This window comes from Cupressus sempervirens, chromosome 2, assembly GCF_028749045.1.
Source record: "Cupressus sempervirens isolate cs-2001-9-10 chromosome 2, ASM2874904v1, whole genome shotgun sequence".
Taxonomy (NCBI): Eukaryota; Viridiplantae; Streptophyta; class Pinopsida; order Cupressales; family Cupressaceae; genus Cupressus; species Cupressus sempervirens.
In genome coordinates this window covers 479514950-479587038 of record NC_143119.1, presented here as the reverse complement: position 1 = coordinate 479587038, position 72089 = coordinate 479514950, and the positions used below count along the sequence as shown (strand labels likewise).

Below are 72089 nucleotides of genomic sequence, written 5' to 3'. Positions count from 1 at the left end.
TCTTTCTACTCTAGATGGTCTAGTTCACCTTGCTACCGAACTTGTAATCCAAATCAAGTCATTGGATGTTGCATGTGATAACTAGGATGCAACCCTCAAGATCATAATGGATGTCCATAAATATTTTCTAGACAAACACGCAATAAGTGTATAGCCCATTTGAGACAAGTGTCAAAAAGGGGGAGAATAAGAAAAGGGGGAACATAATAGGGAGAAATATTTTTGGGGAGATATACCAAAGGGGTGGATATCAACTAAGGGAGAGCATGAAAGAAAACAAAGCATTGAAGTAAAAGTATATCAACAAAGACATGTTTACTCATAAAGGAGCATAGAATTTTGGTTACAAAACAGACATATCAACTCAAGGGGAGTTATCAAATTTTGAGGTATACAAGTTATTGCAAAATTTTGAAATTTTGAAGTTTTGTATATAAGTCGAGTCATGGATATGTTATGGTCATGAGATTAAGGATGATAATGTATACTCAAGTGTTTTTGACACTCATATCAAAGGGGGAGATTGTTGATCTTAGATTGGTTTTGACAGGTGAGTGTCAACACACTTAAGCCATTTACATAGTTCATGTTGAACTAGTAATACATGCCGAGCACAACAGGTAAATATTAGACCATGCCGAGTTATAGTGAGTGTTGAGCCATTCATGTGTCGAGCCACTCAAGTGCCTAGTAGATGGACAATGTCGAGTGATTCAAGAGTCAAGTAAACAGTGGATGCCGAGCAATGTAGGTGTCGAGTCATAGTATAAAGATCAGTATATGTCGAGCATCAAAAACTTCATATGCTGGGTAAGATAGTTTTGACATATTTGTTTATAATGGCACAAACAACTATGTAAACCATTTTAAAGTCGACTTAAGATTGTATTTCGATATTTTGGACATAAGGATGAATCTCTAGTTGGATTCCCTATGTAATTACATGCAACCAATCAAAAAATGGGAAAGATTAAGTGGCAAAATGGATGAATCTTAGCCATAGATTCATACCTAACCCTAAGCCACTAAAGTCTTCTTAGGGAGGATGAAGCCCTAAACTCTTTATGGATGAATGATTGAGTGTGTAAGGAATTGAAGGAGCGAAGAAGATAGTTTGCATGTAGAGCATTCAAGGTGACTTAGAAGTTATGAAGAGAGATTGAATTACATAATTAGTTAGAATAGAATAGAGGATAGAGAAAAGGATACAACATTGAGACATCTAATCGAGAAGGATCAAGAAGATGTTATTTAGAGGTGATCTGTTATCAGGCAAGCAAGTGCCAACTACAGGATCTATGCTAAGACATTTTAATAGGTGATTTCAGTCAAATCTCTTAACATAGTAGTCCTAAAAGATTGTATGAAATCCTTTAACAAAGTACTTACTTAGTTGTAAGTTGAAGTCCTTTGACAAGGCACACTTCTAACAAGGTTTTGAAATCCTCTAACAAGGTGAGACCTAACAGTCTTTGTGAGCCTTTAACAGGGTAGACCTTTCACAAGGTAGATCATGTTTCATGGTTAAAACATTGTAACCTTCATTGGATACACTTTATTACTACAGTAATGAAGATTTGTGGGTGTCATCCCCACCCCAATTTTACCTTCTCACTTGGAGGGTTTTTGGGTAATTATATCTAGTGTTATGTGTGTGAATGTTTACATGTTTACTTGATTTAGATGTATATGCTTTACATGTTATTTTAGTTTACTCATTGAATGCATGAGATGGATGTGTGGTGAAGTTTTATGGATTCAAGTTTAAACTACTAATTCAACCCCCTCCCCCCTCTTAGAAGTTAACCTTTCCTATAGTAATTCCAACATCTCGAATTTCCAACAATCAAATGCATCCAAAGTATAACATAAATCAAAATGAAACATACTCCAGATACACTGAAGTACCAAGTGAATATCTAGCATCGACCTCAAATTGGAAGTAGACCATCTTTGTACACTAGTCCCTAGCAATGATATAGGTAGCTATTTCTCCCAACCATGTGGTACCCATAGGCCCACACCTGTCATGCTCATAGACATAATGACCCAACCAAAATCACATAAGACAATCACCCATGGCTAACACACATGCCAATCAAGAACATGATACCAACATCTATATGATCATGAAGATAATGTGGTACATTAGGTCATTGGTCAGAATCCATTAAGTATAACTATGTAGAGACTTACGCAAAGTGTCACTACTTGCCATTGGGTAGCACAAGTACTTCGAGCCTTTGATCAACTCCTTCAAGAGGCTAGACTCAAAATGTATCCTCGATCAACTCTTGCAAGAGGCCATATACTATGCCTTCGATCAACTCCCTTAGGAGGCCAAACACACACCTTCAATCAACTCCCTCAGGAGGCCAGGTGTTCCATAATCTTATCTTTCATTAGGTTAATTTTTTCATTTGTTAACTTTTGGTTATCACTTGTTAAAACCTCTTCACATTACCTTGTTAGCCATGTTCGGGCTAGGGTACATGAGATAAGCCACTCCACCACCTACCCTATATACCCATGTTCATCACATGATGAGTGTCCATACGAAATGCAAATTCCCAACCCAACCCCCAAATGAACAATCCCTCAACCGACCTATATTCGGGAGTTCAAATCTCGCAAGATCCCACCATAGGCACACACACGTGCTTGTTTGTGGTAACAACCAACTTCACGAACATAATCACATAATACCAATGCAAGGGTTGGATATGAGAAATGTAACAAATGAAACAAGTATAACACGCTCACTCAACTGACCTATATTCGAAAGTATAGATTCTACATGAATCCCAATAACCAAATATCAAGCATCATGAATTCACTCGATTGGCCTAAATATGGGAGTATGGATTCTACACAAATCTCAATGAAGGTAAAGTGAAAATATGGTTGGATTGGAAACCTGGTATTGTAATCACCTAAAAATGGTCATCTAGACTATTAGCCCCCTTCTTAGCATTTTGGCTAATTTAATTAATCATTTACCTGGACCAATTTGCCAATAATCAATTAATTTGATTATAACATATAGTTTGACTACGCTATCTTAAGTTCATTATTTGATTAAAAGAACATGTCCCCTTTTAATTAAATAAAATAACCCATTATTCTAACCCACTTAAAGTGCACACATAAAGTCTTTTTCTAATTTTCAAATTAAAAGAAAAGACTTTGTGACTTTTGTCTTATATGACATGTCAACTTATATTCCTTGTGTGTGCACATGGATCACTCCTCTTTTTGAATTCCACCATTGATCATCCACCATCTTCATCTTGATCTCTACCATATGTATGACTTTAAAAGGGAGAGAGCTTCCCCCTCAAAGGATCCATCTACCATTTGAATATTGTTATGCTACAAGTTTTCTTTGAAGCTTTGTGGAGAACTTCTCATTCCTTGTCTCATTCTATCATCACCATTGCATACTAGTTTAGCAACATGTTTCATATAGCTTAACTTGCATTTTTTAATAGCTTAAATCACATAGTAATTAGCTAGATTTGTAACACTTGCATATTGCTCAGAATAGCTGCATTTTGCATTCTCATCCTAGCTTAGCTTCCATCTTGCATTGCATCATTGAGAAACTCCTTCTGGATATTTGCATTCTTGCATCTTGTCTTTGGAACCTCCCATAGCATTTTTTACTAGCAAGAAGAGTATTCCTAAGGCTCAACTAAGAGCCCTTGTACATGAACTACACTCTCTTGCACTCTGTGGATAGGGAGCTCTAAGTTGGCATCCAAGCATTCTAAACTCATGGAATCGTTTGGATAGAAGGGTTTAGAGTGGGACACTTTTGAGTGTACAGGTATACATTCCAAATCCATAACCTAAACAAATGCCAAGAAATATCCAATAAAATTGGGTGACACACAAAGCGAGGCAATGTGAAAATCACCCAAAACCAACATTGTCAAAAATTAACGAAATTAAACCCATTATCCAAATGGTTGCCAAACTCCCAAAATTTAAATAAAAATTGAGTTCTAAGCTCATATGCAAAAATGTTCACCATAACAACTCAAAACTTCAAACTCAAACCCTTGAAAATACTAAAACATTTTGACCCACCCAACCGGGTAGAACTAACATACCAAAATGGAGGGGAATAGTAGTTCTCAACCTCCAATAAAAATACTATAAAAAATGGGAACTAAAACAAAGCCAAAACAATAAAATGAGAGAGGCCTACCTTGTAGGCAAAGGGGATAAAATAAGAATGAGTGCCACAAAATAACATGACCGCCAACAATAATGAAATGCTAGGCAAAGGAGTTTCCCGCTCTGAATCCAATGAGCCTATCCTTGCGATGATCCACAAGTGTGGCTCTCACAATGGATAAATCTCCATATTCTCACAAGAGGGAATTGGAGGATTTGCCCCAAAATCTTGAATTTCCAACATGAGAAGTGAGAATAAACTCACTTTTAGCTAATACAAGCACTTTTTAGAAGTTAAATATAAATTAGATTATTAGAATTAAATAATCTAATTCACTTTCTTAACCCAAATAAATTTGGCAATTCCACTTGAATTGGAATTCAACTACAGAAAATTAGCTGATAAATTAAAATAAATTAAATCAAATATAAAATTCCCATCAAATTATTAAATCACAATTTTATAATAACTTGTGCGACCACTGCGAACTCCTAAATGTACATACACTTCGCTCGTCTAGTTACAAATGCACAGTGAATCCAGATTTACCAATTAACTAGAGTGTTTATTATTTAACTAAACATGATACATCTCCCATACAGGGACAACATTGGCTCAGTATGAATAATCATATCACTAACTCCATGTGCCACTATTGGGGAGATAAGTCCCGCATAATAAACAACTTGATCAAGTGTAGATGCAAAATAATACTATAGTCAAAGAAATAGTGTGTGGAATCACATAAATAATCATTTAATTAATTTCATTAAAATAATCTATTTAAATCATTCATTAGCACCATAATAAAATTTTACTACAAGAACAATGTAAATATCCATAGCACAAGCACATCACACTAAATGCAACAATATGCATCGATAATCCTGAACCATAATCTCATCAATCAGGCGAATGCATAAACAACTAGCTAAAGTAACAATAACACCAAATTACACCAAGGATGTAGACCACTCACAGGTTCCAATCACGAACACTTGTGAAGAAAGTTCATCAAGTTGCATCCATCATGATGACTTATAGAAAAAAAATGGGAGAGGCACTACATAGTGTGCTTCCTCTTCTTGCATCTCAACCTATTATGGTTCCTTACGTGCTCCTATCACAAGGAAGCAAGGTAACTATGTCTATTGATCCTTCCTCTTCTCAACTAGTTTCTAGCAAGACTAAACACAACTAACATGATCATGATCATTGAAAGAAGCATCAAGCCAAAGCTAAGGCTCATGTTCATGCTTATAATTCTTCTTCTCCTACCTTTAACAAGCCCATGTCTGTGGAGGAAGTTCATCACAATCATAATGATGAGATAGATAAAAATGATATTCATATTTTGAATTCTATTGATATTAATCTTGACAAAGAAGATACATTAGATGATTTTTCTAATAATGATGATGATGAATATGATACTATTAATCTTGATAATGAATTTCCTAACATTCTTTCAAAATAACTCTTCATTAGATATATTCTTGAGCATAGTGACTCATATGAGGGTCATTGTCCAAACTTATCTATTGTTCTTGCTATGTTGGATATACTCCTCTTGTGAGTTGCCACCTTTCCTAAATGATACTAACCAAGATTAGGGAGGTGAGCCATGTGCTTGAGTGGTTGCTCTAGGAGAGTAACTTTTGTGCATTTTCTCAGTGTGATGTTCTTCCCCCATATTGTACTTATTATATGTTTATCTATAATTTTTTAAATGACCCTTCTTGCTTTTTTAACACAAGGTGATAAAGGAATAAAAATATCATATTATCTTAATTCTTCTGTATATTGATACATCATGTGTTATACATGTGCTAATGTTTGTACATGTGTCCTTGTGTTTGTCCACTTCGATTTGCAACATGGTAGCACTAATTATTTTTTAATCTATATAATGGTAGTCCAAAAAGACTCTTCTTCATAACCCTTACGTGTCTTTATTCCATTGTGTTCTAGTTCTACTTCCTTTGAGGAATGATGAAATTTCATTTGAAATAATATTTACATATATTATCTTTCAATCATACTGACCCCAAAGTTAGTAGATCCATTTTGTGTTCTCTTTATATTATGCAACTATTTCCCTTTATTTGTCTTCTCTTGGGGACATATAATAGTGGAAACGTTTCTAAGTGGATATATGTATACTCTGTTAAAGTCATTTCTCCTACTAAAGTGATAGCAATAACTTTAAAGTGGGGGCATACACTGTGCTCACTTTTTGCACACACAGACACACACTTACTTGATAAGTTATACATGCACTTGTGAATCCCTTTATGGATTATACACAGTCGTAAAGAGTGAATTCTCCATGCACACATTTAAATCCTTGAGGAAGTGAGTATCCTTAGGATTTGGTCTCTATTTATTTTGCACTTTCAATATGCTAAATTCCATACACATGTAGCACATTCAAATTCAAATATGATAAATTCTATACATGGGTAACACATTCAAATGCAACATGTGAAGTTCCATACACGAGTAACACATTTTTAGTTTTTCTTTTTTTTTTTGTGTGATTCACAATGAGATGTACACCTCTCATTGGGAAAATTAATTGCACCTCTCCTTTTGATTCTTTGTTAATGATTACTCTCTTATTATGATCTCGGAGTTAGAAAACACTCAACCCCTTATGGACTTAATGGATTCTTTGTCTCCTTGAATGTGATTATATCATCTCATGCCTTGTGCTCTACTTCACCAAGAGTTTGGGTTAAGCCCAGACTCTCGCTAAAGTGGGGGATAAATGTACTATCTTAAATTAGAAGCACTTTAATTTAATGATGTTTTAGCACTCATTTAGTGATATTTAATGCTATATTTGCATTTAATTTGCATTCTCCTATTTCTTCTAATCTCTTTTTATTATTCCTAGATGAAATTGGGATAGGATTTAATAGATCTACCCAATATCCCTATTATTGTCATAGAGCTCAAGGTAGGACCTCTCCTTTATGTGTCCTCCTTTTTCTTCTTCCAACCACTCAAAATTCTTTTTCTGCATTGAAACAAGGTTTTCTCAAGATTTAAACCTAATTTCCCAAAACTAGCGACAATTTTAGGACCTCAGGGGACTCCCAAGGCTTCTTGGGCCCTAAGTTTAGGGATGTAGTACATCCCCACCCCAGGTTAGGGATGTGGTGCATCCCTACCTAGGTTAGGGACATGATGCATCCCTAACCTAGAACCTATTTTAAGTCCCCTTTTTTGGCCCTTACATCAGGGTTAATCCAAGGCATTTTTTGATTTCTCGGTTAATTAATAGAAGAACTTTTATATTGAATCATATATAACCACCTCATTTTCTCCATTTTTCATTCATAGTGCATCCATCATCTATTTATCTATATGCACAAGTATTCAAGCCATCTTTAAGTATATTCAAGGAGATCCTCTTTCAATCTATTGGAGAGGAGATCTATTGCATTTGAGGAGTTCATTTTAGGGCTTCGTCATCTATCTTCCACACTCATTCTACAACCTTTCAAGATCTAACTTCTGTCATTGGTGATAGTTAAGCTTATCATTAAGAGAGGGTTCTATCATCCACCCTTCTTCTACATTCACACCTTCTTGACCGAGATCAACTTGGTAAAGTGAGCTCATTACATTTGATTGATAAATCCTATTATTATAGGGTAAATTAATTTATTTACTTTATATTTTCATCATTATAATTTTTTCAATTTCAAGGGTAACTCCTAAACTAGGGTTTGACTAAGGCAAACCGCCCATCAACAAATTTTTTTTTTTTTCCTTGTGGGTTATAGATCTTAGAAGGTAAAAGAGAGTGCACATTTGGATACTCTTTCGCATAATTATAGAGATCTAAAAGTTGTTTCTCAATCATATATAGAAGATCAAGGATACGCTCCATCCCTACCCTTGGCAAGTGGACCATGACCTAGATTGACACTTCCTCTACAAATCAACCTTGACCAGAAATTGAACAATTTCTAGGTTTTGAAGATCTCGTAGTTACAGGTGTGGAACCAAGTTTGTTTATTGTTTGGGGAAGTGCATAAGGAAAAAAAATTGATCCAATATTCTATTCACTTCTCAATGTTAGTCACTTAATATCTTTTTTCATTTCAACACATCTACTTTTCATATCCATAATCTTAATTACACTTCGTAGCTCTTGCTACATTAGGGTTTTAAGAATCTTGCATTTTTTCTCTAATCTATAACCATTAGATCTTTGTTTGCATTAGTGCTTCTTTATCATTTTGATTTCACTAATCTACTTATATTTAATTACCTTAGAGTTGGAATTGAAAGAATCAATCCCTTAACTTCCCTTTGAGGTATAAGGTTAACCCAACCTAGAAATGTAGAGTGACTAAGAGCCTTTTTTGATTGCTTCACATTTCACCTTATACATTATTATCAATAGAAAAATACATCCAATAATATTCAAGAGTGTTTAACCTCAAAGAATTATATGTTTGCATGTTTATATCAACTTAATAAAGGTTACATGTGAAACAGGCCACCCCTTGATTTAGTAATTATTTTTTAGGAATATGTGCACATTCAAGATTATATATCAAAAATATTATTTAAATTCAAGACGTACTCACATTGTTGCTTGTGGTTTTATATACTATATACTATATACTATACAAATGGTAATCAAAATGCTAGTTATGGAAAGATGTATAAGACTTTTAATTAGTAAAATAGAAAAATTACAAATGTGAAATGCTAAACATTAAATAGTTATCATTGAAAAATGTGCATTGAAGTTTCCAATATCAAATTACTAATTAGAAATTAGAATACTCAATACTACATGAAATTTTAAATTGTCGAATTGACAAATAGAAGGTTTCTATTAAATGATATAAAAAATATCTAACCATAAAGATGATTATAATGAGTAGCATGATATCAAAACAAGCACAAGATCAAAATAGTAAAATAAATTGTGGGACATCCAAGGTATTAGGGGCAATATTAGTGATTTAGGGGTTGTTATTAGTTTATATGCATTTCATGATTTATTATTATCAATAGGGAAATACATCCAATAATAATTAAGAGTGTTTACCCTTAGAGAATTATATGTTTGCACATTTCTATCAACTTAATGTATGTTACATTTGAAATAGATTATTCCTTGGTCTACTGAAAACTCTTTAGTGTAGGTGTATATTGGATAATACTACTCGGTTTTTTATTGAATTATCTTTCATAATGTTCAATATGATTTAGAACACCTCTAGGAATGACCTCCTAGGTCTAGCTAATCCTAAAGTGAAATAAATATTAAACCCACTAATAAAAAGTTATCCTATCATCACTCGTTCTTTATCAATGAGTTTTTTTATCCACTCTACCTTAGAGTAGATTGATCCTCCCAAAAGTAGAGTAGTGATTTTAAGATCTAATTGAATGGCATTATTATTATAGATGAATCGACCATTTCCAAGTAAAACATCTTCAACACCTTAGCAACTAATAAGTTTTATTATTAATATTTATGCAAGTCGATAGCTCATTAGATATACCAATCATTTTGTGCTAGTAAAGACAATAAGGAGAAATAATAGGCATGGAATTTTTGGTGTGGGTATGGATGGAGTAAATGGGACATCATATGACCCAAGTACCCAAACAAAAAACATGTTAATTACATTTGATTGAGAAATTCTACTATTGTAAGGTGAATTCATTTATTTACTTTACATTTTTTATATTTTTTATATTTTAATTTCAAGGTTAATTCTTAAACTAGGGTTTGACCAAGTCAACCCCTTATCAAAAAGACAAAATAATATTTTCTTGTAGGTTATAAATCTCGTAAGGAAAAATAGAGCACAAATTTGGATACCCTTTTTGTAGAACTTCAAAGATCCATTAGTTGTTTCGCAATTAGACACATAAGGTCACAGATACAATGCGTCCCTACTCCCAACAAGTAGGTGCTAACCTAGATTGAAACCACCCCTACATTTTGGCCCTGACTGGGAGCTAGATGAGTATGGGTTTTGAAGATCTCATAGTTACATGTTTAGAAAGAGGCACGTTCACTGTTTGGAGCAATAAAAAAGAAAAATATTAGATCCAATATTCCATTCACTTGTCAAGGTTAGTCACTTATTTTCTTTATTCATTTCAGCACATCCACTTTTCATATCCATAGTCTTAATTACATTTTATAGCTCTTGCTACATTAGAGTTTTAAGGATCTTGCAATCTTTTTCTAATTCTCTAATCATTAGACTTTGTTTGCATCAGTGCTCCTTCATCATTTAGATTTCACTAATCTACTTAGATTTAATTACCTCAAAGTTGGAATTGAAATGATCAATCTCCCCAAAATGTAGAGTAATTGAGAGCCTTTCTGATTGCTTCAAATTTCAACTTATACATTATTATCAGTAGAAGAATACATCCAATAATATTCAAGAGTGTTTACCCTTGAAGAATTATATTATTTCATTCAAGATTAGGTCTCTATGTCGATTATTTTCATGTTTTTGTCAACTTAATAGAGGTTACATGTGAAATAGGTTACCCCTTGGTTTAGTAAAACCTTTTAGGAATATGTGCATATTCAAGATTATACATTAAAAATATTCTCTGAATTAAAGATGTACTCATATTGCTAGCTATGATTTGATATACTACATACTATATACTATATCCTATATACTATATATTATACAAGTGGTACTCAAAATGTTGGTTGTGAAAAGATGTATAAGACTATTAATTAGTAAAATAGAGAAATTACAAATGTGAATGTTAAATAGTAAATAGTTATCATTGACAAATGGGCATTGAAGTTCCTAATATCTAATTACTAATTAGAAATTAGAATGCTCAATACTGCATAAAATTTTAAACTATCAAATCCACAAATGGAAGATTTTTATTCAAAGATACAAAAAATATCCAACCATATAGATGATTAGAGTGAGTAATATGATATCAAAATAAGCACAAGATCAAAAATAAAAATAAATTGTGGAACATCCAAGGTATTAGGGGTAGGTATTAGTGATTTAGGGGTTGTTATTAGTTTATATGCATTGCATGATTTATTACTATCAATAGAAAAAAGCATCCAGTAATAGTCAAGAGTGTTTAACCTCAAAGAATTATATGTTTGCATGTTTCTATCAACTTGATAGAAGTTACATGCGAAATAGATTACTCCTTGGTCAAGTGAAAACTTTTAGGGTAGGTGCATATTTGATCTATACTACAACTTATTTGTTTATTCATCTATATATAGTAATGTTCACTATTACTTAGAACACATCTGGGAATGACCTCCTAGGTCTAGCTAAGCCTAAAGTGAAAAAGTATTAAATCCACTATAAAAAGTTGGCTTGTCATCACTTGCTCTTTATGGATGAGTTGTTCTATCCACTTCATCTTAGAGTAGATTGATCCCTCCAAAAGTACGAGTAGTAATTTTAAGAGCCAATTGGATGACATCATTATTATAGACGAATGATCAACCATTTCTAGAAGTAAGAGTAAATTAAGATATCTTTAACACCTTAGCAACTAAAAAGTTTTCTTGTTCTATATTTATGCAAGTTGATAGCTCATTGGCTACACCAATCGCTTTGTGCTAGTAAAGACAATAAGGATAAATAGTAGGCATACTTTTTGTGGTATGGGTATGAATGTAGTAGTTGGGGAATCATATGATCCAAATACCAAAACAATAAACATGCTCAATCCCCTACTTGTAGGAGTGACAAGAGTTGCAACATAACTCCCTCACATCCTTCCAAGTAACTAATTACACACAATATTATCTAGTACTCAATGTTGATGTAGCCATACAATTAAAAAATAGTCATATATGCATAAAAGTTAATGAGATGCTAGAATTTATGGACTATACATGGTATGTGCATTAATATATTCAACCATAAACAACTCAAAATTCCTAATCACTGGCACTTGCATCACGCTGCAAGGTTGAGCTGATAGAATATTATATGTAAGTTAAATACATTTAAAAAAAAATAGTTATATGGACATGATTTATACAATATCAATAAAGATTAATTTAAACTGACAAATATTGTAAGTTAATATTTCATAATTATGATATTTCAAGTTAGTATTTCATGATATATGATATTTAATTATCATTAAAGTGAATTATTATAAACTATAAGAGTACTTAGTTCAATTTTGCATTTCGTGGAACACTAGATTTTCTTCCTTGCCACTAGGAAATGTAAATGACAGAAAAATTTGTGCAGAGATCCATGGAAACTACTACAAATTTTACATAGATTAGATGCTCTTATGTTAGGGAAACCTAACCTACAAGTAGAGGCTTATCTAGAGGCTAAAGAGGGAATCCAAATGGGTGAAGGCATTGAACACACAACTAGACAACTAATTGAACAATAGCAAAGAAACATGGAGAGTAAATATAGGACCAAGAGTTTCAGTGGCGTGGAACTTGAAGCATGTTGTTCGTGATCGAAAAACCTCTCCATCTTAGAGAAACCGATTATTGTTGTCAGATAAAACTATAATAAATTTACAAAGCGTTAAACAAAATGTTTCTCCTAATAGCTCATATTCATCATCAAATACAAATAACCAAGATCCAAAGAAATTGCCATTTGGACTATCAAATTCCAGACATCAATGGAGGCCAAAAATATAATGAATGCCTAAAAACAAATATTTTAGACGAGTTATGTTTAGTGGGAGACGGGGGGCAAAAAAATAGGTGATCTTAGTAATGTTTGTGTAGGAATCGACACAACGTCAAGAGACATATACCGATAACATCGGCTAGAACATGATTTTCGTCAAACTTTTCCGTTTGTGTGAGGCTTTCGTGGTGGGACAGGTTTTCAACCATTTCAAAATTACCAACAAATAACAAGCAGGTGCATGAGACTTTTTCTGGTGGGCTTTGCTCTAATGTAGAAGCCTATCAACTAATTAGATCAAAATTTATGTTCCTAAAATGGTTAACAAAGAAATTATCATTATATCCCAAATGTTCAAAATTTACTATTACCAAGTCAATAATATGATGAATAAGGTAATAAGCAATAAAAAAATAAGACTTATTCAAAAGGCAATCTCAAAGATTCCATTCTATTAGACAACCTTTATGGGATGAGAGATGTGAATAATTGACTTTTATTGGTATCGTTGATTTTTACAAATGCTATTTTAAATGAAATAAGAGGGAATACATTAAGATATCAATGTAGCAATTCTTTGATGATAATAAAACATTCAAGACACTTCCTTAACATAGTAAGACTCGAGACTAACATAATTATAATTATGGAAGGTCTACTGAGACTAACATAATTATATTTGATGCTACTTTCTTAACATAATGCATTCTCACAATTCTTCTCTCAAATTCCTTTATTAAATGAGAATACATTTTACTAACAATAGTACATTTTTTTAAAAAGTGAGATACACTAGTCAACATTATTGGATAATATTAAGTATTACTATCACATGAGACAATATTCAACATTATTTTCTTAAATTGTACTTGAGAAAGATTAGTGCAATTAAATATTCACTAATTACACTTTATTTGAGCTTACTTAAGATAATGCATTTCATAATAATTTGCTAAGACTCTTGAATATTGATCTACTAATATAATATAATAATTAAAGATAATACAAAAATAGTATAACATCTTTAAGATGCTAATAATTTTATTTTTATTACTACTAGTATTGCTACTATTATTACTATTACTATTACTATTATTACTATTACTACTATTACTATTACCATTACCATTACCATTACCATTACCATTACCATTACCATTACCATTATTATTATTATTTTTTTTGGGTGACATTGCATATCCAATACACCAATGTACATTCAAATGTTTTCATATCTAAAATAATAAGAAAATAATCCAAGATTAAAAACTAATATTGGAACTCCACATTGTGGAAAAATAAAATTACCTTTCCTTTACCGCAAAAGAATGTTTAATAACAACAAAAAACAATTGAAGTTCACCAAAGTGAAACCCAAACCCAAACCCTAAAAGTATCCATATTTAGGGTTCGATATAAGTCTCTCAAAGGTTTTCACTCTTCCGCGAACGAGGCGGAAGTTCAAAGAAGCGGAAGCAGAGGCAAGAGCACACCATACAGAAGAGCAATGGTGGGTTTATGCATTCTTCGTTTTCTTCTTATTCGTCGTTTTCATCCCGTGTGCGTGTATTGATTAATGTGATGAATTGCAGGGAAAGGGAACAGGAAGTTTTGGTAAGAGGAGGAACAAGACGCACACTCTCTGTGTGCGATGTGGCCGCCGCAGTTTTCACATCCAGAAGAGTCGGTGTTCTGCCTGTGCATATCCTGCTGCGCGCATTCGCAAATGTATGCATTTTTTTTTCCAAATGAAAGAGTCAATGAAATCCCTCAAAATCGTATTTTAATGCTTTCTGCTCCAGTTTGTACTTAGTTTTTTCCGTTGCACGATGAAGTCGCCCTCTCCGGTTTTTTTATTCTTCCTGTTCCAGAATGTATTAATCAGATGATTCTAGATTACCAAGCAAGGTCAGTCACCGGCGTTTCTTAGAAATTAACAAGCTTTATATCCACTTAGTTTAGCGCGGCCCGATTAAACAACGGCTTCAGTTACTCACCTTGGATCTATCTCAGATCTCATATGAGAATGGTTATTTTATAACACACGCAAATTGAATACTGCCTCGCGGTGAAATATTCTGAGGTAATTAATCTTCTAGGACCTATATTGGGGTATGGGTAAAGCCATAGACTGATGTTAAAGGATGTTTAGAAAAACAGGCTACGCAAGGTTCATTGAACAAGAGCTTACCTAAAAAGAGAGCCAAGGAAATTGTGTTGAATAATTGATTATGTGCCGTGATGACACTTTTAATCAAGTTAAATATTTCCTCATACGACATCTGTTCACGGCTTGGTCATGTAATTTTTAATAGCAAGTACACGCTTATTCACTCTACAGTTGTAGCGGTATCTCTAAACTTGTCACGTCTGCTGTGTTTTGGTAGTGTATTAATTTATATCTATGACTGTAATTTTTTGGCACTGGATGCTTTAGTTCGAGATTATACATCGAAAATAGCATTTGATTTCCAGATGTACTCATATTACTGCTTGTGGTTTTCTTAGACTGAAAGAACCACACACCCAGCTTTATTTATTTGAGGGCAAAAATTTGAGCCTATCGTTTTGCAGCCTGTTTTAGAAGCATATTTACTAAATTAAAACAATAATATTGAAATTTGAATTTTTCTAAATATATTTGGCAACTGCAGGCTTTAAAACATTTTAGTTATATTTGTTAGATATTTTAGGCAGTGGCAGATTTTGAAATATCTTGAATATGTTCATCACAGGAGGCTTGGAAAAATTTAGGACAATATGTGTCCTGAAGCCTAGCATTGTTTAAGAAAATATCTTGTTGAATATCATATACAGCCCTGTGTCATGTCTGTCTCTTGCCCAAGGATACTGGGGTTAGAAGTTGGCAACTATTTGGAGGGGTAGTCCTAGATTGTCCTCTCTCCATACTGCTGCTAGAGCCGGATATGTTTGGCAACTGCAGGCTTTAAAACATTTTAGTTATATTTGTTAGATATTTTAGGCAGTGGCAGATTTTGAAATATCTTGAAAATGTTCATCACAGGAGGCTTGGAACAATTTAGGACAATACGTGTCCTGAAGCCTAGCATTGTTTGAGAAAATATCTTGTTGAACATCATATATAGCCCTGTGTCATGTCTGTCTCTTGCCCAAGGATACTGGGGTTAGAAGTTGGCAACTATTTGGAGGGGTAGTCCTAGGTTGTCCTCTCTCCATACTGCTGCTAGAGCCGGATATGGTGATGAAGTAAGGGTAGAGATGATGGATTGGGGAGTTTGGAGCAGTATTTAAAGGTTGTTTTAAAGTGGTGCCTTGGAAATAATTATATGATAGCAGGATGTAAGAACAGGAGAGAATGTGGACTCATCATATAAAAGTTAAAACTGTTCAAAAAATATTAAAGTTATATGAGACTATTAGTGAGGTAAGTAGGAGCAAAAAGGAACACACAGGAATAGAGGTATACAGAGTACAAAGAACTGGCCACATTAATCTCTTGGAAGGATGTGATTAGTAGATGAGATTGTTAGTGAGTTAGGGGCATAGTTACACCACTATCTGGAAAGGGGGGATGTTGTAATGGGGAGGCAGGTTTTTGGGATGTGGGGACAAAGAGGCCTCAATGTGGGGATGACGGCAGGGTGTATATTCTATATACTAAACATATGGTCCTTGAACCGCTAGTTTATGAAAAGATGTATAAGACTACTAAAAGGTAAAATAGCAAATTGGCAAAAGTCAAATGATAAATAGTAAATACTTAAAAACTTCGAGTATTGTACAATGGATATTGAATCAATATCAAATTAGGAATTAGAAATTAGAGTATTTAATGTTACATAAAAATTTAAATTATCAAATTCTGAAATTCACAAATGAAAGATTTCGATTATGTATATGATAAAAAAAAATCTGACTATAAGGTGATTATAATGAAGAGTATGATATTAAAACAGTTACAGAATCAAAATAATAAAAATCTCTGTTACTTTTTTCGAACACATGGATGAAGTTGTTGCAATGGTGGACTTTGGAGGGACATACAAGCGGTGTCAAAATTGGTGGTGTCGCTGGGGGCTTGGGAATGCTGTCCTCATTTCCCTGAGATGTCTGCATCCCAGGAACGCTCGAGATTTAGGGGGATGTCACCTGGGTGGTAGGGGTTACTATAAATAGAATATAAAAAGAAAGAAAAGTGAGAAAGAATGGAATAACTGAACTATAATAGATATTGGTGAAGGAAATAGTGGCAATAATTTAGAGTGCCTAGATGTTAAAATAAGAGAAGGAAATTAAGGAAGTAGACATGAAGATCATGTAGAAAGAGACAAAATAGTTAATCAACAACAGAGATTTTGAGGAGATGAAGCTTTGGGACCAACTGTATGTACTTTGATGCTCGAGAGTGGAGGAAAATAGTGTAAAGGAAAGAGCCCATATATATATATATATATTTATATAAGAGACACGAAGAAAAGATGATAGTATATAGCAAACCACGATGGAGACTTCGAGGAGATGATGCAATGTGACCAGATGTTACATTCTGTTTAATGTTTAAGAGTTCCAGAAAGGGACCATGATCATGCATGGAGATAGGTATGAATAATTAGAATAGTGATGTCAACATGGCACACAGAAAATACAAACATGTAAGGGCATGTGAGAGGACTGGATAGTCTGCCAAGCAGAGAGTTAGACATCCTCATTGTGGCATTACCCCACTTGTAAAGCCTACTATTTCCTGTAAGAAAACGCCCCACTATTTTGATAGTCTGCCAAGAAGAGAGTTAGACATCCTCATTGTGGCATTACCCCCCTTTGTAAAGCCTACTATTTACCGTAAGAAAATGCCCCACTATTTCCCATGCTAATAGGTCAGTGGTGTTTTTGAGTAAGCAAAATAATGTGGTATTTGAAACATCTATTAATATTATCCCTTTTAATATCTCAATCAAGCATTATTGTATATGATGTAATTTTTATATTCCAGAGTTTCCCTTAATTTTGGACTTTCAAGTTTTTAGATGTCATTGGTGAGTACTCATAGCTAATGCTTGGTGTCATTAATTTCGGTTTTTATGTTTCAAGTTTAAATTTTTATCATGGTTTAAATATCTCCACAGTCTAATTCTACTAGTGAGTAGCACTTGATATGTGTAAAATTTTCCCCCTTGCCGTCCCAGAATGTGAGACGTTGATAGCTTTTTTATTGTCTTGGAAAATGTTCACTATTACTAGTGGATGTTTGCCTTGGGTTATCACAAACTTGTTTCTCTAATGATGGGCTTTCACCATTTGAGTGGAAATTTTTTTTTACATTGCAATTTACAATTGAACTGATTGAAAACCTGGATACAAAACTTTCACAACTTATAGTTTATGTAAGAGGATAAAATTGCTAGCTAGTCATGCAAATATTGTACCAAGCGATTTGAATGTGAGATGTTTATAACAGCTTGATTGGCTCAACATTTATTGACTATCTGTTATAAATTACATGATTTTTAAAAACTCTAGTTTGTTTACTAGATAATTATAAAAGGTGGTCGAGTAATATCAAATTTGTGACATGAAAAATTGTAACATGAAATTGTTGTCTGAAAACTTACATTATTAGCATATCATCCTGGTGGCTGTTACTTTCTGGTTGACCTGCCCACTTCCTCCAATACAACTTAGGATTCTCTCATTTATTGGTTAGTATTTGATGTCATGCATTTCAAAAGCTAAATTTGTGTGAACATGCAATTCTTTTGTATGTTACAATTGTTTTGTTGAAGTTTGATTTCAAGAGTCCTATGAACAAGAGAACAAAAAGTAAATTTGATTTTATTCATTGAATAATCAGAAATTACCCTGGGATTGTTGGGTTTTCTTTTAAAGAGCAAATAACATTGAGAGCTCTTTATAGTCATGATTTGTTATGGAGATTGTTTTGGGTTGTCTGCAATCCTACTTCCTTGCATATTTGAACCTGTGATCCGTACTTAAGAGTACCCATGTCCTGTGCTGTTTGGACAACCTTCACCATCAGGCCAACTCAAGTTGTACATCAAGTAAAATGTTCACTGCACAGAGTATATTGTTTGGTGTATGAGATCTGGAATTCATTTTTAATTAATATGCTCTGTTTAAGTTTACCCTCCCAGTTGTGAACTTTTTAGCTCCTTTATATTGCACACAAGGACCCAATGTTAGGCCAACCCAACTTGTAATTTTTTTTGGGATGATACTACGTTGTCTATAGCAGGTACTTGGGCACAGTTAATTGAATTCTTGTTAGTTCATAAATTGGTGTCAGTGAATTATATTTTTGCATAGACTATCTAATACGTGCCTGTTGATTTCTGCAGAAGGCATTAAAATATAATTTCATTTGATACCACTTAATCAGAGTTGGCTACTATTTTTTGCTGGTTGAACATCAAAATTTTTCTGTAATTTATCTTCTGTGGACATAATTGTACAGTATGTAATAAAAGACTGTACAAACGAAATTTTATTAGTGTATTCTATTGGTTTAGAATCTAGATAACTGGAGTTGGCTACTATTTTTAGCTGTTTTAAAAATCAAATTTTTCTTGTAAGTTATGTTCTGTGGACTTAATTGTACAATATATAATAAAAGGCTGTACAAACAAGTTTTTATTAGTGTTTTGCTATTGGTTTAGATAACTGGAGTGTTAAAGCCATTCGAAGAAAGACTACAGGGACTGGAAGAATGAGGTATCTTCGTCACATGCCCCGACGTTTCAAGAATAATTTCAGAGAAGGTAAGTTTTTAATGATTCTAATTTGTTAGTTTTTCTTGTGTGATCAAAGTGGCCTAAGTCACTGAAATATTTTTATGGAAGACTAGTAATACACAGCAAAAAAACCCCACAAAGTTAAGAACTGTTACAAACATGAGAATCCAAATGGCACCATCAAAATGATCTCCATCAGAAGGGGAACAAAGCTAAGATTAATATCAGCTGCAATTGCAGACAACGGATTCCATGGATGACCTGTGACCATCATTAGGTGGGCCAGAAGGGAGGGAGACTTATCAAGTACTGTTAAAATCATATTGGATATTCTCATCAACTGAAGAATATGAGCCAATGTGTTTAGAATCACCAACAGAAGAAACAAAAGATTGCAATGGAGGAATGACCATAGGAGAATTAGCACAAGGACCAGCATGCTCCAAGAGAGTGAATACATTGAGAAAATGCTTCAAAGTATCAGAAACCCTAGGAGCAACAATTTCCAGTATAATTCCAAGATCATAAAAACTATTATTGCCATAAAATCAGAAAATTTCATGAATCCTCCAATGGGAAGGGAACCCTGAGTCCAATCTTGTAATTGGATAGAAAATGCTGAAGTAAAAACTAAATCCATGTCATACAGATGAGGGTGAACAAATTTATGAACACCATATCCATAAAAGATTTTGATATCAAATAGGGAAGTATGATAAGGAGAATTGATGACATTAGTACATGAAGATCAACAAGCAACTAATAGACACAGGTCCATTGCCATGATGACAAGATTACAAAGCTAGAAGAAGTCACTAGTTATGATAAAAACCCAAGTTATGCCACTTCTCAGCATGAGGGAAGAATTGAGTAAAAATTGCAAAGTTTGTTAGTTTTTTAATTAAATGGTTATTGGTAAAATAAATAAGTTGGTTTTGTATTGTTTGTTGTCCAGGGACTCAAGCGACCCCCAGGAAGAAGGCTGCTGCCGCTTCATTCTAATTTTATTTAGAATGGTTGCACTGGGATGTAGAGTGAATTCATTATGTGTACTATTTGATGGCTTTTTTAGTTCAATAGAAACCCTAGATTCCAATTAAAAGCTTCTTTTTGGAAGGAAATGCTTTTACAATTATTTGGCTAGATATTATTAGTAAAAAGACCATGGAAAAAGTTAAAGACACAGTTATGTCAAGCACTGAAAGAGACTGCTTGTATGCAGAATGCTGTCTAAATCGAGTTTTTGTTTCTTCAGTTCTAGATGATCAAGTTTTGTAGTTTTAGCAACAACTAATAACCAGCATGTTATGAAGAAAAGAGACCTTTTGAGCAATATTGTCAGCCCATTCTATTTTCGTTTCAATAGAAGTTCAATGTGTTTTGATTGTGAACTCAACTATTGGGATATATTTTATTCTTTATTCAAGCTTCTAAGTTAAGGCACAATTTAATGTCTTCATTTCTGATTCTTCATTGAGTGGCAAATGTGAGACAATTTCTAATGTCTTCTTTTGAGTTGCATGATTATTGGTCAAGCTCCAGACACACATACAGACATATGCTCTGTCAACGATATTAAGCTTAAAAGAACCAATGCTAATGATTGAGTTGAAACTGCTTCATCAGCTTCTTTTTCATCTAGAGTCTTAAAATCTTGGTGAAGGATTTTGAAAATTTTGAAGTGAATGTTTCTGTGTTGTTTATGATGAAACTTGCCGAGCTTTCTTAAATTAGAGTCTATTGAAGTTTTTATTTGTAAATATCTTAATCTAGCTGAGTTCCTATGGTAAATTAATATCATGAGGTCAAAAATAGACTTTATAATAATATTCTGCTTGCTATTTTGAAATCTGGAACCAGACGTGGCCACACTGTAACAAGTATGCTATAATGCACTGTAGCACAATATGATTTGAAGTTACGTATTGCAAATATTTATTTGCATTTAAATCTTCAAATCTAATTTTGGAGTTGCCGATTTTTTTGGCCACGAGTGCACACATCCAGTTATGTTACATTCACCGAAGGGTGAGATGCCATAATTATTCATTCTGACATGACATGATCTTGCTAAAGACCTACATAGACCTGGCTGGCTTTGTGACATTTGCTTGGATAGTAAAAGCGTGATTGGACTTTTTATAATTTACACTAGAACTTGAGGTAAAAGACTTGTTTCCGATCTATTTTTGGAGTGAATGTTTCTGTGTTGTTTATGATGAAACTTGCCGAGCTTCCTTAAATTAGAGTCTATTGAAGTTTTTATTTGTAAATATCTTAATCTAGCTGAGTTTCTATGGTAAATTAATATCATGAGGTCAAAAATAGACTTTATAATAATATTCTGCTTGCTATTTTGAAATCTGGAACTAGACGTGGCCACACTGTAACAAGTATGCTATAATGCACTGTAGCACAATATGATTTGAAGTTACGTATTGCAAATATTTATTTGCTGTTAAATCTTCAAATCTATTTTTGGAGTTGCCGATTTTTTTGGCCATGAGTGCACACATCCAGTCGTGTTACATTCACCGAAGGGTGAGATGCCATAATTAGTCATTCTGACATGACATGATCTTGCTAAAGACCTACATAGACCTGGCTGGCTTTGTGACATTTGCTTGGATAGTAAAAGTGTGATTGGACTTTTTATCATTTACACTAGAACTTGAGGTAGAAGACTTGTTTCCGATCAATTTTTGGAGTGAATGTTTCTGTGTTGTTTATGATGAAACTTGCCGAGCTTCCTTAAATTAGAGTCTATTGAAGTTTTTATTTGTAAATATCTTAATCTAGCTGAGTTCCTATGGTAAATTAATATCATGAGGTCAAAAATAGACTTTATAATAATATTCTGCTTGCTATTTTGAAATCTGGAACCAGACGTGGCCACACTGTAACGAGTATGCTATAATGCACTGTAGCACAATATGATTTGAAGTTATATATTGCAAATATTTATTTGCTTTTAAATCTTCAAATCTATTTTTGGTGTTGCCGATTTTTTTGGCCATGAGTGCACACATCCAGTTGTGTTACATTCACCGAAGGGTGAGATGCCATAATTAGTCATTCTGACATGACATGATCTTGCTAAAGACCTACATAGACCTGGCTGGCTTTGTGACATTTGCTTGGATAGTAAAAGCGTGATTGGACTTTTATCATTTACTCTAGAACTTGAGGTAGAAGACTTGTTTCCAGTTGGCAAAACTTAATTAAGTCAAACAAAGTAAGAGGGCTTTCATTATATTGATTCCGATATCCTTTATGCTACTAGAAACTGACGTCCTGAGTGTTTGATCACGCTCTCCATTGTGCTTCTAGAAAGTTACTATCAGCTTTCTCCAGTTTTGGGAAGAGAACCTCATAATATTTAATCCTGACACCTTGCACGCTCTACTATTTATGTAAGCTGCTTTACTCCATTTTCATGGTAAGCTTATCTGTTAAATAATTAATTGAACTACAGAAGGGGACGATCAGCTTATTATTTTGTGAGAGAGAAGGTTGATACTGAGTTTGCCACCTCTTTAATCAACATCTTGTGACCCTTAATCTTTGTAGCTTTTTAAGTAATTGTGTGTTTTGACGTGAGTTTGATGCCTCATATTCTATTAACAAAGCAGCTGATGAGCATCACAAGAACAAAACAAACCAAAATTGCAACACAAAAGCCCCATTAGGCAAAATGGCAGTGAACGATTAAAGCAAAGCTGTGACCTATATATATATTTGTTGCAATTTTGGTTTGTTTTGTTCTTGTGATGCTCATCAGCTGCTTTATTAATAGTTATTATTTTCTTTAACAAAATTTAATTCATTGTTGATAACTGTCATAGTAGTCGCTCTACAGGTTGTGGCTTGAAAGCGAGATTGTACCTATTGATAATGAAATATGATGGAAAACGATAATGTAGATTTTTAAGTGTTGATGAGTGGCGTTGGAACTGCACATGTATGTGAATGTATGTATGTTCAGCATACATTCACATACATATGCATATCATAGAAAACACAAAAAGCATTTCACTAATCTTGAACCAGTATGATCATCTAAGTTGAATTTCTTGCATCCATATACATATTCAGATTGGGCATCATATTCCATCCTAGTTGCTGATGACAAAGATAGATAGTATACTGATTAATCAAGTTCATAAGGATTGGATAAGTTAGTAAATATCAACTATTACAAATTGTGCCTCTTGGAGATGAAAGATCTTAACCGATCACAATGCAACCCTTGACTATATTATATATGCAAGATGTATGAAGGGAAGTAAATCATTGAAATCAACCAACAAATGTATTTACTTCTCCTGCAGATCGATTATACTTGAAGTTCATTATCATTTGCTACAGCAGATATATCGCTTATATGGTCATAGAGATATATTACTCGTATACCAGATCATTTTCCATTAAACTTGAGAATTTAGATTGCATATTCTTAATCCATCCTTCAAAATGATAAGTATGATAAGATTTTGAGGATTGGGCGGAGGGCACCAATAACTTCACGGCATGAAAACTACTACGAATCATGATGATATTAGATGAAAACAAAGTAGATTAATTTGTTAATTTGTTAAAGATAAAAGAAGAAAATTGGAGAATGAACCCAAAAAATCACAATGGATTGAAAACAAAAACAAAACTATGAAATTAAAAGTGTAATCTGTAAGGAATCACATTGTGCCTATTCTAGCAAAACAAACAATTGCATACCTCATTCTCAAGTCCTTAGAAAACACATTTGAGATAAATAATATTTGAAGAACTCTTGTACTAGAAACAACTCTTGTACTAGAAACACAATTGAAGAAATGCAACTGAACCACATAAGCATGAACAAAGGTGAATTTGTAAATGTCTACTTTATGAGACTAGAATTAAGAAATCAATTGTCTAGCATCAAGTATGAAATGGATAAGAAGGAAATATCCCTAACAGTTTGAAGTGGCTTCCCAAGTTATATGAATAAGACATGATTATCTATATAAACTATGTGCTGAACTAGATTACCCAAACTAAACTCCTCACATTGTGGAGCATGCAATGGACATGCTTTAGTAAAAACCACCAAAGGATCATTCCAAAATAGCTTGAAAAAAATCAAAAATATATTGAAACTTATCCACTCTAACCTATGTGGACCTATGTCAACACCCTCCTAAGGAGGGCCTCTATACTATGCAATCTTCATAGACGATTCTCAAGGAAAATATGGATATTTCTTAAAATGTAAAGAATCTAAAGATATCCTAAATAGATTCAAAGAGTTCAAAGCTTTAACTGAAAATTTATCTAGGAGGAATATTAAGACCTTGAGCACTGACAATGGGACATAGTACACTTCAAAATTATTCAAAGAATATCGTGTTAGTTCAGGGATTTAGAGGGAGTTAAGAAAAAAACAAAATTATTGTGGAGACAACAAATTCCACGATGCTTGATCAAAATCTAGATTCCTCATTGGCAGTTCTCAAGGTCTTAATTTTCTTCTTAGAGAAATTTTCAATTAAAGCTTTGAACTCTTTGAATCTATTTAGGATTTCTTTAGATTCTTCACATTTTAAGAAATATCCATGTTTTCTTTGAGAGTCATCTATGAATATTCCTTAGGAGGGTGTTGACATAGGTCCACATAGGTCATTTAAGGATCTTTGGTTGCCTAGTGCATAATCATGTATCTAAAGAAAAGAGAACAAAACTAGAACCCTCTGGAAGAAAAAAGAATCTGTGGGATATAGTGAAACTTCAAAGGCATATAGAATATTCATTTCTAGACAAAAGCAAATAAAACTTAGTTGAGATGTAATATTTGAGGAAGATATTGCCTTCAAAAGGGCAAAGAATAATGATGAGTTAGATAATCAAAATTCAACCTTAAGCAAGGATATATGTTCTACTCCTAAGATTCAGCCAAAACATCCTGAAGACACCTCATATGAAAATTTGCTTGAACTTGAGACTTAGAGGGAGTATCATGATGAAAATCAAAATATCAACAAAAGAAAACAACCACTTTGGGCTAGGAAAATTTTGAAGGAAGATGAAAACTTTGCAGTGCCAGATGGTACATTCAAAGAAAGCCAAATGACCCACAAACTAACGTATGATTCATTGATGAGTGAAATCCTTGACTTTGAACTAGCCAATGCTAATGAAACCCTCAAACAAGAAAGCCTGGAAATGATGTTTGGGACATAGTTCCTAGACCAAATGGAAAATTAGTTGTTTCCTCCAAGTGGCTGTTCAAAATTAAACATGCTGTAGATGGTAGCATAGAAAAACACAAGGCACATTTTGTTGCTAAAGGAATCCTTTGCACTTATAGCTCGATATACCTTTGTTCAAGCTGTGTTAACCATTGTAGCTACCAAAGGTTGGAAGGTTGACCAAATGGATGTTAAGACTGCATTCCTAAATGGAAATATGGAAGAAGTCTATCTAGAACAACTTGAAAGATTTATAGTTCATAATGCAACATCTTATGTATGCAAACTAAAGAAGGCTATATATGGACTAAAATAGGCTCCCCGGGCTTGGTATAAAAGAATTGACAAATACCTCATGAGATTAAGATTCTCAAAAAATATTTTTGATTCAAATCTCTATTTAAAAATAATTATTCTTGAAGACACTTTATATGAAAATCTACTTGAACTTGAGACTCGGAGGGAGTATCATGATGAAAATCAAAATATCAACAAAAGAAAACAAACACTTTGGGCTAAGAAAATTATGAAGGAAGATGAAAAACTTTGCAATGCACGGTGCTACATTCAGAGAAAGCCAAATGCCCCACAAACTAACATATGATTCATTGATGAGTGAAATCTTTGACTTTGAACTAGCCTATGTTAATGAAGCCCTCAAACAACAAGCTTGGAAATGATGTTTGGGACATTGTTCCTAGACCAAATGGAAAATCAGTTGTTTCCTCCAAGTGGTTGTTCAAAATTAAACATGCTGCAGATGGTAGCATAAAAAAATACAAGACATGTTTTGTTGCTAGAGGAATTCTTTGCACCTATAGCTATATCGCTGTTCGAGCTGTGTTAACCATTGTAGCAACCAAAGGTTGGAAGGTTGACCAAATGGATGTTAAGACTGCATTCCTAAATGGAAATGTAAAAGAAGTCTATCTAGAACAAACTGAAGGATTTATAGTTCATAATGCAACATCTTATGTATGCAAACAAAATAAGGCTCTATATGGACTAAAACAGACTCCTTGAGCATGGTATGAAAGTATTGACAAATACCTCATGAGATTAGGATTCTCAAACAATATTTTTGATCCAAATCTCTATTTTAAAATTATTAATGGTGAAATGTTAATTCTAATTCTTTATGTTGATGACCTATTAATCACAGGAGAAGATCATCTTATTACTCAATGCAAAAGAGATTTAACTTCAAAATTTGAAATAAAAGATTAGGGTATTCTACACTATTTTCTAGGATTGGAAGTATGGCATAAACATGATAGTATCTTTCTAAACCAGGCAAAATACATTGTTGATATAGTCAAGAGATTTGGAATGTTAAACTATAGACCAATTTTAGTTCCCATGGAGACAAACTTGCACAAGTTAAAGAAGCTACAACAAAATCCAAATTCACAGATCCTACACTCCACAGATAGATTATTGGGTCACTTATGTACTTGGTTAACACTAGACCTAACATATGCTACACAATGAATGCCTTAAGTTAGTTTATGTGTGAGCCTTGTGAAATTCATCTTGTTGCTGCTAAACATATTTTGCGATAACTACAGGGTACTATTGGATATGACCTAAATATAAGAAGATTGATATTGATCTACATGGATTCACAAATTTAGATTGGGCTGGTAGTGTGACAGATCAGAAGAGCACATCTGGGTATTGTTTCAATCTAGGATTTGCTATGATCTCTTGGACCTTCAAGAAACAATCCTCACTAGCACAAAGCTCTACAAAAGCAAAATATATTGCAGCTACTATGGGAGCCAGAGAAGCTATATGGCTTAGGAAGTTGATTGTGGGACTATTTGGAAAACCTCTAAAGCCTAATACTATTCTATGTGATAATCAAAGTTGTATCAAGCTATCATAAAATCCAATGTTTCATGATCGATCCAAGCATATTGAAATCCTTTTTCACTATGTGAGAGATTTGGTAGAGAGGGAAGCCATCCAGTTAGAGTAGTGATCAAACTGCAAACATTCTCACCAAGTCTCTTTCCAGAGTTAAAGTGGAGCACTTTAGAAAGAAACTTGGTATGGTTGAAAAGTAATCGAGACCCAATCTCTAAATTATTTCATTTATAAAATTACTTATTAAGATGTTTAATGTGTAAAATCTTATTGTCATATGTGTGACTCTATGACATTATGGGCCCTCTTCCTGTGTACATTATAGTAAGGTGACAATCTTTTTGATAATATCTACTTGTACTCAACATTGTGAGGTGATGACTTTATAATGTTTATGTTGGATACAATTGGTCAATTGTGTGTTGTCTTTGATGTTACACAAATATCATACTCATTATTAGTTAGTATATGCCAAGCTCACTTGGGCAGTAAAGATAGTTCTTAGTGTCTATCGAGCGTTCTTGTGTTTGCCTAGCTTAGAAGGTAGTATCTACCGAGTTCACTTGGGTAACAAAAGAAAGTTGGGTGGAACCAGATCTAAGCCAAAGGATTTTTATAAGTTTGCAGTGTTAACCAAGCATTTGTTGGTTAACAAAGAAAATTGCTTCAAAGTCAGTTTCTACTGAGCAGGGTTGGCTAACAAAGGATTTTCCTATTTTGTTGTATTTGATCTATCTATTGATTCCAACCGACTAAGGTGATAAATATTGATTATTGTAAGTGGTATTTGAGCCGACTTGACAAAGTGGAAGGTATACGTATAAGGTCAAGTTGTGTGTGTGCAAGGAAGTGTGTATGAAAGTGCAAGAGGATATGTGAATTATGATGATGTGATTGATGATCTATTAATGAGCAGAGGAAGAAAATTTGAAGGATAAAAAAAATATCCTTGTGGTGCAACAAAGCCATATTTGATTAGGAAGGAGCAAGTACAAGCCAGAACAGAGATCTAAAATCAGCAAATCAGTTGCATTCAAATTATGTCATCTCATTGTTACTCTCTAACCATTATAGCAGTGATCTAAATCTCTTAACAAAGTTGGCTTAACAACTATTTGTAAATCATCTAACAAGGTGGCAATTCCATTAAATTGTTCTCAAGACCTCTAACCAAGCCACTCCTAATAGGGTGATTACATCCTTTAATAGGGTCACACCTAACAATGTGTTTTGTAACCTTTAATAGGGTTGGCTCCTAACAAGGCTCATTTCAGAAAAGTGAAAATCAGTTACTAGTTGCTATTGGTAGTTTTTCCCAAATTGGGTGTCCACGTTAAATCCTGGTGTCAAATGTGTTAATATTTTTTTTTTTAATGTGTTTGCAATTAAGTTAAAGTAATGGTAATCACAGATAACATTTAATGGTTTATATGTTAATCTTTTATCGAGCTAATCTAGTTACTACCGAGTTACAACATTCTGTGTGTTTACCAAGCTTCAACAGTATTCAATTACTTGTTTGTATTTTGTACTAACATCAAAAGGGATCTGAGATTTATTTTTTGTAGTAACTGATTCACCCCTCCCCTCTCAATTACTCCTCTTATATTTCCAACAATTGGTATCAGAGCTTTTGGTGCTTGCAAAGAAGGTTTCAAGGACCTAAGCTAAAGATCAGGATGTCTTACAAAAGAGAGATTCCCAAGCTGAACATAGATAATTTCATAGCATGGCAAGGACTTATGAGGTTACATCTGGCTACCATTAGTGATTCAAGTTGCAAGTATCTTGATTCTCTTGATTCTGAATATAAGACTCCCACTGGAACATTATCAGTTGAAGACATTGCTGAAAAGAAGAATCATAATATCATGATGATTGATATTGCATCTACACTCAGTTATGTTGAATTTGATGAGTTAAAAAATTGCAAAATTGCTTTTGAAATATGGAACAAACTGAAAGATATCTATGGAGGAGATGACAATGTAAGAAGAGCCAAAGAAGAAAGCCTTAAGAGGATAATTTGATCAAATGAGAATGAGAAAAGATGAAAACATTGAAAAATATGTGGAAATGATCAAGGCTAGTGTAAGTGCAATCAAGCATCTGGAGAAGACATCAAGGAAGAAACTGTTGTAAGTAAAGTGCTCAAAACTCTTCTTCCCATTTATGCAATTAGAGTATCTACTATTCAAGAAATGAGATGTGATCCAACTAATAAGATAGGGTTGGATACTCTATTTGGAAGATTAATAGCTTTTGAGTTAGACAATTATGATAACTATGTTCTTGCTTCAAAGAGTATTGAATTTGCATTTAAAGCTAAGCTTTCACTCAAAGAAAAGGGTAAAGAGTTAAAATCAAGTCAATTAGGAAGTGAAGAAGATGGATCATCAGAAAAAAGTTCAGACAATGATCTTGAAGTTGTTGAAGCCCCTGCTTGCAAGGAAGTATTTCAAGGGAAGAGGAAAGTACAAAGGTAAAGTACCTCTACTTTGCTTTTCATGTGAAGAAATTGGTCACATTATTGCTAGGTGTCCAAACAAGGGAATGAAGTATGAGAAGAAAAGAAATAAGCATAAAGGCAAGAAGGACTCCAAGAACTTCAATAACTTCAAGGACAAATGTAAGAAATCTTGTTTCATAGCTAAAGATTTGGATAATAGTGAAGATGAAATGGTATATGTAGCTATGAAAGATGAATCTGATGATGAAGGAGACAAGATGGCACTTATCTCTCATGTTAGAAAAAATGATATATGGATTAATGACAATGGCTACTCACATCATATGATTGGTGACAAAACAAAATTTGAGCATATGGAATATTATGATGGAGGTAGTGTAAGATTTGGAAACAATGAACCTTGTAACATAAAAGGAAAAAGAAGTATCTTGTTGACTAAAGAATTTGTATGTGATAATGCTTATTGGGTTGAAGGACTAAAGCATAATCTACTAAGTGTGGCATAGTTGAATAACATTGGATTCAAGGTAGAATTCATGAATGGATAGGCCGAGCTATTGGATGGGAAAGAAAATCTAGTTGGTTCTGGCATGCAAAAAAAGGTAATCTATTTTATCTTGATCTAAGTGATTGTTCATGTTTTATTGCTCAAGTAGAGGAAAGTTGGTTATGGCACGAAAAGACTATGTCATGTGAACTTTGATAATCTGGTTAAGATAAGAAAACATAAAAGAGTAAGAGGTATTCCTAGTTTGAAGAACCCTGACATGGCTCTATGCAATAATTGTCAAATTGGTAAGATGGGAAAGACAAACTTCAAAAGCAAAGACTATCAGTTAGAAGAACTCTTGGAAATTGTTTATACATACTTATGTGGACCTATTGGAATAGAGAGTTATAGTGGAGAATTTTTTTTCATTCTCTTTGTGGATGACTACTCTAGAATGATGACAATAATGTATCTAAAAGAGAAATCAGAAACCTTTCAAAAATTCAAGTGGTATCTAGCAAGAGTAGAAAAAGAAACTGGAAAGAAGTTGAAATGCCTAAGATCAGACAGAGGTGGTGAAGTCAGTTCCCATGAATTCAACAATTTCTGCATTGAAAGAGGATTCAAAAGAAAAATATCTACCCCTGGTACACCACAACAAAATGGTATAACAGAAAGAAGAAATAGATCTATCATGGATTGTGCAAGAACCCTGATGATTGAAAAGAATGTTGCTCTCAAATACTGGAAAGAAGCTATTAGCACTACAATTCATACCTTGAATAGAGTTTAGTTGAAGAAAGATTCAAACAAGACACCTTATCAACTATGGTATGGCTACAAACCTAATGTAAGTTACTTGAAGGTGTTTGGTAGCAAATGTTACATATTGAAAGAATCTATAAAAGGAAAATTTGATGTAAAAGGTGACGAAGGCATATTTCTAGGATACTCCTGTAGAAGTAAAGCATACAAATTTTTGAATTTATCTACTCACAAAATTATAGAGAGTGCACATGTCAGAATTGATGAATATGCAGAAAAGAGTGAAGAAGAAAGCAGCAAGGAACTTGAAGACTACAAAAGATTCGTTTACTATGAACCTGATACTCTTCCTAATCTATCTAAAAGAAAAGATACTTCAACTCCCAAGTGTTAGGATAAACCACGGACAGAAATAAAAACTACATGCAAATATAACCAATAACAGAAAATAATAGAACACACAGAAATGAACACAAGGCACCAAGATTTAACGTGGTTCACCCAATCCCTGGGCTACGTCCACCAAACAGCAAGTCCGATCTTATTACAATCCAGTGATTACAACCTGATTACAATCCGTAATCCCTTACAGCTCAATACCGCCGCAAGAACCAATTTCGTATCACCACATATCAAAAATACCCAACCCTAAGCCCTTTTTATACAAGTATTAAACCGCTTTAGGGTTATAACATGTCGGCCATATGTCGGCCATAATATGTCGGCTACCATGTCGATGTCGGCTACTTCCAAATTTTTTTTTTTTCGGGGCAATGCCCCGAACCCCACTATTTATGAAGTATGTACAGTACTTTCCTGATCAGTCACCACAATCTAACAATCTCCCACTTGGGGACTGATCAGGCTCCACACTAAACAACAATCTCCCACTTGGAGACTGATCCTGTAGCAATACAACTACCGCATGGGGCTCCCACTGGATCAAACCACCCTGGACTCTGCTGTTCTTTTATTCACATTTAGTCTAAAAGACCAACTGAAGCTGAAGAGGAGTTCAGCTTCTCCCTTGTGACAACCTTTGTCAACATATCTGCTGGATTTTCATTGGTATGTATCTTCTCCAGCTTTAACTGTCCATCCTCCAAAACTGACCGAATGAAATGGTACCGCAACTGTATGTGTTTGGTCTTAGAATGCAGAGCTGAATTCTTAGCAAGATGAATGGCACTCTGACTATCTGTGAACAAAAAATTATCCTTCTGAGGATGTCCCAATTCTTCCAAGAAGAACTGAAGCCATATCATCTCTTTGGCGGCCTCTGTAGCAGCAACATACTCTGCCTCTGTAGTGGAGAGAGCATTAATCTGCTGTAGCCTAGAAACCCAGCTCACGGCTGCCCCACCAACAGTAAAGACATAACCTGTAGTACTCCGCCTGGTATCAATATCCCCAGCCAAATCTGAGTCAACATAGCCCTGTAAATCAGTAGTAGAGCCCCCAAAGTGTAAACACTTATTGGATGTTCCTCTCAAATATCTGAGAATCCACTTGACAGCATTCCAATGCTCAAAACCTGGATGACTCATATACCTACTAACGACTCCCACTGCATGTGCAATATCTGGCCTAGTGCATACCATAGCATACATCAAACTTCCTACAGCTGAAGCATAGGGTACCTTGGACATCTTATCCTCCTCTTCCTGTGTCTTGGGACACATCTCCTTAGTCAATTTCAAATGACCAGGTAAAGGTGTGCTGACAGCTTTAGCATTCTCCATAGAGAAACGTTGCAACACCTTCTCAACATAATCAGCTTGAGATAGCGTCAATGTTCTATTCTTCCTATCTCTGCAAATCTTCATACCAAGGATTTGTTTTGCTGCCCCCAAATCCTTCATAGCAAATGCATGTGCTAATTGGCGTTTCAGCCCCTTAATATGATCCATGTTAGACCCAGCTATAAGCATATCATCAACATATAAACATAAAATAATGTAACTATCATCATCCAACCTCTTAAAATAAACACAGTAATCTGAATGACACCTATTATATCCATGCTCATGCATAAAACTGTCAAATTTTAGATACCATTGCCGAGGTGCTTGCTTCAGGCCATATAAACTTTTCTTCAATTTGCACACTAAGTTCTCCTTACCTTTGACCTCAAAACCCTGTGGCTGAGCCATATATATTTCTTCATCCAAATCACCATGAAGAAAGGCTATTTTAACATCCATCTGCTCTAAATGCAAATCTTCAATAGCCACAAGACTTAAAACAGTACGAATAGAAGTCATTTTAACAACAAGAGAAAATATTTCATCAAAATCAATTCCTTTTTTCTGTGCAAATCCTTTTACAACTAACCTGGCCTTAAATCTTTTCTTACCTCCTTCCTCTTCTTTCAACCTGTAAACCCATTTATTCTGTAAAACCTTTTTACCTGCAGGCAACTTGCACAAATCCCATGTCTTATTTTTCAGCAAAGAGTCCATTTCATCTTTCATTGCAGACTCCCACTGAATCTTAGCATCCACCTGCACAGCTTCATCATAACTTTCAGGTTCACCAGCATCAGTAAGTAAAATAGAATACAAAGAGGGAGAAAACCTTTGTGGAGGTCTAATTGGCCTTGTTGACCGTCTAACATTCACTGGTGTATGTGGTATTTGTTGTTGCGGTTGTTGCACATCATGAGGAATGGCTGGAACATCAGCTTTTGGAGTATCATCCAGCACTACATAATCATCTTCTTTCTTCTCATGTTGCTGCAACAGATCTTTGTACAACACTTTTTCATTGAATATGACATCCCGGCTTCTTATAATTTTATGATTTTCAAAATCCCAAAGCCTATAACCAAATTCATTAATGCCATATCCAACAAAAACACATTTCTTTGATTTAGCTTCTAGCTTGGTTCTATTTTCAGAGTCTATATGAGCAAAAGCTTCACAACCGAAGGTCTTGAGAAAAGAATAACTCACCTTCTTACAAGTCCATGCTTCCTCTGGAATACCACAACCCAAAGGAGTAGAGGGACCTCTATTAATCAAATATACTGCAGTATTGACAGCCTCCGCCCACATGTGTAAGGGCAACCCAGCATGCAACCTCATGCTCCTTGCGCGCTCCATTATAGTCCTGTTCATGCGTTCAGCCACTCCATTTTCCTGTGGAGTCCTTGGAACAGTTTTTTGTCTACGAATACCATTAGTGGAGCAATAATCTTCAAATTCATGACTGCAATACTCACCACCATTATCAGATCTGAGACATTTTAATTTCTTACCAGTCTCATTTTCAACCAAGCATTTCCATTTCTTAAAAGTTTGAAATACATCAGATTTCTGTTTAAGGAAATAAACCCATACTTTTCTAGTTGCGTCATCAATAAATGTAACATAATAATGAGAGCCACCAAGGGAAGATACCTGAGCCGGTCCCCATACATCTGTATGCACAAGTTCTAATTTCTCCTTTTTGTTTTCCTTCCCTGTCTTTACAAAACTCACTCTCTTTTGTTTTCCATACACACAACTTTCACAGAAATCCATATTCACACATTTTAGACCTGGTAAAACTTTCCTTGAATGAAGTACTTTCATACCTTTCTCACTCATGTGCCCAAGTCTATTGTGCCACAGTGCTGTATCAGAATCCACAGCAGCTATTTGTTCTCCCTGCTCATCTGCAGTAATTGTTCCTGAATATTCATTTTTCTCTGAAACAATCAAAGTAGAAGGAACAATATGACCTGTACAAAGATATAAGGTGCCTACTTTCACACCTTTTGCTACTACAAGGGAACCTTTTGAAACCTTCCAATTTTTATCATTAAAAGTAACTACACAACCCTCATCACCGAGTTGCCCTACTGAAATTAAATTTCTACTTAGTTTTGGAACATGTCTTACCTCATGTAGTAGCCAATGATTCCCATTCTGCAACTTAATCTTAATTTTTCCCTTTCCAACAATCTGACAGGGTTCATTATCCCCCAAATAAACAAGCCCAAAATCCCCTTGGACATAATCAATGAAATAACCTCTATGAGGTGTAGCATGAAAAGAAGCACCAGAATCTAAAACCCATGAATCATCAACACTCTCTAAAGACAGAAGCAAAGCATCCTCTTCGGATTTGTTACTTACCACATTTGCCTCTTTGTCTCCATCTGATTTATCTCCTTCATTTTTCTTTCGAGTCCAGCAATCTTTCTTTTTGTGCCCTAGTTTCCCACAGTACCAGCAATCATTTGGTCCTCTCGATTGAGACCTCCTCCCCTTTGACTTTCCTCTTGATTTCCCACGATTTCCAGAGTTACTTCCTCTTTCAGTCGTTCTGCCCCTGCGTTGTGCATTTAAAGCACTTCCTGATGTAGATCCACCTGAGGATTTTCTACGAGTTTCCTCACTTAAAATAACACCGATCACATCATCATATTTTAGGGTACTAGATCCAGGAACAGAATTACTCACCGCCATTACCAAGCCATTCCAGCTTTCAGGCAAAGAACACAAAATCAAGAGAGCCCTAATTTCTTCATCAAAATTGATACCCACAGAAGATAATTGACTAGTAATAGTATTAAACTCATTTAAATGATCTGCAACAGATCCACCTTCTGCCATTTTCATATTAAATAAATGCTTCATGAGAAATACCTTATTTGAAGCGGAGGGCTTTTCATACAGTGTCACTAGGGTTTTCATCAAATCTTCTGTCGTCTTTGCTTTTGTAATATTAAATGCCACCGATGGTGCCAAGCATAACCGAATGCTTCCAAGTGCCTTTCTGTCCAAAAGATCCCATTCAGCCTCTGACAAAGTTCCCTGATTCTTGGCTTTTCCTTCCAACGGCTTCCACAAATCCTTCTGATATAAATAGTCTTCCATTTGCATCTTCCATAACTGGAAGTTTTGCCCATTAAACCTATCAACCCTCAGCTTACCATCATCTGCCATTGCTCCCACTCAACCGTGAGACTCCCACTTAACCGTGAGACTTTCCTGCAGAGGATAACTGAGAAACAACTAGGCTCTGATACCACTTGTTAGGATAAACCACAGACAGAAATAAAAACTACATGCAAATATAACCAATAACAGAAAATAATAGAACACACAGAAATGAACACAAGGCACCAAGATTTAACGTGGTTCACCCAATCCCTGGGCTACATCCACCAAACAGCAAGTCCGATCTTATTACAATCCAGTGATTACAACCTGATTACAATCCGTAATCCCTTACAGCTCAATACCGCCGCAAGAACCAATTTCGTATCACCACATATCAAAAATACCCAACCCTAAGCCCTTTTTATACAAGTATTAAACCGCTTTAGGGTTATAACATGTCGGCCATATGTCGGCCATAATATGTCGGCTACCATGTCGATGTCGGCTACTTCCAAAATTTTTTTTTTTCGGGGCAATGCCCCGAACCCCACTATTTATGAAGTATGTACAGTACTTTCCTGATCAGTCACCACAATCTAACACCAAGTCCCCATAAACTCTAATAGCTACCAAATTGTAGACAGTGTAACTTGAGCTCCAAAGACCCAAGTCACAATCAGAAGCTACCAAGCTAGTTCAAACTGAGCCTGATGGACCCAAGTCACAGACAGAAGGAATCGAGCTTGAAACTAAAATTCAAGAAGAAGATGGTGGAACTCATTCAAAGACCAAAGAGCTTGTATTAGTAAGATATGTTAGAAGGCATCATGCACCCAATCAGATCATTAGAGACTAATTAGATGGAACAATGACAAGAAGCAAATTAAAAAGTACATGTTTACTTGTTAAATTTGAACCTAGAAGTGTTAAAGATACTCTAGAAAATGAAAGTTGGATTGAAGCAATAAATGAAGAGATAGAATAGATAGAGAAGAACAAAACTTGGACTCTTATTCCTAGACCCAAGGATAAAAATGTAATTGGTACAAAATGGGTATTTAGAAATAAGTTGAATGAAGACGGAAAGGTATCAAGAAACAAAGCAAGACTAGTATGCAAAGGTTACTCTTAAGAAGAAGGTATTGACTATGGTGAGACTTTTGCTCCTGTAGCAAGACTTGAAGGTGTTAGAACTTTACTAGCATATGCAACACATAGAGGATTTAAAGTATATCAAATGGATGTTAAATTTGCATTCTTGATGAGGAAGTCTACATTGAACAACTAGAAGGTTTTGTAGATCCTAGCAAAGGAGACATGACTTGCAAACTACACAAAGCTTTATATGGTCTCAAGCAAGCTTCTAGAGCTTGGTATGAAAGACTCCATAATTACTTGGTACAGATTGGTTTTGAAAGAACTAATTATAACAATAGTCTGTATATCAAGGAAGGACCAAATAAGAAGATTGTGTTAACAGAAATATTTGTTGATGATACTCTATTTACAGGAAATGATGATTTATGCAAAGCATTCTCAGAATAAATGAGCAAAGAATTTGAGATGTCCATGTTTGGTGAAATAAAATTCTTTATTGGATTGCAAAAAAATAAGAATGATATCTACATCACTTAATCTAAGTATATCAAGGAGATACTGAAGAAATTTGGAATGGAAGATTCAAGATCAGTTGGAACACCTATGTCTACTAGACATAAGCTTTCCAAAAATGATGATTTCAGAGAAGTAGATAAGACTACTTACAGATCAATGATTGAAAAATTGTAGTATGTAGTTCACACAAGGCCTGATATTGCTCTAACAGCTGAAATAGTGGCAAGATTCTCAGCAAATCCCAAAGAAAATCACATGATGGCAATCAGAGAATCATGAGGTATCTAAAAAGTACAGAAGACTATGGTTTATGGTACAAACTTGGAGGCAATTTGGACTTGACAATATTTACTGATGTTGATTGGGCAGAAAGTCTCGATGATAGAAAAAGCACTAGTGGTGGAGCATTCTTTCTTGGTAAAAGATTAGTATCTTGGACAAGCAAGAAGAAAAATTGTACTTCTCAATCCACAACAGAGGCAGAATATGTAGCAACAATAGTCAATTGCTCTAACATTGTTTGGTTCAAACAACTGTTGGAAGGAATGAAGGTAGAAATCAAAGATCTAGTTGTCATATACTGTGATAACACCAATGCAATCCACATATCAAAGAATCCAATGATGCATTTCAAAACAAAGCATATTGCTATAAAATATCACTTCTTAAGAGAATTGGTGCAAGATAAAGAAGTCAGATTGGAATATGTGAATACAAAGGAACATATTGTAGACATATTCACTAAGCCATTACCTAAGGATGCATTTTTGTATCTAAGAGTTAAGCTAGGGGTCATTCCCCTATCTGAAATTCACTAAAATGAAGTTTAGTGAAATCATAAACCAGAACCTGTTGAAGATCAATCAGTTGGTGTAGAATTGGCAAGTGCATTTTGTAGATGAATCAATACTTAAGGTACATTGGAATTTACAAAGTTATTGTCTTTGGCATGTGTTGTCAAAGAGGGAGAAGTTTACTATCATATCTCTAAGAAATTTTTGGAACCAGAATAATGTTAGAAACCAGAGAGGGACAAGTCTTCTAAAAGATGAAGTATGCTAATAAAGGGAGGATGTTTTGAATGAAATTGGTATCAACCATTGTAGACAGAATTAAGTGAAAGGAAGAGCTCATACTAACAGAGGGAGTTTTCAAATCCAAAATTTCATTGTGCTATGACATGTTGTGTTGCCATCAATGCCAAAGAGGGAGATTTTTGGATACAATTGGTTAATTGTGTGTTGTCTTTGATGTTACACAAATGTCATACTCATTATCAAGTAGTATATGCCAAGAACACTTGGGCAGTAAAGACAGTTCTTAATATCTACCGAGCATTCCTGTGTTTGCCTAGTTCAAAAGACAGTGTCTATCGAGTGTTGGGTGATGCGACGCGCTCCCCTGCCCACAGGTGGTTAATTATGTGGTGTTCCATGTTCACTAACAGTCATGGCTTTTGGTGCAACGGCAAATGGGCCCTACAATTGGTATCAGAGCCTGGTTTTGGCTTGGTCATGGGTTCAAATCTCCCCGGTGCCTTCCCGACTTGCGTAAGCACCTGGTATGCGCGTCGAGGGGGAGATTGTTGGGTGATGCGACGCGCTCCCCTGCCCACAGGTGGTTAATTATGTGGTGTTCCATGTTCACTAACAGTCATGGCTTTTGGTGCAACGGCAAATGGGCCCCACATCGAGTTCACTCTAGTAAGAAAGGAAAGTTGGATGGAACCAATGTTAACCAAGCTCACTCGGTTGCCAAAGGATTTTCGTAAGTTTGCAATGTTAACCAAGCATCTATTGGTTAACAAAGGAAAATGCTTCAGAGTCAGTTTCTACCAAGCATGGTTGACTAACAAGGGATTTTCCTATTTTGTTGTATTTGATCTATCTATTGATTCCAACCGACTAAGGTGATAAATATTGATTATTGTAAGTTGTATTTGAGCCATCTTGACAAAGTGGAAGGTATAAATATAACGTCAAGTTGTGTGTGCAAGGAAGTGTTATGAAAGTGCAAGAGGATGTGCAAATTATGATGATGTGTTTGAAGATCTATTAATGAGCAGAGGAAGTGAATTTGAAGGATAAGCAGAATATCCCTGTGGTGCAGCAAAGCCATATTTGATTAGGAAGGATCAAGTACAAATCAGAATAGAGATACGAAATTAGCAAATCAGTTGCATTTAAATTAGGTCATCTCATTGTTACTTTCTAACCATTATAGCAGTGATCTAAATCTCTTAACAGAGTTGGCTTAATAACTATTTGTAAATTCTCTAACAAGGTGACAATTCCATTGAATTGTTCTCAAGACCTCTAACTAGGTCACTCCTAATAGGGTGATTAAATCCTTTAACAGGGTTGGCTCCTAATAGGGCTCACTTCAGAAGAGTGAAAATCAATAACTAGTTGCTATTGGAGGTTTTTTCCAAATTGGGTTTCTACATTAAATCCTAGTGTCAAATGTGTTCATGCTATTTTCTTTATGTGTTTGCAACTAAGTTAAAGTAATGGTAATCACAGATAACATTTAATGGTTTATATGTTCATCGTTTACCGAGCTAATCCAGTTACTACTGAGTTATAACATTCTGTGTGTTTACCAAGCTTCAACAATATTTAGTTACTTGTTTATATTTTGTACTAACATCAAAAGGGATCTGAGATTTATTTTTTTGTAGTAATTGATTCACCCCTCCCCTCTCAGTTACTCTTATATTTCTAATAGTTCACTATCGTGATGGATATCATGAGACATGATGTCTTTCGAATCATTATGTTCTTTATGAGATAATCGTGGTGGGACGACATGATATGTTATGGTAGACATCATGTGACATGATGCCAATGCACATGTCATAACTAGGGTTTATGAATGTCATGTGACTAGATGTTCAATATATTCCTTGATGTTATGAGTAAGGTGATATCTAAACTCATTTATTCATAGTTATCTTCCCTAGTTAAGAGGGAGTGTTGATGAGTAGCATCAATTAGATCTTTGAGAACTACAACTGCACATGTATGTGAATGTATGTTCCACATACATTCACATACATATGCATATCATAGCAAACCCGAAAAGCATTTCATTGATCTTGAACCAGTATGATCATCTAACTAAGATGAATTTCTTACATCCATATACACATTCATCCTAATCATTGACAATATTCATCCTAATCATTGATGACAAAGATATTTAGTATTTACTAACTAATCAAGTTCATAAGGATCATATTAGCTAGTAAATACTGACTATTACAAATCGTGCCTCTTGGAGTTGAAAGATCATAATCGATCACAATGCAACCCTTGAATATATCATATATGCAAGATCAACAAAGGAAAGTAAATCATCAAAATCAATAAATTTATTTACTTCTCTTGCAAATCAATTATACTTATAGTTCATTATCATTTGCTACAAAAAATATATTGCTAAGTAGGACATAATTTCCATAGCAAGTCAAATTGTGATATTTCTATCATGATTTAACTGTGTGATTTTGAGTCAAACTCATTGACCCATGTTTAATGAGTAGTGATTCAACATGAATCCATCTCTCATGAGAATAAATGGAACACTTAGCACTCATTGGATCTAGGTGATGGTCACATGGTGAAGCACCAGGACTTCTCGGGAGGTCACCCATCCCAACACTACTCCAGCCTGAGCGCGCTTAAATATATTGCTTGCATAGTTACAAAGATATATTTCTTTCATACTAGATCCTTCTCCATTATTACAAAAAGACAACTCATATCAAGCAAGACATTGGCAATGAAAATTAATGTATAGAAGATCTAACTTCAAATCATAATCTCTATAAGAAGAGATTGAACACTTCAAGGTAAACTTTAAGAAACCCCCCTCGAAAAAGAGATATAAAAATATTGCCGAATCTTTCATTATTTTAAAAAATAAAAATAATTTCTATTATTAATTGACAAATCTTTTACTATTTAAATATTTTTTATAACTAAATTTAATAAAAAAGTGGCGATTTTAAATATTTTTAGGAACTAAATTATTAGCCAAAATTTCCTAAAATTAGCCAATTAGCAAATATTAGCTACCAAAAAATACCCTGGAACACTTGCATAGGAGATCAGGTGTTTGAATTGGAGATTATAATTGCATTCAAATCATTGTTGAATCAATACCTGCAAGAGAAAAGGTCCATATTAGATCCTCATAGATATACATACTGATAAAATTAAAAGGATACACAATCTGATAGAAGTTTAAATCAATTACATTAGAATTCTGAGTTCCAAGTTTTCATTTTCTTAGCCCCACTTTCATCTTTTATATACACATGCCTTTAATTTTAAAAAAAATGATGCCTTACAAGAAGAGTTCATCAATGAGTAAGGCTTTACAAGAGTTGATCAATGGTGAAGGAAAATAATGAAATTAACGAACGAGAATATTTTTTTTAGTAAAATGTGTCAGTCAAATATCAACTCCTACTGTCACAACTTCCTGAGATATAAATTGTGCATGCAAGAGGATATTTTCCACGAGCACAAAACTCTTAACACAATTGCAGAGGCTTTTTGCTTCAAAACAACATTCATAATGCAATAAGAAACCTAATTAATTCTGTGAATTAGTAAATGACATCTTTGGCCGTGCATCATATTTCTTTCTTTAATCCTATCCTAAACATGATCTACATTTTTCTTTTTTCTTTTTCTTCTCCTTCAATAACCATGATCTCCTCTCTAGCTACATTTTCTTAGAATTAACATTCCTTTTATTCTTGAGAATAGTTTTTTTCTTCATTCCTATATGCATTTCAAAGGGGAGGGACATTTTCTTCACTTCCTTTTTTTTTGGCATCTTGTGCACATATATAAAACTTCTTAAGAGGGGTCTCCATATTTTTGTGAACATTAACATCCTTACCACTAGTTTATAGGTTTATCAAAAATAGGAATGTTAATCTCTTGGGAAGATATGCTAGGAACATTTTCTAAGTCTAAGAACATTTTTTAAGTCATTATCCTTAAGAGGAACTGGTTCCTCTACAGTCAAATCTCCCACCTTCAATATTCTTGCATGATCTCTTCTATTTCTCTTACTACAACACTATCTTCCTTGTTCATACTCATTAGTGTGTTTACCCTTTGTTTTGATTTGATTTTTTTAGTATAGAAATTTGATACTAGTGAACTGGAACACCAAAATACAGTTTATTTGTTCTCTCCAAAGAAGCATGACAATCAATTGCATTATAGATTGTATCTATAATGTATTAAGACAAAGGTGTCTTGTTGAAGAATCTCTAAAGGAGTCTTCCTTGTCATTTTTTATTTTCCCTTCAATTTTTCTTTTCCTTTATCTTATACTTCAAATTCTTCCTCTTCAATAAAAAGTATAAGTTTCCCCAATCCATGAATGTAGATCCAAACTTATGAATAAAACTATGTATTTTTTCAATTAAAATTTTAAATCTCTCTCTCCAAGTTATCATTAGGAAGAGGAATCATTCTTAGTGATTTGAATTACTGGTTCATTTTTTGGACGCTGAATCATAGTGATTGGAAATGTTGATTGAGAAATACATATAGTTTTATCCAAAAGTTTTCATCTATCTTCCTGATTTGGTTTCCATTATCTTCTTCTTAGTTCAAAAGCCTTCATTTCTACTTGTTGATGTATTGTATAGCTTCTGTCAGATCAATCTTAAATTCTATGGGACTAAAATAATGAAGATTATATATATACACACACACAATCAATTATTATAATATTAATCTCATCATAATGAATAGACACCTCTCATGAAGAGACACATCTCTTTCCTTGTCTCATTTCCAATATAAATACAAGGAATATTGTTGCATTTATAACACATACTACACAAATAGTGCTATTACATTTGCACTAATTCTCAAACTTAACATGATATTAAAGCAGGGTCATAATCTAGCCATCATAGGCAGATATTAAAAAATGAGAAATGTCATTTGATCTTGCAAAATAAAAATAAAAATAGAGAAGCCTTTCCACCAAGATTGTGGATTTTGGCCTTGCAAGATTTAAGAGTGACATTGATGTTGTTGTGGAGGATTTGGATGTGTAGGGGCAAGCCAGATTTTATGTTGAACACAAGAGAAGTATTTATAACTCCTGTTAGGAGTCTCTTCTATACTTTTTTGGTACTCTAGTGAGGATAGCTACATTAATCTACTAAAGGATTGAACTAAACCCTTTATCATGGACTATTGTAATATGAATACATACACAAAGCAAGTGGACTAATTATCAAGCATCGCCAAAAATTCCGATTTCAAGGAATGAGTAGTTTTAAGATATACAAAGGATTTCTAGAAATTGGCTAGTTCTATAGTTCCAAGTGCACAGATTGACATTTGATTTGCAAAATATGGAAGCATCGACATATATTTTCAAAAAAACTAACAAGCATTCCATTTGCTTTCCTTTCACCATTAATTTTTGGGTCAATTTGATCACAAAGTAATATTTGCGAGACCATATAATTTTAATATTACCATATGGGAATATACAGAGACTATGATACATCTACATTGGATTATCATTCTTCAATATGTATAAAGGAGTGAAAGGATTTAGAAAACAGAAAAATAAAAGTAGATGCAATACAAAATACACAACACCAAATTTATCTTGGTTCACCACAATAGTGGCTATGTACAGACTGTAGAGTATTGGATTAATGTATAAAAAAAGATTATAAATGAATAGGAACAACTTATAAATAGGCTCAAATAATATTACATATGAAAGGTCTCATGAAACCAAGAGACATACTTATTGGAGGGAAGGATAATGTGACCGTTGGCCTTCACCATATCAAAAAACTCTCACTTGAAGGACAACCAATGCCGCAACTGATCACCCAATACCTTGCTCAAAGAATGATCTATCTTTTCTTCACAAGCCCAAGAGAAGTTCTAGCACATTCAAACTTCTCTTTGGCGACAACCTTCATGAATATATCGGTCGGATTGATCTTGGTGTCAATCTTGACGACTTTCAACTTGCTCTCTTCGACTGCATGACAAACAAAGTGAACATGTGCTTCAATGTGCTTGGAGCGACGTTGTGATGAGTGATTATGTGCCATGAAGATCACACTACGACTGTCACAAAACAAATTATATTCACTTTGATGAACTTTCAAGTCACCAAGCAACCATTGAAGCCAAATCATTTCCCTTGCACCTTCGAAAAGAGCTAAGTATTCAGCCTCAACTAAGGAAAAAGCAATGCAATGTTGCAACTGTGAAGCTCAACTAATCACAGCTTTGGAAAACATGAAGGTATAACCAATGGTAGACCTTCATTTATCCAAGTCTCCGACAAGATCAAAATCAGTGTAACCTTGTAGCTGAACTTTGTTTCCGCCAAAACATAAGACATAATCTAAAGTGACTTTTAGATACCTTAGTATCCATTTGACGACTTCCTAATGAGCTTTTCCAGGATTTCTCATGAACCTACTCAAAACTCCCACCGCATGAGCAATGTCGGGGCAAGTAGAAACCATAGCATACATAATGCTACCAATTGCTGATTTGTAAGGAATTTTCTCTATGAAATCTTTTTCTTCTTGTGTTCTTGGACATAATTCAGAGATTAATAAAAAATGACCAGCAAGAGGAATAGGAGCTACTTTTGCATTAGCCATGCCAAATCTTTCAACAACCTTGTCAATGTATTGTTTTTGAGACAAAGTGATTTCCCTCTTTTTCCTATCCCTTGTGATTGTCATGCCAAGAATCTTTTTGGCCACCCCTAAGTCTTTCATTGCAAATTTGCTTGCCAATTTCTGCTTCAACTCATTAACTATTCTTTTATTTGTGCCAACTACTAACATGTCATCGACATAAAGAAGAAGAATGAAAAACTCACCACTTGTAGTTTCTTGAAGTAGACACATGGGTCAGATTCACATCTTGTGAAATTATGCTCAGCTATGAAGCGATCAAATTTTATATATCATTGTCTTGGGGCTTGTTTGAGGCCATACAAGCTCTGATTTAATCTGCAATAAATATGTTCATGTCCCTTCTTTATGAACTCTTGAGGCTACTCCATGTACAATTCCTCTTCTACATCACCATGTAGGAATGCAGTTTTTACATCAAGTTGTTCTAACTCAAGATCCCAAGCTGTTGCTAATCCTAGAACAGTTCGGATAGTTGTCATCTTGACAACCGGTGAGAAGATTTCATTGAAATCTATTCCTTTTTCTTGATCAAAACCCTTTACCACCAATTTGGCTTTGAAGCGTTTGTTTCCTTTCACTTCCTCTTTCATATTATATACCCACTTGTTCCTGAGTGGTCTTCGATTTGGCAGAAGAGAGACAAAATCCCAAATTCAATTCTTGAGTAAAGAATCCATTTCTTCACACATTGTAGCTTGCCATTTTTCACTATTTACATTTTGAGTGCAGATTTATAAGTGGTTGGTTCGAAGAATTTAGAAATCAAAATTGAAGGCTCTGCCTCTTCAACAAATAACAACTCATAATCTAAGAATTTAGTTGGCATTCTCCTTTCTCTAGTAGACCTTCTCATTTGGGATTCTGGAATTTGTGCTTCAATTTTGTTAGTGAGATCACTATTCTGTTCGTATAATCTTCTACCACTGTAAATTTCTCCATGAGTGTATTCTTCATAGGCTGCACCATGGGGACTTCCTTTCCAAGACGAAGCTCTATTTTGCATATTGTTGTTAACAAATTGTGGTTGTGATTGTTGAGTCTCATCATAATTAACATGTGTCTCCATTGCAGTGTGATTTTGAACTCCACTGAGTGTCCCTTTTTCTTGCTGATTAATAGCACATTGTTAATGGAATGTTCCAATATTCCAATGCGGTCAGTGTTCCAATGGATTAACATTAACAACCCAGTGCCCAGGGTAGGTGTTAATCTGATAGTTGAGAGGATTTACATTTTCTACTTGCGTATGAACTTGTGTAACCTATGGATTATCTTCTGTACCCTGCGGATTGACTTCTACACCCTGCGGATTGACTTCTACACCCTGCGAATTAACTTCTGCTACCTGGGTCTATGGATTGGCTTTTACAATGTGTGGATTAATTTGTTCAACTTGCAGATTCAAAGGATTTACTTCAAGTTGTCTTCCCTCAACAACAAAGTCTTCTTGGCTGCGGTGGGTGGAGTGCTCCAACAAATTGTCTTTGTCTATGCCATCGTGCCTTAGGCAACTATATTGGTAGTGAATATGTTCTATTTCACATACTTGAGGTTGTGAGGATATAGGTAGAGGATTTGATTTATTTATGTTAGTAAACTATTCTGTGTTTACACTTTCATTAACATAATTTCCCAAGTTGAAGAAGGAATCTTTTGCCTTAGTATGCCATGTATCCTATGAGGAAGAGACAAGGGCAAGGGAAAGAACTGATGTAGGAGAGAAATTATTTGTGGGATACAAAAATTTCATATTACCATGCTGAGAGTTTGAGCCATTATTCATTGTATCAATTAGAGGGACGTATTTTGTGATAGGAATCTCATTCTTGGAATGAGGAAATACTTTCTCATTAAAAACTACATCTCTGCTTCTAATAATTTTTTTATCAGGTAGACTCCAAAGTCTGAAGCCAAACTGATCCTCTCCATATCCAACAGATATGCAAGGCTCAGATTTAAGATCCATCTTGCTTCTTTTCTCTTTGGGCACATGTACGAGAGCCTGACAACCGAATACTCTAAGATGAGAGTATGAAACTCTTTTGCCTTACCATTCCTCTTTTGGAATTTGGAAGTTCAACCTTGAAGAAGGACTCTGATTAATGAGATATACAGCTATATTACATGCTTCAACCTAGAATTCTTTTCCCAAACCTGCATTTGAAAGCATACACCGAGCTTTCTCCATTATTGTCCTGTTCAGTCTTTCTGCTACCCCATTTTCTTGAGGGGTGTGGGGGACAACTTTCAACCTACGAATACCATTATTTGCACAATAATTGTCAAACTCTAGGAAACAAAAACCACCTCCATTATCCATTTTCAAGCATTTGATCTTATGGTCCCTTTGGTTTTCAACAAGAGCTTTAAAAATTTTAAACTTAGAAAAAAACTTCAGATTTATTTGCCATCATATATATCCATACTTTCCTAGTACAATCATCAAGGAAAGTAACAAAAAACTTTGCACCTCCTAAAGAACTTACCTCAACCGGACCAAAGACATCCAAGTGTACAAGTTCCAATGGTTTTTCCTTTAGATTATGTCCATATTTCAAGAAGTTGACTCGCTTTTGCTTTCCATAAAGGCAATGTTCACAAAATTCCAAATTTGCTAGTTGGAGACCCGGTAGTTGATCCCATTTGAGCATTACTTCTAGGCCTTTTTTGCTCATGTGGCCTAACCTTTGATGCCAAAGTGTCGCATCGCTGCCCATGACTGTCATAACAACCCCTACTTTAGTTGGCTTTTCAAGAAGGTAAAGATTACCAACTTTATTTACCTTGGCAATGATCCTCGAACCCTTGGTGACTTTCCAAGTATCTGGATGTAAGGATGGATAATATCCTTGTGCAAAAAGTTGACTGACGAAAATTAGATTTCACCTTAATTTGGGAACATGGCTAACATCTTTTAACAACCATTGTCCTCCATCTTCCAGCTGTAACAAAATGTTACCTTTGCCAACTATTTCATAAGATTTGTTGTCTCCAAGAAATACCTCTCTAAATTGACCTTCATGGTAATTTGTGAAATAATCTGTACATGAAGTGGCATGGAAGGAAGCTCCAAAATCTATCACCCATGAATCTAATTTTGAGTCACTTGTAGAAAGAATTAAAATGCTTTCATCTTCCTCATAGGCTGTATTTGCTTCAATGTTTCATCCCTCTTGATACATGTATGATCCCTCTTAATTCAACATTAAACAAGGAGCTCAAAAGTTGATACTAGTTTCAAAGGGAGTTTTGACAGTTTTTTTAGAAGTAACCTTGACAAGGAGGTTGAAAGGTTAGTGTTTCTTTGTGAAGAAGAAGTTCTAAATGCAGTTCATCTTAATACATTCATAGTATCTATGGTGACTTCATGTAAACTTTTGATGCCATGTGTGAATGGGTTTTCCTTGTGTACATCATGAGGAAGTGACGAATTTAAAATGATTCACTTGTATTTGTTAAAGTTATTGGAAGGTTATGATCTTACAATAACTTAATCTTCTATCATGATGGATATGTTATGATGTTTAAATAGATCATGATAGATTATATCTTGTAAATCAACAAGTGTTAGATGTCATCAAATTGACAATCTATGAGTTGTCTTTATGGTCAATGCATCAAATTTCTGCATCTAGGCATTGAGATTACCATTCACACTGATCCTAAACCCTTCTCATAGAGGTACTTTGGAAAAACATTGATCAATTCACATGGTCATATCAAGACATGCCGGGTTTAGACCTAGAATTGGTTGTACATCACCTACCAGCGGATCCAAAAGTCAAACTAGTCAAACAAAAGATACAAAAGATTCATCCTAAAGTAGCCTTATTAGTCAAATTTGAACTAGAAAAGATGTTGGAAGATAAGGTCATCCGACCCATCGATTACTCATAATGGATTTCCAACATGGTTTGAGTCACCAAACCATCTAGTGATATCAAAATTTACATGGATTTTAGGGATCTCAATAAAGCCCATCTTAAGGATGACTTCCCTTTTCCAAACATAGACATGATTGTGGACCTCACAACTGGACATGAGATATTGTCTTTCATGGATAGATTTTTTAGGATATAATCAAATCCACATTGCAGAAGAAGATCAACATAAGATAATGTTCATGACCCCATGAGGTACCTTCTGCTACAACATGATGCCTTTCATACTACAAAATGCAAGGACAACCTATCAAAGAGTGATGATGGTCATCTTTGATGACCTAATCCATAAGACCCTTGAAGACTATGTGGATGATATATTGGTCAAATCCATTGATGCCTTGGGTCACCTCTTTGACCTTGAAGAAGTGTTTGATCATCTGGCCAAGTACCACCTCATGCTTAATCCAAAAAAGTGTATCTTTAGTGTTACATCAGGTAAGCTCCTGGGATTCATTGTATCATGACGTGGCATTGAGATTGATCCCCAAAAGGTCAAGGACATCATGGACATGCCTCCTATTAGGGAGCGATGACAGTAATCTTCCATGGGCTAATCCATAAGACCATTAAAGATTATGTGGATGATATAATAGTTAAATCCATTGATACCTTGGATCACCTCTTTAAACTTGAAGAAGTGTTTGATCATCTGGCCAAGTACCACCTCATGCTCAATCCAAAAAAGTGCGTCTTCGGTGTTGCATTAGGAAATCTCTTGGGATTCATTGTATCAAGACATGACATTGAGATTGATCCCCAAAAGGTCAAGGCTATCATGGACACGCCTCCTCCAAGGATATTAAGACAAGTCCATGGACTCCAATGTAAACTCCAATTAGTCAAGAGGTTCATTTCGTAGCTTGCTAAAAAGTGTCAAACATTCATACATCTATTGAAAAAGGACCAGTCCTTCAAATGTGATCCTATATGTCAGTGCAATTTTGAGAAAATCAAGAAATACCTGGCCAATCCACCCATCTTGGTCCTACCAGTTGCTAGAAGACCATTAATTTTGTAAATATCAGCTACACTAACAACATAGAGGGCACTCTTAGCCCAACTTAATGATAATGGTAAAGAAAGGGCCATCTAGTATATCATTTGTACCCTTGTTGGCTATGAGCTTAATTACACCCCTATGAAAAAAGGTTGTTTGGCAGTGGTTTTCACCACTCAAAAGCTTCACCACTACATTATCAGTCATATAGTTAAGCTCATATCAAAGATTGACCCTTTCAAGTACATGCTTTCACGTACAACACTCACATGCCTTCGAGCAAAATGGGTCATGTTACTTAGCGAATTTGACATATAGTATGTCGATCAAAAAGTAGTAAAGGGTCAGGTAATTTTAGATTAGTTGGCTAAGGCTCCTTTGGTTGGTGCTTATCCACTAGTCATGGAGTTTCTAGATGGGTACTTATGCATGATAGAGGAACATCCTCCATGTAGGCTATATTTTGATGGGTCCTACACATATCATGGATTAAGGGCTTGGATATTGTTGGTTACCCCTCAAGGTGAGTACATTCCTAAATCTTTCAAATTGCGATTCTAGTACACAAAGAACATATCATAATATGAGTCAATTATTGCAAGACTCAAAACTACAATTGAATGGAATATAACATAGTTACAAGTCCTTGGAAACTCATAACTGATCATCAAACATGTCCTAGATGAGTACTGAACAAAGGATGACAAGTTGCTACCTTACAAGGAACTAGTTGATCAAATGAAAGAATACTTCACCAATACTCAATTCACACAAGTACCAAGGCTACATAATAAATTTGTAGATCCAGTGACCACTATCGGCTCGCTCCTTGAAATCCATTGGGAAGCTTCACAATACAAATTCTTAGTTGAGTAGTTACACTAGCCTGCATATGAGAACAATGAATCAACATGAGTATGCATTCTGGTTGGTCCCAATCCTCATGGTACCATGATATTTATGCTTATCTAAAAGATAATATCATATTCTCCCATCTTACATGAACCCAATGCTAGATCCTACTTTGCAAAGCATCCTGCTACACTAATATTAGCAAATACCCTATATCATCGAGGCTATCATTATACTCTCTCTAGGTGTTTAGACCAAAATAAGGCCACAATGGCCTTAAAGAAGGTACATGTCAAGCTATGTGGTGCTTACATGAGAAATATAGTCTTAGCTAAGAAAATAATCAATGTTGGATACTATTGGCAATACCATTGAACACAATTCCTATAACTTTGTAAAAAGATGTCTACCATGATAGTAATATGCAAACTTGATCCGAGCTCTAGCACAAAATCTCCATTGAATTGCACCACCATGGCCCATTGCATGCTGGAGATTTGACCTTGTTGGTGTTATCACACCCCTTTTTTCAGAAGGCCATGAATGGATCATCATGACCACAAATTATTTTACCAAGTGGGTTGAGGTAGTTTTTCTTGTCAATGTCATGGGAGTTCAAGTATCCAAATTCACCCTCCACCACATTGTGTGCTACTTCGGTATCCCTACCATAATTTTTACAAACCACTGAGGTAAATTTTAAAATATGAATATGGAAGATTTGTGCACCTCCCCCACATCCACCATTATTTCTCCAGACCATATTTCCCACAAAGTAACAACCAAGTTGAGGTGACTAATAATTTTTTTCTCAAAATTCTCAAAAAGATTGTCAATGATTCTGGCTATGATTGAAATTTATAGATCAACTTGATCCTATGGGATTATTGCACTTCATTATGTACATCCACAGGCACAACCCCATACTCCCTGGTCTATTGTATCATATTAGTACTACCCATTGAGGTTGAATTCCCCTCCTTGCACATATCTTTGCAAGGCCAAATATCATATGAAGACCATAGAGTTGCCAGACTCACCTAGTTGGATTTTCTTGATGAAAAAAGGAAAAAATTCCTATGAGCACCTCATGGTCTATCAAAATCACCTAGAAAATAATTTCAACAAAAAGGTTCATCTCTGATACTTTTTGGTAGGTGACATGGTACTAAAAGAGAACATGAAAATCCAAGTAGACCAAGAGAAGAAGGGAAAATTTGAACCCACTTGGCTAGGCCCTTATGTTGTTACAACATATGTTGGCTTAGGAACATATCAGATACCAAACCTATAAGGTGAACCTCTGGATGACCCCACCAACATCATCCACCTCAATAATTTCTATGCTTGAACCACTCAATATATCTTGCTAGTCCTGAAGAAAGCAAAAACATTCTAAAAACTCATCGTCACAGTGGAAACCTAGCAATTTAGGCACTTGATTATAATAAATTTAAAAAAAAAAAATCACAAAAGAAAAAGAAAAATAGTAAAGAGAAATAAGTGTCCAAGGGTGAAAACTTGGCAATTCAGGAACCTTGGATAGGTACCTTGGTAAAAACATAACAATAGGATCCATGTGTACTTGGCCATACTCATTATCTATTAGCTTATGAACTCTTGCCCATCCCCTCATCACATTTGCTTATCCATTTCTCAATGTTCCCATAGAGTTCCAACATTATGTCATAGCTCTACATGTAATATTATCCCAATTCCTAAGCTTGAAAAGAGAATCAAATAAGTATACTACATCATGGTAGTTTCACATTATATCATCGTCACGTCCTATATGTATCATAGCCATGTATTATACCCATGTGCTATATCTTGCTCTCACTATCTTCTCATCCTATTTTTTTTTCAAAAATATACTATATTCAATCAGTTATGCTATCTCCTCATCCAATGTTTAAAAAAAAATGTACTATTTCTGATTGGTTTCACTATCTCCTCATTATGAGCTATCGTCAGTCTCTATCTTATGTCCTATTGTATATATTTTAGCTTTTGTGTCAATTTGTGTATGATCAAATTCTACAGTTCTCTTAATTGGGTACTTCATTGAATCCTCATGCGAGATACCTTGTCATCAAAGCATTGTCCTAAAGGTTTCACTTGCCAGTCTCATCATAGTTCCAAATGATACCAATAGGTCCTTGTAGGATGCATCCTTCCTACTATCCAACCTTTGCCTATTAGTATCCAGTCCTATTGATCTCTTTGGAAAAAGGTTACCTTTTCAAGGATTTACTCTTCTTTCAATTATTTTTACTCTCAAGATTTCAGATTTGGTTCCTAAGTATATTTTCCAAGTAATTTAGTTGTTCCCTCTTCAAAGTCACCACGATCTTTTATATCATGGTGTGCTATGAATGGGGCACTTCAAGAGAAAAGTCTTGATCATATTTTTTATCTGTTTTCTTCTTTTGCTAGTGAGTCAGTCAGACGTGACCCTTGCATATTCAAAACATGTGATCATTTGTGCTTTCATGGTACCTCATAAAAGCATAAATCCAACATACATAAACATAGCAATAAACCCATACACATCACATTTTTGCATCACATAAATATAATCATAACTATAGCTACCACAGTCGGATACATATAACACCATGTTAGTAAACAGATTTGTCCTTCAAAGAAATAATGAAATAAACTGACTCTTAAATGCCTAGAAAAGAGAACAAAAAAAACTAATAGTTGGATGAGCTATCATAGGATGATAACCCTTCTCTGAATTGAGAGGTACAACTCCCTCATTGAAAGATCTACAACATAATTGAATGATAGGATATATCTTTAACCTGAACATACCAAGGGTTTCTGACATTCATTCATAAACATGAAGTGAATGTGATTGCTAGATTTATAGGTTATAATAAAGAGAGAAAGATAAGCAAATAGCCACATGACTATTCATTTAATCCTTCCTTAAATTGAAGAGAAATAAAGGATTGCGTTATTCATTTTACAAACTATAAGCGACCACAAGCTTGCATCCAAAACACAAAATATGTGACCACATGATCAATATCAACCCAAGAAAGATATATTCAGACCACAATATTTGATTAATATAAACTTCTCTTCATTTTAAACACAAAACAAAAGAAAACCACATGATTTCCCTGTCCTTGTGAATACAATCAACTTTGTAGAAAAATAATAATTTTTCCTGTATTTCCCTTTTACAAACAAAACACATGCCCCCTCTTTTAGTAGCTACATGACATGTAGAAAAATGTCGGCCATGTTACATCATTCAATTCCCTAATTAACATCTTTCCCTATTTGTGATCCTTTAGTTTCCTATATAATTGATGCTTAGAATCAAAAACCTTTAATCACCTCTTAACGATAACCTATTTCACTCCTTTCAAATATATTAACTATTTTAATGACATTATTCTTCATTGGACTTTCTCAACATTTGGAAGATTTGCAGTTATAACTTATATTTGTGAATGTGACCTTGGTATGGTGAATTTGGGTATGAATAGTCTTGTTAGTGTCACATTTGGAGCCAAGTGGCACATTGAACCTTTGGCCTACATTCTCCAAAACACATCCTGTAACTGAATCTTTTAAAACACAAGTAACTGAATGACTTGTCCCCATTTGATAATAATATTTTTCCTTTTCTCCTTTTGGGTCTCTTTTATCACTATAGATAGTTAACAATCATATGAAGAAAGGTGGGTTTAAAAATATGCCATGTGTCAATAGGTGTATTCCAAATGTCATTTAGAGAGAGGTATGGGGAGTGACTTTCTTGTTGAAGCCTTCATCCTGATGGACACAAGATGTTTCTGAAGTCTATTATGCTATTTAGCTGTCATCTTTGGAACAACCTTCTGAAAATTCACCTGTGCCTCATACATTTCTTTATTCCCATCTTCAAACACACCTATGTGATATGCCTGGTGATTCTTAGGTTTGCAAGAGTCTTCTCTTATGATCCAGATCTAGATCATACTCTTGTATTGATAGTGCTCATATTATATGTGTTCAGGCTGATCCATTCTTTATATAACTACAGGGCCCCTTCACTTTGTAATTTGCCTCCATAACTGTGCTTGCATTTTGTCAAACGATTGGAAGACAATGTCTTAGCTATGCCATCAAGTATTTGACCAATAAATCACATGCTTTCTGCAACCTAATCTCTATGATGCATTGGGTCTTTGATTGCTTCTGCCGAACTCCTTCTGTGACTGCACAAACACTATCAACTAAAGGAACCGATCTTATCAAATAAGTGCTATTGTTCTCATTGGATTCTCGGTGCATCTCGATTCATGTTGCCACCATTTATGTCTCAGGTATATATACAGTAGGTGCACCAACGAATTGTATCAAATTTCTAATGTATATCATAGCATTCAGAATGGTTTATCGGGGATGAGATTTGGCATTGATCTCCACCTTGGAATCCTTGTTTACCATTCGATGAGACTCTCCTCAGTTGACATTTGGTGAAATTCTTTGTAGAAGTCGCCCCTATATCACAAGACACATAGCTTTGAATGTGTTCCTCGACTATTACCCAAGCATCCTTCATGAAGGGGAATCACCAATGGTGTGCGATCATTATCACCATACACACAACTTTCAAGTCTCTTTATGCAATGGACTCCCAATGGCTTTGACCTAGCTATGTTATGCACATCAAACATAGTCTTGGATCAATTACTTGTTTTAACATATGTGGAGCATTACTCACAAAGCTAAACATATCAGTCCTTTAGGATTGTTTCCATCTCTTTATCAAATGTTTTGTTATTAATCTTCATTTTTTGAATATGATGAAGTCAACTTGATGAACTTTGTGTTACTGAGAGGCTATAATTTCTAACATTGTGCACCATGATCCTTTATACATAATCCCTCTTGCGTTATATCTTCCCTAACATTGTGCTTCCACAACGTTATGTATTGAGGCATTTTGACAAACAAATTGGATGCACGACTCAAGTTCCTCTGTTACAACTGACTTTTCCTTGTCAATGCATATCATGCATTTAGGACATGGCTTATATGTATTTTAAGTAGCAAGAGAGGTGTTTGTGATCTTATTCGAAGGATCAAACATAGAACCAACATAATTGTATGATCATGTTTCACTATGTTCGCATAGAAAACCTTCCCATGTTTCGAATTTACCTTGATGTGCATTTGCTAGCCTTTGCTCAAACATTTCATTGCTGCTCTCTATCTTTATGAGACCTAAGTGAATTCTGTTGACTTCAAACCACATCACCCCTGCATACTAGGAGGGAATCCTTGAGTTGTCTTTTCTCATTGTTAACATTTGGACATATAATGTGAATGTCGAGCTGCTAGCATCACTCTAGACTGGTTTCTCCTCACAAGAGATATCCCATTACTTCTTTAGGAATTAGAGCTTATATACTTTGGAATATTATCCATGCCATTGAGTCGTAGATTTGAACCATGAGCGAAGCATGTTGAAAGCTAGAAAATAGATTATGAGAACGTGGATTTGAGTTCAACACCTTGATCTGCATATTTGAATTGATCACTCTTATTCTTGATCTTGAACTCAAACTCGAACTGGGATCTGAATCTTGACTCTCTAAATTGCAAGCTTGCTTTTGAATTTTGAACTTGAACCTTCAAACTTTGAATATCTAAACCTGAACTAGAAGACCTCCTTGACCATTACTTTTGCATTGAAACTCAAAACTTTGAACTTGAACCTCTGAACTTCAAGGTTTGAAGTTATGGTTCAACATATCCCCAAAAGGCTAACTTGTTCACAAGTCATAGACTGCAAAACCATCGTTAGCAATAAAAATCAACCAAAGATTCCTTCTATGTATCGAATTTGAAGTTAAAAATGTGGGTATTAAAACTTGGTAACAATCGGCTTTGACTGGGGGTGAGTACCACGAGGGACATAAAGAATCCAAAAATCTTTGGTAAAGACCAGTGTCATATCCATTGGGAAACAGAGTCATAGGAAAAGGAAAGATTGAAAGAATTACTTACAGAGTGGGGAGGAGTAGGTGGATAGGGAAAACTGCAACACCTAAACTACCAACACCACAAAAGCGACAAACCAAAACCAAAATTGACAAAGCAAACAAAACTGAAAACCACAAAAAGCTCAAAAGGTAGCAAATTATTTACAAGTATATACAGGTGAGAAGAACTCACCATAGGAACTAGAGTTGGGGAACACTTACACAAAGCCATTTACCAACTGAGAGAAGAAAGATCCCTTTCAGAGCAATGAGCAACTCCTAAATGAGATAGCTTGGCGCAACCTACACATGATTATCTTCTTATTGCTGCAAGTTGAGCGAAATGCATGGACAAACCTCATGAACCAATGCTCATCTCCAAATAACCATAACTCATCATAGACCTCTGTCTTTACTAGAGTCTTTAGTATATAACTCTCAAGACCATCCTCAATTGGTGGTTGAAAAAATTTAGGCTCAAAGATTTTCACAAAGAAACTCACTTCATCTATATTGTTAGCATCCACGGAAACCTGACTTTTGGAAAGACTTTCAACATTAGAAACATACTTAGAATGGGGAAATGCATGGACAACAAACCTCATGAACCAATGCTCAATTCCAAATAACCATAACTCATCATAGACCTCTGTCTTTACTAGAGTCTCTAGTATAGAACTCTCAAGACCATCCTCAATTGGGGGTTGAAAAAATTTAGGCTCAAAGATTTTCACAAAGAAACTCACTTCATCTATATTGTTAGCATCTGTGGAAACCTGACTTTTGGAAAGACTTTCAGCATTAGAAACACTCAGAATGGGGAAATGCTTCATCTAGCATAGGATCAACATGAAATAGGTAGGCTTCATCAAATCTTGCTACTACTACTTCAAAAAATATTTCATTCAAGGCAAATGTATCAATAAAATCAACATTTAGATTTTTACCTTTCGAGTTTTCATACCTAAACACTGATATGAGTTCTTCAACAATTTGTTCGGCCTCATTCAAAAAAACATTATCACTTGTAGCTACTAGATTTGGAAATTCTCCTCGCGTGAAAAGAGACAATCTTCTTCATCCAAAGATGATAGCTAGAATAGAAGGTTGTTTATGTGTTCATAGGATTCTATTGGTAGGTATAAAGGATTAGGCCTACTCGAGGCAACCTTATCCTTTAGTTCAATGCACAATTCCTCTACCTTGCTTGCTGCAACATCTGGACTTGAAAATTACTTGACCAGGTGGGCTGCATCATTATTATCCAAGCATTTACCTTTGGAATATTCTTTCTTGATTGCTAACAAGAATTCTTCAATAATCTCATCTTCATTCAAAGAATCACCAGCCAACTGAATTGCAGATGCTTGAGCATGCTCAAACTTCTTTCCATCACATAATACTACATACATCTCAACTTTTTCTTTTTTCTATTAAATTTATGGAATCAAATTGCATTCATTTTTATCAATATCAACACTTTTATCCTTAGGAAGAGGGATGGGCTCAAGAAGATTTTCTTCACTTATGCATTCAAACTTTGCTGATATTTGATATTCATTAGGCTGCACCATTTCTTTGTTAGTGGACATGAGCATCCTCTTTACAGTTTCATCTTCACCACAAGCCTCATCAAAAGAGTGTAGGAGAGCATAATCAAGGTGGTCAGAGATCTTATTATCTTCAATGGGGAAAGATTCCAGAATATGGTCATCATAGAACTTTATGTAAGGAGGACTTTCTGCATCATTACCTTTGCGTTGTGGAAGTAGAAAAGAGTCACATACAACATTCTCTCCCAAGCTTACTGTGTTTTCAAAACCTTGCTGGTTTGGATTCACCAATGCTTGTTCTTTGTGAGGTTCAGAGATTTCTTGCTGAACCTCATTCTCGCTCATAACCAGGTAGTTGCATGAGAGGGACAGACTTGGATAACTGGGGGCTTCAATGTCATCCGTTTCTATCTCTTTCTAAAGCCATTGCACTCTTTTCTTATATTCATCAAGGTACATCATAGGCTGATAATCCTCCTCTAAATCGAGAGGTACATCTCCCTCATTGAAAGATTTACAACAAATTGAATAATAGGATATATCTTTAATCTGAAGATACCAAGGGTTTCTGACATTCATTCATAAACATGAAGTAAATGTGATTGCTAGATTTATAGGTTAGAATAAAGAGAGAAAGATAAGAAAATAGCCACATAACTATTCATTCAATCATTCCTTAAATTGCAGAGAAATAAAAGATTATGTTATTCATTCTACAAACTATAAGCGACCATAGGACTGCATCCAAAATACGAAAGATGTGACCAAATGATCAGTATCAATCCAAAAAAGATACATTCTGACCATAAGATCTAATTACATCATTCAATTCCCTATTTAACATCTTTCCCTGTCTATGACCCTCCAGTTACCAATATAATTGATACTTGGAATCAAAAACATTTAATCACCTCTTAATGATAAACTATTTCACTTCTTTCAAACATCTTGAGTATTTTGATGCCATTATTTTTCATTGGGCTTTCACAACATTTGGAAGATTTGCAGTTATAACTTATATTTGCAAATGTAACCCTGGTATGGTGAATTCAGGTATGAATAGTCTTGTTAGTGTCACATTTGGGGCCAAGTGGCACATTGAACCTTTGGCCTGCATTCTCCAGAACACATCCAGTAACTGAATCTTTTAAAACACAACGAGTAATTAAATAACTCGTCTCCATTCGATAATAATATTTTTCCTTTTCTCCTTCTGGTATTTTTTTATCCCCATAGATAGTTCACAATCATATGAAGAAAGGTGGATTTAAAACTATGCCATGTGTTGACAAGTGTATTCCAAGTTTCATTCAGAGAGAGGTATGGCGAGTGACTTTCTTGTGGAAGCCTTCATCGTGATGGACACAAGATGTTTCTGAAGTCTATTATGCTCTTTAGCTATCATCGTCAGAACGACCTTCTGAAAATTCACCTATGCCTCATACATTTCTTTATTCCCATGTTCGAACATACCCGTGTGATACGCTTGGTGATTCTTGGGTTTGCAAGAGTCTTCTCTTATGATCTAGATTTGGATCGTACTCTTGTATTGATAGTGCTCGTATTATATGTGTTCGGGATGATCCATTCTTTATATAACTATGGGGCCCCTTCGTTTTGGAATTTGCCTCCATAACTGTGCGTGCATTTCATCAAACGATTGGAAGACAATGTCTTAGCTCTGCCATCGGGTATTTGACCAACAAATCACATGCTTTCTGCAACCTATTCTCTATGATGCATCGGGTCTTTGAATGCTTCCGCCAAACTCCTTCTGTGACTGCACAAACACTATCAACTAAAGGAACCGATCTTATCAAACAAGTGCTATTGTTCTCATTGGATTCCCGGTGCATCCCGATTTATGTTAGTATATATACAACAGGCATGGGAATGAATTGTATCAAATTTCTAATGCATAGCATAACATTCAGAATGGTATATCAGGGACAAGATTTGGCATTAATCTCCACCTTCGAATCCGTTTTTATCGTTCAATTAGACTCTCCTAAATTGACATTTGGTCAAATGCATTGTAGAAGTCTCCCTCTATATCACAAGACACATAGCTCTGAATGTGTTCCCCGACTGTTACCCTAGCATCCTTCATGAAGGGGAATCACCAATGGTGTGCGATCATTATCACCATAAACACGAATTTCAAGTCTCTTTATGCAATGGACTCCCAGTGGCTCTGACCCGACTACGTTATGGGCATTGAACATGGTCTTGGATCAATTAATTATTTTAACATATACAGAGCATTGCTCGCAAAGCGGAGCATATTAGTCCTTTTGGATTGTTTCTATCTCTTTATCAAATGCTTTGTTATTCATCTTCATTTTTGAAAATGATGAAGTCAACTTGATGAACTATGCGTTAATGAGAGGCTATAGTTTCTAACGTTGTGTGCCATGATCCTTTATACATAATCCCTCGTGTTACATCTGCCCTAGCATTGTACTTTCGTAGTGTTATGTATTGAGGCATTTTGACAAACAAATTGGATGCACGATTCAAGTTCCTCTATTACCACCGACTTTGCCTTGTCAATGCATATCATGCATTTGGCACATGGATTTATGTATTTTAAGTAGCAAGAGAGGCGTCTGTGATCTTATTCAAAGGATCAAATATGGAACCAACATAATAGTATGATCATGCTTCACCGTATTCACATAGAAAACCTTCTCGTGTTCTGACTTTACCCTTATGTGCATTTGCTAGCCTATTCTCGAACATTTCATTGCCGCTCTCTATCTTTATGGAACCCAAGTGAATTCCATTGACTTCAAACCACATCACCCCTACATACTAGGAGGGAATCCTTGAGTTGTCTTTTCTCACTGTTAACATTTGGACATATAATGTGAACGTCGAGCTACTAGCATCACTCTAGAATGGTTTCTCTTCACAAGAGATATCACATTAATTCTTTAAGCATCAGAGCTAATGCACTTTGGACTAGTAGCCATGCCGTTAGAACCTTGGATCTGAACTATAAGTGAAGCATTTTCAAATCTGGAAATCAGATTATGAGAACATGGATTTGAGTTCAACACCTTGATCTACATATTTGAACTGATCACTCTTGTTCTTGATCTTGAACTTGAACTTGAACTGGGATCTAAATCTTGACTCTCTAAATTGCAAGCTCGATTTCAAATTTTGAACTTGAACCTTCAAACTTTGAACATTTGAACTTGAACTAGAAGACCTCTCTAAACCATTAATTTTGCATTGAAACTCAGAGCACTGAACTTGAACCTCTGAATTTCGACTTTCAAAGTTCAGGTTCAACATATCCCCAAAATACTGACTTCTTCACAAGCCATAGATTGCAAAACATTTGTTAGCAATAAAAATCAACCAAATATTCCTTCTATGGGATCAAATTTGAATTTGAAAATGTGGGTATTAAAACTTGGTAACACACCACACACACATGCATAAAAAAAATAGATCCACCATGTATCACAACCTGCAGAAACACAACAATAACATTATTACATCTCATAAATGCATATAAACATCAACATATCCTACAAACACGTCAGTTACATCATATACACATCATATGCATATCACAAAAACATGTGGGAACAATACTCATAACACAAACATCCCACCTCAAATAATGCTCATCATATATATAATATCCTGCAAAGAATCAAAAATACATCACCCACACATGAAAGATTAAAAGTCTACCAGTCCAAGCAAGTACATGAAATTACAATGTCCATATAATACATTCGGGTATGTGCCCACAAAAGTATAAATAGATCATGACACATCACAAGTAGAGAATATCATTGCTCATCGGTCCTCCTCCATTGGATCATCACCATGTGCAACATACATATCATCCTTTGGTGCCTATGGTGATACTGGCAGTTGTGGTGGCATCATCTCCATGTGTATTCTCACCCTCCACCTACCCTCATTCGCTCCCCTAGCTCCATCCCCACTGATCCTTGAACTCTCCCCCTCATCCCTCTTCACTTCTATCCCTAAGCTTTGTCTCTAGCTCTATCCCAACCAGTGACTTTGCCCCATCCTTTGACATCCTCCTATCCTCTAGGACCCTCCCATGCTCCAACTACTCTCCCCCTCCATGCATCCCCTGAGTGCTTGCATTCCTGATTGCATGGCTCGTCTGAAATGATCAAAATTTGATTTGAGGGGACAACAACATGGTATCTCCCATAGTAGAAACCCACTCTCTCCCATAAATCCTCCACCTCCCCCCACAACCTATTCAACTCCTCCATCCCACCTCCCATTGCCATCTGTACCTTGAGAGTAGCCACTTACATCATCAATCTATCCTTCTCCTCTTGTAGTCCATTCACTCTCTTGTAAAGTCAGTCCCTGTTAGCCTCCAATGCCTTCAACCTCCTCTCCTACCGACCAAAGTCCATCCGTAACCCATCAAACTCAATATGTATCCTGTTCAACTGCCTGATGTGGTATTCGCTCCTTCCAGATCTGGTCCCTCTCATCCCTTAGCTGACCCTCTCCTGATGTGTATCATGGAGTAGATGGCTCATGGTGTCATGTGCCTTCTACAGGGATGCATATTGCTTTGCCAAAGCTCTATCCCCTCCACTTGATGATGAACCACCACCTCTTGATCCTCTTATTGGCACATGTAGTACCTACCCTCCATCTCCATCCCTTGGCTAAAGACCTTGATCCTCCTTCGTCCCCCTCCCCCTCCCCCTCCCCCTCCCCCTCTTGTCATCTCCTCCTTTGTGGTGGATCCTCTTGTGTTGCCTCTGCCTACTACCTCAATACCCTCCCACATATCTCCCCCTCCTCACCACTCTAGCTAACTCCCTTGCCATCGCTCCACCTTCATAACATGCACCCACCCAAGTGGGCACAACCTCTAAAACTAATCTTTGTATGTCCGTATTAACTTGAGATTTGATGGCTCCCTAAACCAATCCCAATTCATTGGCAATAGGTTTTGCCACTATGTGAACAACCCGTCCCTCCATAGCATTGGTTTGAATGGAGTCACTAACTCTTTTGTGACCCTCTGATACCAAATTAGATCTCTGGGAACACCCTAAATCCATCCAAACTGCCTCAGTATCCTGTCCGAATGATATTGCTTTACAATATAGTCCCAAATCTTGAAGGTAAAATATGGTGAGATAGTATATCAAAGATGCTCTCTCACCTATGCCCATATCTCGAGACCAATTTGTGGCATTCAAGTAATTTCCCTAACCTCATTCAACTAAACTTGTCATCAATCAACATCCTCTGTATGATGATATGTGAATGGATCACCCCAACTGAATACCACTAACTCATCTGGCTACCTATCTTGCCATCCCACTGGTCAGAACACTACAATGTGCTAACATGCCCACACTTGGAGAAAGGTAAAAAATCCTATGCTCCTCCCCAGGTGTTGGCTACCTCCTTGGTAAATTATCTGGTGAAGATACATATAGAGCTTTGCTAACATAAGATACCCCCATGCAATTGGAGCTCCCTCATCTATAATTTAAATAATGGTAGGAATCAAAGCTAAGGCAACTCTTGTACCGCCTATGTCTAGGGCAATGTACCTCAAAACCAACACACACATACATAAAAATATATGTGCCTCTCTTGTGCCACTTGATCTAGATGCTCATCCAACAAAAATTGACCCAAATGGATCTTGAGTGAAACTCTAGGACCCACTAACCTCCTCACAACCTGCTCTCCCTTCAAGCCTCTCATAGTGAGAACTGGTGTCCCACACAATGACAATCGAAAGATCTAATAAATACCCTCTGGTGTGACACTCATCTCCCCTGTCAGAAGATGGAAGGTGATGGTCTCACCGTGCCATCGCTCACACAAAGCTGTCACCATGGCCATATAGGTGTAAGTGTGTGGTAACCTCGCTAGGTACCCCAACCCAACCGCCTTGATCCAAACCCACTCTACTAGACTGAACTTCTCCCTAACATGTAAGACTATTACATGCCTCTCCTATAATACTAGTGCTTCCACATATCACTGCAACCAGAAACACTAACATATTTCAGTCCTTAATTTCTAGACATCTAATTAAGACCTTCTAACTACCTAACTCTTTACCCTAGCCTATCACCTTTTCCCACAATCTCATAACCTGAATTTATTGCAACCTTGAATGCTAGCAACAATGCTCCCTAACCATCTAACCCCTTGGTCAACATAGTTAGGGTTCCCACGTTGACCATCCTGGCTCAACTCCTTGACCCTACATGACTGCAAACCCACTGGTAGGAAGGGATTCCCATGATCAAACTCACTATCTCACAAATACAATCAAGCCAAATCCACATCTTGTAAAAACCTCAAACCTAAGTGCATTTGTACTCGACCCTTGGCTTATTTGCGAGATCGAGATCATGTGGACCCTGCTACTATTCCCGCCAGACTTGTGCCTGTGGGAACACAATTTTGAAATACGAGACATGCAAAAAATGCAAAACAAAAAATGAAAGAGGAAAGTTTCGAGCCTACTAATTTTTCTAGTGGCCATTCTATTTGCACATATCATACTATGTCCACTTGATGCTTTGGTCATCCATACACAACCATTGTGCAATCTCACCTAGAGCTCAAAAATCATAAGATCTCAATAGAAAATGAGAGTAAACAATCCTTCTTAAGTCCTCTCAACCCTTCTTTATACCCTCCTCTATACTCATTTTCTTTGTTCCCCCACCCGAGTGACACTTTTTCTCCCTCCCCTTGTTATTTTTGCACCTTGATTACAATTTTAACCCTCTTTTAGCTTGTCTGAGTCCTATTGCTTGTCCTTGATCTTTCTTACTTTTTATGAAGCCGTCGGACCTCGTCTTCTCTCCTCACCACCTTCTTGAGGGGGCATCACATAGTTCACTCTCTCCTCTTTCTATTTGAGACTACGACAAATTTTTGCTTGATTTTTATTTTCTTTGTGTCATCTACCTTTAAACTTCTTTGAAACAGTATTCTCCTAACACCTTGTCAAAGAGGGGAAAAATGTAGACACCTAAATTTGATTTCATCATTTAAGTAATCTTATTTAGTTATCTTCTAGGACATTATTGACTAAGTATTTAATATTTAATTTATTCATATCATTCCCCATTTAATTAAGTGAGTATTGTCCAATTAATAATCAAATGATAACCTATAGTCTGATTTATTAATTAAATCTCTTTCCTTCTATTAAATTGAATAATTGCACTAACCTATTTAATTTAATTTCAAATTCATTCTTTGATTTAATACAAGGTTTAAATCAATAACCATCAACCATGAACTAAATCCCTAACCAAAGAACTCAAACCAAACCCAACCCATTCACCCATGCTAATCCATTAATTTACCTAATTAGCCTCACTTAATTATCCAACCCACTTTCCTTTTCCTAACACCCCCACTTCCCTCCTAATCCACCCTCTAATCCCATCCTAAACACTTGCACAACTTTAAGAATGGATTAAGAAATCCTAATCCAAACTAAAGTCTCCCATCATGTCACATCCCTCACATCCTCACTTAAATGCATTAAATGCTCTTACAGAATATTAAAGGCCTCTTACATATTCCCTTACAAGCCTACATCCTCATAACTCCACCTTTTCCCCTCACATTCCCCAAAATGGTCACATTCCCTACAAAATTCTGATCTCCTCACATTCACTCTCCTTGTAACAAGTGTTACACCCTCACTGGCTCCAAACAAGTACAATCCACATGCTCTCCCTTCCTTACATCCTAGCCCTCCCTCACCAAATTCTTTATCTCACATCTTGGCCCTCCATTCCACTACCCCTTAGCCTATAAATTGAACCCTTTCCCTCTCACAATTCATCCACCTTCTAATGCAAATTTATCATGCTATTTTGAGAACCTAAAACCTACCAAAATACCATCAAAATGTTAAAATCTCTCCACACATCCATAGGTTTAAATTTCTCCATCCATCCACCATTATTGCACCCATTGAAGCTCGAGCACAATTGTTCACACGTACCATCCATTGGAGACACCTAAAACATTAAGGATATCATCTTGAGAGATTACCATACTTCATTTTTTTTCTCTTGTTTTTTTCTTTCTTTTGTCTTATCTTATGACATATGTTATTATTTTTTTAGTTTGTGAAAATTAAGCTTAGTTTAATGTTCTTTGCACACTAATTGCATAGCATACAATTCCTTGTTAATGTAAATATTTAAAAGAAAACATAGAATCCTATAAATATGTGTAGAAAATAGTGTTAGAAATTAGTTTAGCGCTCCCCTCAAGATTCGTGACAAGGGCTTAACTGCCTCCCGTGTACTATAAGTTGAGTGGTTGTATTGGGTATTGATAGATTAGTCTATTGGTGCAAAAAAAACCCCACTCTAACAAGTGGTATCAAAGCTTGGTCACAGGTTCAAATCCTCAGACCCTCAGGTAACGTTGAGGGGGAGATTGTTAGAAATTTATTTAGCACCCCCTCGATATTTGTGACAAGTGCTCAATCACCTCCTATGTACTATAAGTTGAGTGGTTGTATCAAGTATTGATAGATCAGTCTTTTGGTGCAATGACAATCCCACTCTTACAAATAGTATATATATATAAATAAAAAATAAAATTTGTTGGTGTATTTTTGTCGTAGATTTTGGGCATGATAGTTTGGTACCAGAGCACAATTTCAACACTAGAAATATAAACTCAGGGCATTTCAACTTATAAACATTACAATTTTGTGTATGATGTTTAGAACCCAAATTAGGATATAATGGATGCCCTACGTAATCTCATTGGGGTAGTACAACAAAGGTTTCCTAGAGTGAACCAACAAGATACATAGGTTCATAGGATACACACACAAAGAATAGTAGGTGTCCTTCACCTAGTCATGTTGAGGGCTAGGTAGACCATGAGGTTGAGTCTATGCACCTAACCAAGCCAACACCTGACATAGTTGTACATACAATAGAGAGCACCTTGTAATACAAGGGATTGCATTAAAGAGTTGATCTAACTCCATCCACTCTTATTTACAGGATCTACCAATGGGTTGGAGGTTGAGTCATGATTATTGATCTTAGAGAGATGCCTCATATTGCAATCTTATGAGTGAAATCTAAAGGCACAACTTGATATACACATTTTAAGAGGGGAAACCTCTACCTGGTGGAGACAAGAGGAGTCTTAAAGTAATTTGAGTATAGATACCATCAATTGGGAGACTATTCTAGACATGTTTAGGAATAAATATCTATCAAAGTATTTTAGGTAGCATTGCATGGATGAGTTACATGATCTACAATAGAGGGGGCTCATATTGTTACAATATGAGAGTAAGTTCCATGAACTTCTCCCCTATGTAGAATACACAAAGGAAAAGAAGATGTGGTTAAAACACTTTGTCAAGGAACTTAATATGTCAATTCAGAGCATAATACATATGGATTTCCCTATCATATTTAAAAATTCCATAGAGAGAGAACTCATTTTTAAGAAGATTTGTGGTAGAACTCAAGATATACAAGATTCGTCTCAGAACCATAATCCCACCCCTCACTTATCTTGATATTAGAGGCCCCACTAGAAGAAGAATCAGAGGAACTCATTGAGGTCTTTCAAAACCCCACAACTCCAATAACAATCTCAATAGGATAATAGGAAGAGATCATCACAAGGATATTAGGGTTCTAATCCTAAGTAGTGACAATCTCAAGGCCCTAGATGAGATTAGAGATCATAGGTTCCTTTTACATTTCCAATTCAAACTCAAAAGTCCACTAGGGGTGGTTATAACAGGTCTAGTAGGATAGGGGGATAAATATAGTCTAGATCACAAGGAGTTCAGATACAGACACATGGACCTTGTTACACTTTTCATTCCATGGGGCACATAACTAGAGAGTGTCCATAGGGGTAGACAATTAGCAAATAGTGAGTGACTATTTCAAAGCCTATAATGGGAGATATGTGTAGATCTTGCATGGTCTTTGCAACGTTTGATAACCGCTAGGTAGAGCATCTAGCCATAATTATAGAGGCCATGAGCATTTGTTTGATTCAATATAAGCTATTGATTCTTTTATATACCCATTTGTTGGAGAATTACATGTTAATGAAAACTAGACATGATGTTAGTTGTGAGTTCAAGTTAGCCTCAAGAGCTAGAGTGTCTGTTAGATCAGTGGTTAGGAGTTATCAGATTCAGATTAGAGACATGAACACTATGAAAAAACTTTGCATTACCCCTCTAGGTTCTTTTGTTGTATTTCTTAGCTAGATTATCTTTATGCCGATAATTCTAAGATGAATTATCAACAAAAGAGAGTTGAGTGTGTGGATGATCATGATACTCCTATGGTGATCTCAGGGGTATAATTTTTTTTATTTGTTTGTATGATCCTCAATATATAACTTAAGTAGTGCATGCAAGAGGGATGCTCATTATTTTCCATCACCATTAATGATAGAGAGGAGGACGGGGAGAGGGAGCCTTCTCTCGATGGTTATCCTATCTTATAAAGTATGCATATGTGATCCCTTCTAAGATTCCTAGTATGCCACCACCTATGGAAGTTGAATTTTATATAGACTTAGTACCAAGAGCTGAGCCAATATCTAGAGCATCTTACATGATGGCCACTCATGAGCTCAAGATTCATTTAGAGGATCTCTTGGAGAAAAAAAAATTCACGCTAGTGTTTCTCTTTGGGACACACCACTAATATTTGTGAAGAAGAATGATGGATCACTTAGGTTGTACATAGATTACTGCCAGTTGAACAAGGTAGCCATAAAGAACTGGTATCCACTTTCTAGGATTGATGAATTATTTGACCAATTATATGGTGCCCGAGTGTTCCCAAAGATAGATATAAAGTTAGAGTACCATCATTTGGGGATTGTGGAGAGTGATATCCACAAGACTTCTTGTTAGGATTAAAGAGATAGAAATAAGAATTACATACAAATATATCCAATATCAGAAAATAATAAAACACACAAAAGAGAACACAAGGCACAAAGAGTTAACGTGGTTCACCCAATTCTTGGTCTACACCCACCAATAGTGAGTCTAATATTGTAATTAACCTCTAAGGTTGATTAGTCTTGATATTAAAACACTTCTTTTCATATGAGGTATGACTAATGAGTCTCATGAATAGAGTATTCCATACATTTTTGGACAAAATTGTAGTAGTAATCCTCGATGACATATTTCTATATTCCTAAAATGAGAGGGAGCATAAGTAGAAGCTAAGACATGTATTGTAATGTTTGAGGGATAATGAGTTGTTTGGAAGCTTGTCAAACCATGCATTCTTTAGAATTGAGGTCCTTTATTTGGGACATGTTATATCAAGTGATGGGATCTTAATAGATCCATTAAAGATTAGAGCCATCATGGGTTGACCAAAACCTAACACTATGACTGAGGAAAATATTTTTTTGAGTTTAGTAAGAGATTATAGACATTTTGTTGAGGAATTTTATAGAGTGGCTATTACAATGTGGAGCCTAATCAGACTTAGATGTTATTTTTTCTTACTTTATTTGATGCAACTTCCTTGCATATTATTACTATGGGAGTTTGGGGGTAGTGCCCCCAAGATACGATCAAGGGACATCACCCCTTGTGGGGTCTTAGGGTAGAGCCCCAGATGCGCTCCCTGTTGTAGTGACAAGGGAGAAGCTAAACTCCTCTTCAACTTTGGTTGGTCTCCTAGATTGAACAAAATAAAAGAACAACAAAATCTGGGGTGGTTTTACATTCCAGTGGGGGCTAGAGGTTTAATAGTTCTATTATTTGTCTCCAAGTTGGAGGACATTGTTGTGGAGTTTGATCAGTCTCTAAGTAGGAGCTTATTGTTTCCAAGTGGATGATTGATGTGATGCAAAGCCTAATCACACTAGTTCATTTTTTCTCACTTTATTTAGTTTAGTTTCCCTCTCTATTATTACCATGAGGGTTTGGGGGCAACACCCCCAAGATGAGGTCAAGGGGAAACACCCCTTGTAGGGTCTTGGAGCATATCCCTAGGTGTGCTCCTTGTCATAGTATGAGGTGGGGTTGAGGGGTAATGCCCCTACAGGGGTGTTTGGGGGCAGCGCCCCTGAAAGATCAACTGACTTTATTATTGTAAAAGGCACTGGCTATTATTTTTTCTATTGGATGACTCATTCTAGCCCTAAGTTTGTAAGTGGCAAAAATATTGTATAAATGGATTAGGGTTAGGGATTTCATCATGTATGATAAGATTGTATCTTCTTGAGATGGTATTGAGCTATAAGAGATTTACCGATTGTAATTGATGGATCATTAGAATATTGGACTCATTGTTTGGTGGACATAGCCTAATGATTGGGTGAACCACGTTAAATATTTTTGTCATGTATTCTCTTTTATGCAATTTTTTCTTCTTTTGATATTGGTTATATTTTGCATGTAATTTTTTTCCCTATCTTGCTAATCCTAATAGTGGCACACCCTATCACATCCCTCAAGAGAAAGGGAAAGAATCTTGAGTGGAAAAAGAAGTGTGAGAGAGGCTTTCAAGAGCTCAAGAACTAACTTACCAACACATCTATTCTTTCCATATCAAATCCTTCGATAGAATTTCTTATATGCAAAAATGCTTCTTTCGATGGTTTAAGAGAAGTTCTTATGTTGAGTGGTCGAGCTATAACTTATGAGTCTATGAAAATTAAGGCTCAAAATTAACTACCATACCCATGACCTTGAGCTTGTAGTAGTGGTGCACATTTTATTGAGATGAAAACACTTTCTCTTGGGTCATTGATTTGAGCTCCATTTAGACTATAAAACTTTATAGTACATATTTACTCAACTGAACCTTATGATCAACATATGAGATGGATAGAGTTACTACATGAGTATGATTTTGATGTTCATTACATCAAGGGGAAGAAGAATGTTGCCACATATGCATTAAGTAGGAGATGACATGAGCTATCATCTGTGACAATTGACATAGATTTGAGAGGGCACATATTACACCATTTGCATGAGGATGAGTTATATGCAGAGATTTGTCAATTGGTCCAATCTTAGAGACCTCTTGAAGGAAAGTATTCAGATTGTTCATTAGAGTCTGATGGACTATTA

General features: G+C 35.4%; 1 protein-coding gene across 1 annotated transcript; it reads left to right on the top strand.

Annotated features, from left to right (window-relative positions):
* The first annotated feature begins 14298 nt into the window (after positions 1–14298).
* Positions 14299–20916, top strand: LOC149573118 (large ribosomal subunit protein eL37z). Its single transcript, XM_089814296.1, has 4 exons — positions 14299–14362; positions 14445–14580; positions 19509–19610; positions 20539–20916. Exons 1-4 carry the CDS (start codon positions 14360–14362, stop codon positions 20583–20585), a joined length of 288 nt encoding a protein of 95 aa, XP_089670422.1. The 5' UTR covers positions 14299–14359; the 3' UTR covers positions 20586–20916.
* Positions 20917–72089: the final 51173 nt, after the last annotated feature.

Excerpts from the sequence above, each read along its gene's own strand:
- LOC149573118 (XM_089814296.1), top strand. Across the intron at positions 14,581-19,508 it reads TGCTGCGCGCATTCGCAAAT|ATAACTGGAGTGTTAAAGCC; the intron begins GTATGCATTTTT and ends CTATTGGTTTAG. Across the intron at positions 19,611-20,538 it reads CAAGAATAATTTCAGAGAAG|GGACTCAAGCGACCCCCAGG; the intron begins GTAAGTTTTTAA and ends TTTGTTGTCCAG.